General features: G+C 44.0%; 1 long non-coding RNA gene across 1 annotated transcript; it reads left to right on the plus strand.

Moving 5' to 3' along the window:
• Positions 1 to 37327: 37327 nt before the first annotated feature.
• On the plus strand, positions 37328 to 43044 carry LOC307223141. Its single transcript, XR_013841984.1, has 2 exons — positions 37328 to 37771; positions 42876 to 43044. It is a non-coding gene; the product is annotated as an uncharacterized lncRNA (long non-coding RNA).
• The last annotated feature ends 29045 nt before the right edge of the window (positions 43045 to 72089 follow it).

Genomic DNA, 72089 nt, shown 5'->3' on the forward strand with positions numbered 1-72089 from the left:
TTGAAAGCTATCTGGGAATCCTTTGATGCAGTTGAGAAGTGGAACTGCAGCCTGAAAGGGGAGCTGGCCAATTTCCACCAGGGCAGGGAGACGGAGAGGAGAAGGGTTCACATGCTATATGGAGGTGGTTGGGCTCCAGCAACGCAAGAAGTCCCAGGTTCAAATTATGCCTCTGCCTGCTACAAAACCACTCAGGTGCTCTTAGGCAAATTCCTTTGCTTCAGGTTCCCACTTGCACTATAAATTGTAAGCAATACTAACCTGCTCGGGGGGGGGGGGTAGCGAAACAGCAACATAATGTGGCACCGTAAACACTTAATTTTATTACAACAGAAGCATCTTTTCAGGATGACTGAGGGCATGTATGTGAAATGCTTTTAAGACTTCATGAGTCCTAGGTTTGATGGTGAAAAGTCCACTGAGCATTCCCTGTTTCAGACAGACAAACAGGGTGACGTAGGAAGGGGTCACTGATTCGGGGTGGTTGCAGAGCAAATGCCCCCAAATACATCCTGAACCCCTATTTTCCAAATCTCCCTGCCCCGAGCATCTGCTTGTATATGCTTCTCTGCCAGGAGAGAAATGCAGGTGTGTTTGACTACTAGGAAAATTGGAACTGGGTGCATGGAGGGATTAGGAGGGCCAGTTTAAGAAAATATAATCTCTGTGTCAGTGTCTTGCTCATACAACTTCCCACTGGCTTTGTGCATTTTTATTTTTATTTTAATATCTGATCATGCTAATCATGTGATAATATTCAATACTGTATACATTATTCTTTTGGGATGTGTGTGTGTTCAAGCTCTCCCTCCAGACCATGGGGTGGTGGTGAATCCCTGACCCTCCAGATGTTTTTGGACTCCAACTCCCAGCAAGCACAGCCTGCGGACAGTGGTGATGGGAGTCCTAACAACATCTGATGGGCAGCAGGTTTCCCACTCTTGTCCTCAGAAGGACCTTGCAAGGTGGACCAGTAGGAGAAGAGGAAGTTCTTTTGTCTTAAGATCAAGCGGCAAGTCTTTGATTTAAATCTGAGGGCTATTAAGTAATGACCGGCTCCAGTCCAGGACAGAGGCAGTGTGTGTGTGTCTGGAGGAGGGCACTGCAGTGGCAGCTGGCTGTGATGCTGTCTTGAAAGGGAAGGAGAGACCCAGCCGCTCGGCTAGGAACGGATCCCGGCTTCTTTGGCATGGGGAGTCTCTGGCTAAAAGCCACCCTAAACCCTCCTCCAGTGATTAAGATCGCAGGGGAAAGGCGAATGGTGGCGGGAGAAGAGGAGGGTGAAACCTGGCTGCGTGGTCTTTGTCTTGGTGGGAAATCGCGGAGGTCGGAGGAGATTATTTTATTTTATTTTTAACCCCGAGATTTTCACGAGACCATTTTCGGGAACCGTTTCCTTTTCAATACTCCTCTTGCAGGGCTGTTGTCTCCCTACTTTAAACCTCTGAGTAGACTCACTGAAATTAATGCGCTTGAATTAATAACGCTCATCTATTCAATAGAAGGCCTAACAGTGAAGAGAACCCTTATTTGATCATTGGGGATAGGTTTAAAACGAATTCTTTCATTTGGCGTGTGTCTGCAGAGAAATTTTAAAAATCACTTTTTTAAAAAAGGAAGGGAAATATATATTTGATAATGATATACTTGAAAGTGCCAGGCAGGTACTATTTTAGAAGAGGCCTCCATGCCCACCGTTCTAGCCCCAGGGTTTTGTTTTGTTTTTGCGGGGAAAGAGTCTGCAGAAAGATAGATTTTTTTTAAAAAAAATGCTCACAAGGTTAACCGAACCAAATTGATCAGCTAACATTGCGATCCTATGCTTTCTTGGGAGAACGTGCCATTGAAGTGAGCGAAACTAACTTCTTACCTAGGATGGTCACTGGGCGATCCTATGGTTATTTAACCGGGAACCCAGCCTCGCTGTGCTCAGTGGGAACGTTTCAGCTCTGTTGGATAGTTCCCCGCGGGAGCCGGACGCGCTGTCCCCTCAATCCGCTTCCTTCGCTTTCCCCTTTCATTGAAGCTGTCCCCCGCGCGCAGACACACCACAGTCATCAGTGGGTTGGACTAGATGACCCTCGGGATCCCTTCCAACTCTACAATTCTATGATCTCATCCTTTCCGACTAAGGACCAAGTCGGTTTCCTGCCCGCACCGCTGGCGGGAATTTACGCGCGGTTATTTATAGGACCTCGCCAGCAACGCGGGGAAACTCGGAATGTCGGGTCGCCTAGCGGGGCTGCCGGCTGCTCCACGGGCCCCTGCGACGTCCCTGCTGCTGGCGGGGAGGCAGCGGCAGTCCCAGCCAGGAGGGGCTCGTGACATTATTGCTGGGAACTCTGCTGCAAAGCAAGTGAGCGAGGATCGGACGGAGAGACGTCTCCTCTACGCCACTCCGAAGGCGAGAGCGTGAAGCTGACCAACCTAGTCGGGCTCTGAGCCCTAGGGGGCTCAGAAGCAAACAAAAAGTAAAAGGCTAAAAAAGAAAACCAAAAAACCCCGCACATAACCCAGAGGATTGGTGGGTTGGGGAGAGAGATACGAAATTGACTAGTCGGCAGAGAAATTGATGCGCGCGCTCTGCTTAGAAGCACAGCATCCTTCGCGGTTTGGCTATCCATAGAATATCCCCCGCCTCCCGCGTGGTGTGCGCAGTATTTCGAACGTAAGAGGCTCTCAAAATTTCAGGCCCTGGCTGTCCATTTCCTAGGCACGTGCGCCTACTCAGAGTAAGACCCGCTGCGTTTGCTCGGGAGTTCATACGTGCACCCAACGGCCACCTTTCTGACAAGAAGTGCGCACGGGCTTAGCAGCATGTTAGCCTTCAGAGAGATGGAGAGAGGTCTTAAAAGATGTTTAGATGGGAACAACTCCCGCTGATGTAAAATCGAACTGGCTTCCAACTGTAGGCGCGCGGGAAGGTTCTGTTGCTTGGGAATTTGCAGGTATGAAGGTGAGTCGAATGGTCAGGCGGGTGGAATCTTTGGGTGTCTCTACATCCCCCCATTTTACCTTACCCTGCGGAGCAGGGACCGGCAGGAACGTAGGGCCGTCGCTTACGTCACAGCAGTGATGATAACGTCACCTCCCCAGGGCGCTATTGGCCCAATCCTCTGCTTGCCAAATAAAGAAGCTTTTCTCAGAGACAAGCACACCACGTAAGATAAGCAGAGGAAAAGGTAAGTAGCATTGTCATGGATAGCCAAGGCTACCACTTTGTTTTGAATAATAAAAATAAATAGTAATTATTGTTATCAACATTTATTACAATTTGTTAACTGCCCTTCACCCTAAGGTCCCAGGGACAGTTACAACAATTGAAACAGTATTGGGAGGGGAAAGTAGAAAACAACTTAATATTGCAGAAATAAGGTGGACCTGAAAAATATGAGTCTTCGGTGTCAGGTGAGTTTTCAGCATTTGCCAAATGCAGTACAATGAAGGTGCTAGATGCACCTTTCTGGGGAGGGAGTTTCACAGCTTCGAACTTCAAAGTCCATTTATTATGACCAATGGGAATTTCACAAAGCAAGGCACAAGCTTCTGAGTCCACCAGAGTTCTTCATAATCAAACTGGATGTTAAGCAAAGACAGAAGCATGAGGGTTGGAGAAAAAAAATGTTTTGGTACTGATGTCTGAACTGATTGCATGGTCTTAGAAGGGGTGTGGCTATGGGGATAGTCATGGAGAGTGCCTGGACTTCAGAAATAACCTCAGTACTACTTAGGATATGGAATTTAGCAGTCTGCTTCATATGGACTCCACCACTGGTCCATCCAGCTCAAAATTGCCTTTACAGACTGGCAGTGGCTCTCCAGAGTTTCAGGAGGAGGTCTAGGAAGCTGTGGTGCTCCAGATATTGCTGGACCTCAACTCTCAGCAGCCCCAGCCATCATGACCAGTGGTCAGGCATGATGGGAGCTTGAGTCCAGCAACACCAGGAGGGCCAGCTGCAACATTGCATGGGACCACGAGGGTCATTGAGTCCAACCCCCATGCAATGCAGGAATCTTTCGTGCAACGTGGGGCTTGAACCCACAGCCCTGAGATTAAGAGTCTCATGCTCTACTGACTGAGCTACTATAACTCCCCACCTCTGCCCTACTGGAAATGTCAGGAACTGGACTTCCTGTGTGCAGAGTATGCCCTTTCCCAGTGAGCACAGCCCTTTGTTAGAGTTACAGAGGAATCCCATACACATTTGCTCAAGTAAATGCCACTGAGTTCAAAAGGGCTTACTCACAGGTAAACAGAGGTGCAGTGGGAGGCAACAGGACTTGGAATTTACCAAGAAATTTGCATGAGAAAGTGAAACAAAGTGCTCAGCAGGCGTGGGAGAGGCACCTCTCCTTTGTAAGAGGTTTTAAAGCAGAACCCAGATGGTTACCAATCAGGCATGTTGTGCTTGCTTGTGTTATGTTATTTATTACATTTCTATCCCCCCCCCACTTTCCTCCAAGAAACTCAAGGTGGTATGCATATCTCTCCCTCTCCCCCATTTTATCCCCACAACAACCATGTGAGTTTGGTCAGGCTGAGAGACAGTGACTGGCCCAAGGTCACCTGGCGAGCGTCATGGTTGAGTGTGGGATTCCAACCCTAGTCCTCCAGCCCTTCGTCCATCACTCTAACCACTACACCACAATGACTTTCTCTTCTTACTTGTAAAGCACCCTGATAATCTTTGTTATTGGGCAGTATATAAACATTGCAAATAAAAATACAAGGGAAGGGGAAAACTGTAGGAGTAGCAGATTCCCTGCACCTCCTAGAGACTGGAGTAGATGATGGTTTTCAGAGCTTGAGTAACTGAAATCCCCCCCCCCCCGGTTCAATGAATGACCAGCCTATTTTGATGCTTTTGGGGGGATATATGCTTAGACTGGGGACGCAGGTGGCGCTGTGGGTTAAAGCCTCAGCGCCTAGGGCTTGCCGATCGAAAGGTCGGCGGTTCGAATCCCTGCGGCGGGGTGCGCTCCCGCTGCTCGGTCCCAGCGCCTGCCAACCTAGCAGTTCGAAAGCACCTCCGGGTGCAAGTAGATAAATAGGGACCGCTTACCAGCGGGAAGGTAAACGGCGTTTCCGTGTGCGGCTCTGGCTCTGGCCAGAGCAGCAATGTCACGCTGGCCACGTGACCCGGAAGTGTCTCCGGACAGCGCTGGCCCCTGGCCTCTTAAGTGAGATGGGCGCACAACCCCAGAGTCTGTCAAGAGTGGCCCGTACGGGCAGGGGTACCTTTACCTTTTACCTTTACCTATGCTTAGACTACATACTCAGGGCTGACATGCACTGTTTCCCTGTCCTGGGTGACATCCCCCCCCTTCTGTATTGTGTTATATGCTATTTATTGGTCAATTTAGGACAACAGGTCTTGGAGCTGGGGGTGGGGTTTTTTTGGGGGGGTTGTCTGCCTTTTAAGGCCTTTCATAGGCTGTATCTGGACAGTTGCTAATTTGCGGGTATAATTCAATTGTATGCTGGCAAATTTAGGTTGTGCCATTTTGGTGGTGGTGGTACTAATAAGTCTGATTTGGGAGTGCACTGAATAACAGCAGCATCAAGATGTTGTCATATAGCCTCAGTGCGAGCAAATGAGAATGAATGGTCAATAAACAGCCCTGTCATATGACCTCCGTGCAAATTTTGTGCAAACAACTCAGGAAGAATGTTCAAGCAGCAGGTCACCTGGAGGAGCCCTGAGCTGCAGCTGATTCTTCTGCTCCATATTCTGAAAACCTCTAATAGTTTGGAAAGCCCTGCCATCCAGCCCCCGGAACCCTGCTACACTGAGGCTGTGCTGCCTAGGAGATGAGTCTAGCTTCTGCATATGCTGCCTCCCTTTTGTAAATGCACTCCAGCTATCAATAGTGCATGTTTGCATTCTCATTTTATTTAGCACTCAACCTTGGCTTGGTTCTTTCTCCGGTGCATCTCAAATCATGTGCACCCGTATAATCCCTGCCCTCTGCATGCATCAGAAGCAAGCTACTTCCTTTAAAGCCTTGGCTCATGCCACAATAAATGTGTCCGTCTCTGAAGTCTTACATCCTTCTTTTAAAATAATCCCTGTGTTATTGTTATTAAATACACACACACACCCCTACAACGCCATGAAATCTGCTGTGCTTGTTCCATTGGTGGGTTATATGAGCCTTCCAGATCCCCCCTCACAGCTAGAGTCTGCTGGCATCTATCCAGAAATTCATTAGGCAAGCCCAGGATCATTATGGTTTTATTAGACCAGGTTAAGCAATCCACAAACTCAGCAAGAATCGTATAGGCAAGGGGAGGGACTGGAGCTATAAAGGAGCGTGAATGAGAAGAGGATAAGGTAAAGATTCCCCAGCTGTTGCTGCGGGATTGGAACAAAAGAAACACTATTTATTTATTTAGCGACTCCATCTCTGTGTTTGGCATTTTGCAGCACGAGCAAGAGGGGAAATGGAGGCAGTTCTCTGCCCTGCAGAGCTTACAGACTGAGATCTAACCATTGAGAAATAACAGAGGAGAGGGACTGATGCAATAGTTGAGCTCAGGACAATGTTTTTTACTGAAGCTTCACAAATTATCATACCTACCTATAGAGTGGTGAGCTGATGTCATAGACTGGTTGGATGCAAAGGAATGGTGGGAGGCACCAGCTGGGGAACAACCAAGGGAAGTTGACTCAGAGCCTGTGGATTGGTGGTGGGACAATGATTAGTGGTCACAGGGAGAAGACTGGGAGGAGGTGTTGGAAGCTGAAGAGGTAAGAGAGCTTAGTGAGCAGAGGCAGAAGCTGAAGCAGGAGAGGAGGAAGGCCAAGCGGCAGATATGAGTTCAGCTGGTGAAGAGCCACAGGGGTCTGCTGCTGCAACAAGCGCCTCTCCCCTCTGATATTTCAGAACCAGGAGAACATGAAGAGGGTGGAGGAGAAGTTAGCTTTCCATAGGTGCAGTCTCAGATTGCTCAGTCCCTGGAGAGGAGGGGACTTAGGCAGCTGTAGGGACCTTCAGTCTCAGCAACTCCTTCATGGGGGCAAGACCTCCCGGAGAATAGTTGCTTTGCTCTTTAAGCCTGATGCTCCTGTGCAGATCCTGCATTGCAAGAGTTAATTCCAACTTGCTTGGTGTGATTTACTGCTGGCTTGCTCCTGCCAGCCTGCTCAGTGGCCTCCAGAATACTGGAACTGCTAACTGGGAGGATGTCATGACTCCTATATCCACCAGTGATCTGGGCACAGAGTTTGAGGCTGCAGGGCCCTGGATGGTGAGCACAGAGCTGACTTCCAAAGATAGGGAGACCCTTTGAGCCTGAGATGGTTGGACAAGAACTCCCAGAGGAACCTCCCAGGACACCAGGGCCTATAGTACCAGGCCCTGGACTCTCACTGTTGCTTCCCCTGAGCCAGAAGAACCAAGAGCAGCCTTAGAGGAGCAGGAGTGGGAAAGCCTGGGACTTTTAGATGTTGCAAGCACATAGTTTCCATCACTCTTTGGCCATAGAATTATATTCTTTCTACCTCTGTTGGTTATCTTTGGGGGGTGGGGTGGGGGTGGAATGTGAATTACTTCTGAGTTATTGGTTTATTAAATTAAATTTTTTATTGGGTATTTATGATGCGATCCATACACCGCATCTCTCATAATATGTTACATGGCACCGAAACACCCCCAATCCTCCTACTCATCTATTACAGATTCCCGGATACAGCTCAGCAGAGGTGAGCATAACATATATTTTAAAAGGAACAGAGAATCAAGATTTGAGCAATCAGAAGAAAGGATATGCAGCCCCGCTATGGAAACATACAATAGATATTACAAGGCACTGGGTTGTAGCCACCTTTGACTGGACCTAACCATCCAGGGGTCTTTTACCTATACTTTTACCTTTACCTTACCAGTAATTTTCCTATATACACAGTATATTACCATTCTTATTATTATTCATTTATTATTGTTTTTAACTGTAAGCAGCTTTGGGTGGGCCAAAAAAGAGTAGCTTTGAAATATTTTCAATAAAGAAAAATACAAGTACAGTATAATTTAAAAAATTAAAAAGGCTGGGGCTGATGGGAGACGGGGTCCAGATACTTTTAGAGAGCTACAGCCTCGGTCCAGTATACCTGAAGGAGCGTCTCCACCCCCATCATTCTGCCCGGATGCTGAGGTCCAGCGCCGAGGGCCTTCTGGCGGTTCCCTCATTGCGAGAAGCAAAGCTACAGGGAACCAGGCAGAGAGCCTTCTCGGTAGTGGCGCCCGCCCTGTGGAACGCCCTTCCAGCAGATGTCAAAGCGATAAACAACTACCTGACATTCAGAAGACATCTTCAGGGAAGTTTTTAACGTGTGATATTTTACTGTATTTTTGGTTTCTATGGAAGCTGCCCAGAGTGGCTGGGGAGGCCCAGCCAGATGGGCGGGGTATAAATAATAAATTATTATTATTATTATTATTATTATTATTATTATTATTATTATTATTATTCTCACTCCTGCCTACCTCTCTGACTGTCTATAATTTTCATAGGCTCATATAGTTAGAAGTAACCTCCAAGTTCATCTAGTCCGTCCCCCCGAGGATCAAACTCAGTTGATCAATCTGCTGAAACTAATTTCTTTTGTTGGGTGACAGCCCTAATTTCCATGAGCACATGCTTCCTCAGGGTACATCAATGAGTCCGAGCTGCAGCAATTTAAAAACAGCAAAAGAAAATCTCTATGATTCCAACCCAACTACCGTATTTTTTGCTCTATAAGACTCACTTTTTCCCTCCTAAAAAGTAAGGGGAAATGTGTGTGCGTCTTATGGGGCGAATGCAGGCTGCGCAGCTATCCAGAACAGCAAGAGGGATTGCTGCTTTCACTGCACAGCGATCCCTCTTGCTGTTCTGGCTTCTGAGATTCAGAATATTTTTTTTCTTGTTTTCCTTCTCCAAAAACTAGGTGCGTCTTGTGGTCTGGTGTGTCTTATAGAGCGAAAAATATGGTGCTTGTTAGGAGACCCCTTTTCTCCTCAAAGAGCTACAGTTTCCAGAGTTGCTTAGCAAGTAATCCCTCTTCTCAGGGAACTCTGAGAATTGTTGCTCTGGAAGGAGAACAGGGGCCCCCTAACACTTCTCAGCACCCTTAACAAGCCACAGCTCTCAGTATGCTTTGGGGGGCAGTTGTTCAAGGGATATCATAGTGCTTTAAATTTATAGTGTAGATGTGGCCAATTGTGTCTTTCCAAGTAACATTTATTGCACAAGGATTCCGCTATCCTTACACTTTTCTTTTCTTTTCAAACCCACCCAGTTATTGCCTTTTACGAGCATTTAATATGTTTTCTTTGGATGTGAATAATGTCCGGCACCATTAAACTGCTGCAGTTTTGGATTTGCGTTCCCCCAATTTATGTCCCGGGAAAAGTGATGTTTGCTTTCACCGTTCATTAGCGTGACTGGCGTGGGGGAATTTTACAAGCCATCTTGCTAATGGTAATGAGCATCCTTGATTGATTTCTAATGGGAAGATAATTACCAAGATGAAAGGGAATATTCTTGTTTGCTTGTTTTGTTTGTTTGAAATTCACAACATTCGCTGATTGGGGGGGTGGCTTGTGGGGGGGGTGGGAGGCGAACCAACTCTTCTTTGTTCAAAAACTACATGGATGTTAACTACCCCCCCCCCCCAAAAAAAAGAAACCCAGGGCTCTGCAGATTTCAGATTTGTTTGATCTCCTTTATTTCTCCCTGCCCCAAGGTCTACCAACCAGATCCAGGTGTAAAAGACATTCAGGGTGCCTAGTTTCTGAGACTAGCCATTAGCGTTCAGACTTAATCCCTTCACATAAAAAAAAAAAATCACTCCTAGACCAGATGCTAGACCATCAAGAGAACAGCCTCAGTGTCTTTCCCTCACATCGTGAGCCCAAATCATGTCTGGCACCACAGCTTGTATGGCACATGCACATAGCAGGAGGTCAAATGCTGGACTGCACCAAAAGGGCAGTGCCACAAGGAAGAAACATATGGGGAATCTAACTGGTGCAGGAGCAAATACATTAATCCAAAGTGTATAAATCCCAGTGCATTTTGAGTCACCAGCTCTTTGTCAAGGGAGCCTATTTCAATTCCTTTGTTTATGGTCTCCTACACTGGAAGGAGCTGCCGTGGTTCCACTGTAGGAGTCAATAACTCATTTGTCGAGCCAGGAGACTAACAAAGGCCAAACTGATTGCCCCAGTGAATAGCCCATTGCTCAAAACGGGGTTCTTACAACTTAGATTAACACACTGCATCTGTTGACTTTCCATTTGTTTCATTCAAATGTTGAATAAGTTGCCAATCTGGGGCATGTATGTAGCTCAGTGCTGCAGCACTGGCTTTGCATGCAAAAGAATCCCGGTGGGATCCCAGTCTCTCCAGAAAGGGCTGGGAAGAGAACCTTGCCTGAAACCCCAGAGAGCCACGGCTAGTCAGGGAGCCCATACTGGGCTAGATGGACCAATGGTCAGTATAAGGCAGCTTCCTGTGTCCCTATGTTCCTAATCTCATCCCTCTCCCCGTAAATGAGCTAAGCCAGGGACTGGGGAATCTGTGGCCCTCCAGATCAGTGTTTCTCAAACTTGGGTCCTCAGCTGTTGTTGGACTACATCTCCCATCATTCCTGACCACTGTTCCTGCTAGCTAGGAATGATGGGAGTTGCAGTCCAACAACAGCTGGGGACCAAAGTTTGAGAAACACTGCCCCAGATGTTGGAGAACCAATGTGATTCTTTCCAGATTTTGTTGGACTACACCTCCCTTCTGCACTAGTCAGCATGGCCAAAGATCAGGGATTATGGGAAATGGAGTCCAACAAGATTTGGACAGCCACTAGTTTCCCATCCATGAGTTAGGCTTTCCAACATAGTTGTTGTTGTTATACGTATCCACTTAAATGTATGCGCTTATCTGTTTGCTTTTTAAAGAAGAAGAAAAATATTTAAAATATTTAGATTGGCAGAACTGTTCTAGGGATTGAAGTTGGAGAGTTGAATATGTGATGTCATGGGTGCCAGCCAGTAGGTCCCTTCCACAAGGTGGCTTTTCCCCATTCAAGCTCCACCATGTAAAAAATTTGCAGAGCCAGTTTATCCACTACATTCCTTGAACAGAAGATGTTTGTTTACTGAGTGGCAAAACTGCCTCCATCACTCCCACAACTAGTGCGCTTGTAGGCATTTGAAGGATATATTTTGAGTGCTGCAGCCTTTCAGCTAATCAAGGGTTCTTGATGCAGCTACTACCCATATGCCACCACTTTTGTAGTACAGCGGAATGCGAAAGATAGCCCATTGTCTGTTGTTTAAGTTGGCACAGAAACAGGTTTCTTGAAGGATGTGGGATAGTGAGAGCTGAGTAGGAACTAATAGCAGGCCACAACAGAAGTAGAAGGGGTGGATTTGAAAACACTAACAGCAACACACACAACCCTTGTATTCTTCAGGGCAGGGCAGGGTGAAAGAACTGCTAATTCTACAAGGAAAGCAATGCTTAGAAAAGGGCAACCAAGGGGATGAAAGGTTACTGAGTTCCTCTCTGGTTCTGGTCTGATCTGGTTCCAACAGAATCTCTGCCTGTTTTTGACTATACATCTGATTCTGGAAATCTGGTATTGGAAATTGAGCTGGGATTGTTTAAGATGGGAAGCCTCTTGGGTTTTCAAAAAACAAAATTGGTCTATAGTTCATAGCGGAGTGAAAAACCTTGGTAACTGGATCTACCCAGTCCCTCCAACACCATTCTGTCTCATTCAGACATTGCTAGCATTGCTTAAAAGAGCAAAATAAAACACATTGGTAAAGGAAATGAAGGTTCTTCATATTTACAAGGATAGCTTTGGATTCTAAGCCTACATGGCTTAACTAGTATCTCAAGGCTGCTTCATGGCAGAGCAGGAGAGAGAGAGAAAGAGAGAGAGAAAGAGAAAGAGAAAGAGAGAGAAGGAATGTGTGGAGCCTGGGCATTTGGCAGAACAAAACCACAAAGCACATTTTCCTCTGTCTATCTGTTAGTCTCAACCCTGCCATCTACTGACTAGAGGCATGTAAGATGGCTTAAATCCCCAACACAACCAGCATAGACTGACAGCCAGCTCCCTCTTGGTCCCAGAACCTTGGGGCCTGGAGCTTGCCCCCCAACCAAACCAGACAGTAGGTGAGTCTGGATATTTTCAAGCCAAGCCCATGTGGGCTTCTCGTGAGCAGCCATTTTGCATGCTGCTCCACCAGTGCACAGTGCTGGCTCCCAGCTCTCATCTCTTGACTGCTGAGATGAAATCCTCTTGCACGGAAGGTATTGCTCCAAAGCTTATTATACCTGGGAGCTGATCTCATTAGGGTAATTAACGTCAACGTAGATCCCTTAGAAAGGGAAAAGAAGGTTCCTTGCTTAGGTGGACTTCACATGTATTCTTTTAATTTGAAGATGAGTCGATGCGTCTCCCATATTTCCTGATGTCCTTGACATTCCCTCCCGAATAGTGACAGCATATTACGCTGTTTCTGTCACACTCTCCCTGCCGTTCTGTCTAATGAATGCCAGCACACAAAGGTTCGTGTACACATCATGCTAGCTCGAGTCACACAGACAGCTTCGTTTCAGACCTTTTAAACTTCCCAATTTATTTTAGTGTTTCCTTCCTGTTGCATCCTGGGGCCAGGCTGGGGCAGCCCTATATGAATACCTGTGTCTCTTATTTACTGAGATCAATGTACTGTATAGTCCATGCACTTAAGAAGAACTCATAAATTAAAAAGTAGGTGATGGCGGTGGGGTGGGTGTGAAAATCCACAATAAAATGTAGCATAAGCTGTGAGAAAGTGCTCAGAAGCCTTTTAGATCTGGGTCCCAATGCATAGTCTAATGGCATGGAATGCAAGAACCTCACTGAAGCTTTGGGTCTGGTCAACGCTTGTGTGGAAGACTGTCAAGAGTACTGTGTATGCTACCTTGTGTAAAAGAAGTAAAAATAATTCATCTGCAATCCTACATCCCCTCATCTAGCAAGTGGCCCTGCTGAACTCAATGAGACTTACTTCTGAGTAGACATGTCTAGGATTGCTCTGTAAAAAAACTCAATCCTGACTTGCAAAGCTCATCAAACCAGGTAAACTTTGGACTTTGTTGAACTCAGTAGGGCAAGTAAGTTATGTCTTAAAGCTCACTGTTTTCAATGGGAACTTAGGCTGAAATCTGAACCCCATCTACGCAGAAGTAAGTCTAATTGAATCCAATGTGGCTTACTCCTAGGTCAGTGGGAGGTACCCGTAAGCTCCCTTGGATTCAATGGGACTCAGTGGCGGAGCAAGCCGATCAGGCTCCTGTGGCAGGACACTCCATGGGGCCTCTGAGGAGTCTGAGTGAGAGGAGTCCCACTCAGCTGCCCTACAGCTGAGGGGGAGGCAGCGGGCGCCCAAGCCACTGCATCATTCCCAGGTGAGACGTGTGGCTTGGGTGCACTGCAGGCCCCGCAGTGACTGCCGCTGGGCATTTTATCACCCCCCTCAGTGGTGACACCCGGGGAGGACCGCCTCCACTGCTCCCTTCCCCTGCCCTTGATGAGACTTCCTTCTGATTGGGCATGGTTAGGTTTTCAGCCTAATCGTAGCTTACATCATCTGGAGCCAACCCGCGGTTTGTGGTTTTGGAATGCTCATATACACACTAATCATAACACCGAACTCTAGTAATTAAAGCTTATCAACTACCACTCTAACATGGACTGGATCCCCACTTCACACCTCCCCAACTGCATAGCTGCAAAATTCACTTTAACTGCTCTCTCTGCTTTTTCCTCCTCTGTGCCCACCACCAGCACCAGATCCCACCCTGCTAGAAGATTGCCCTGAAGGGAATGTGGTCCTTTGTCTGAGAAAGGTTCTGCACCCCTGATTTAGGTGTATCTGTTACATGCTCATGAAGGATGTCTTCTGAATTCTTTGTATAATGTGCATGACTTGTTATGTAGAGCATAATACTACAAAACCTATGTTTCAGTGAGACAACTGTGAGCAAAACATGCATCTTCAGACACATCTAGAGGCTGTAATTAGAGCAATATCCTGCTAATCTCAGAAGTTTGGGAGTGGAAGTGAGATTGGCGGAAATCTGAACATGTGGGTGGATTTCCCATGGGATTTTGCTTTGGTTTGGGAAAATGGCTGTGATATTCCTCCAAAGGTTTATATATATATATATATATATATATATATATATATATATATATATATACAATTCCCAGCTGTTTCTGCATTGAAAACACACACATGCACGCCTCTCCAAATTGAGACTGCGCTGTCAATTTCATAACAGTTTTATGTCTGAACATGGAGATAAAAAAGGAGCCTGCCATCAATAGCTAGTCTCTATGATGAAAAATTAGCTATCCTTGACCAGTCAAAGTTTTTTATTTTGTTGGAGAAGGATGAGAGGATTTTCTTTGTTCCTGGAGAGATTAAATTGCTTTGCAGGCATGTCATGTGGAAATGCTTCATGGAGGAGAGGAAGCAGAATGACTTCTGAGCACCTGATTTTATGGGGTTTTGTGTGTGTGTGTGTGTGTGTGTGTGTGTGTATGTGTGTGTGTGTGTCTCAGAATGACATTATAACTCATGTATCAAGGATGTCACAGATTTGTTATAGTTTTTGGATGTCAGCCAGCTTTTCTTAGGAAGAAGACCTATCAGTTCCCTGCTAGCCCATTTTTGATATGTTAAAGAAAAGTTGGAAATGCCTGTTTTAAACAACCAATTTATCAACCAGCTGTTATATAGACAGACTGGAGACCTACAGAGATATCAGTTGATAAGAAATTGCCGTCAGTCTTTTCACACCCAGATTCCACTTTTAACCCAAACATACATTTGGGGACTCATTGCCCTAATCTTTTGTCACATATTGGAACCTAAGAATAGCCTCCTGGATCAGGCCAAGAGCACATCCAGTCCAGCATCCTGTTCTCACAGTGGCCAGCCTGTGAAAAATCAGCAAGCAGGACATGAGCATGAGAGCACTCTCCCCCTTTGGGGTTCCTGGGAACTGGTATTTGGCAGCATCACTGCCTCCAACTGTGGAGGCAGAGCATAACCATCATGGCTTGCAGCCACTGAAAGCCCTCTCCCCCATGAATTTCTCTAATTCTCTTCTTGTAAAACCATTCAAGAGGGAATCACTGCCTTCTGTAGGAGTGAGTTCCATAGTTTGACTAGGCACTATGTGAAGAAATACGGTACTTTCTTTTATCTGTCCTGAATATCCCGACATTCTGCTTTATTTGCATTGCAGTAGAAAGATAGATAATTTATTACGGTCAGAGACCAGCTTATAAAACACACTTGGAGGTACAATCCCAGAAGGAAACAAACATTTAAAACAATGTACAACAATAAATTTAAAATTTATACAGTGGTACCTCAGGTTAAGTACTTAATTCGTTTGGGAGGTCCGTACTTAACCTGAAACTGTTCTTAACCTGAAGCACCACTTTAGCTAATGGGGCCTCCTGCTGCCGCCGCAGCGCCGGAGCCCGATTTCTGTTCTCATCCTGAAGCAAAGTTCTTAACCTGAAGCACTATTCCTGGGTTAGCAGAGTCTGTAACCTGAAGCGTATGTAACCCGAGGTACCACTGTAAATGCAATAAGCGTATAGACACTTAAAACTTTAAGATAAGCTACTGCAGAGAGATGACCCAGAGTCACCCATGGAACCGAGTTTGGGGATTTTCTTAATAAACTAGTTTGGGTTGGAGGATGGTCTGTGCCTACAGATCTGTACACAGAATCTGGCAATCATCCGGGTTGTCTAGCATGGCAGTAGCATGTTGTGAGCCATCTTGGATCAAACTGCAAGCCAGTAGTGGGTCCCAATCCACTAGTTAAAGACTGGTGGATTAGATCACTACAAACAAATAGTACTTATTGTGCTTTACCTGATCAGATTATTAAAATGCTCCATACTTTAGAAAAACAAATAATAATATAAACGAAGGAATTGTACCTATAATTAGGGAGGGTGGAATGTTAAAAATAAATAAATTATTGACCCTTAGGGCTGTAGTATAAATCTTTCAGGAAGAGACTTCTAATAGTTTTATCATGCCCTTATTACTACAGCCTTGGTTCTCTGCAGAATGCAGCCATGCAGTTAGTTAGACTATGGACTTAATGGTCCTACAAGAGGGCACCCCCCCTTCACAAATGTGGTTAGCCAGCATTTCAGGGTCCCTCCACTGATTCTGCTAAGTGGAGCTCTGACCTTCTGCCCCAAAGTCTTGCCTTTGTGGTATTACTGGCTGACAACCCAGTCTTCAGATAAGTAGGAAGATAAAATGAGCACTAGGTTGCATTGCTGGCTCCCTTGGTCTGCCTGCATTGACGGGCCTATATTGTATGTCATAATAAATGATCTGGTGATCTTTAAGATGCTGCAGAACTCATAGGGCTTGTATGGCCAGATCTCCTCTGTTTGTAGGAGTTCTCTTATACCAGGCAAAGTTCAACATGCTACTCTTTGTATATAAACATCTTGACAGCTTGGGTCCAGTTTATTTGAGGGATCATGTAACTCCATTCATGCTCCCTCAACCACTTTGATATACAGAACTGGCACTTGAAAGAAATATTTGTTCTGCACTTGTAAGAAATCAATCTTTTAGCGCATACCTTCCAACATTTCTCCAATGAAAATAGGAACTTTCCATTCCATAATGATGATTTTACTATTTATACCCCACACATCTTACTGGGTTGCCCCAGCCACTCTGGGCAGCTTTCAAGATATATAAAAACATAATAAAACATTAAACATTTTTTTTTAAAAAAAAAACATTCCCTATACAGGAAGGCTCAGGGGTCGGATAGCTCCAGTGCCTTTTTTCTTTAAAAAAAAAGTTTGGGGTACTCTCATTTTCCTACTCATATTGAAATACTACCCCTCAATGGGTCCAAACTTAGATTCACAAAATGTTTAGGGGTATGAGTACCCCTGTGTCCCCCCATAAAAAAAGCACTGGATAGCTCCATATTCTGCAACATTTCGCCAGTGAAAATAGGAACATCCTAAGGAAAAGCAGGACATTCCAGAATCAAATCAGATTCTGTAAATCCTGGACTGTCCCTGGAAAATAGGGACGCTTGGAGGGTCTATTAGAGTGGCAACACCCACCCTTTGGACCTTTCTGCCTGTTGACAGAAGGTAGGTGCCTTTTGTGTAGTTGTTCTGATGCCTGCTTAAAAAAGCATTTAGAAGCTGGCATGTGTTTTAATTTTCTTTTTAGCTCAACAGCTGATTTTCATTCCATTTTGAATTCTTTGTTTTTAACATTGTCTTTTGTTACAATTTTAATATTTTCCTTTTATAATAACAATAAAAAACATGGAGATAATAGATTTCCAGTCAAACAATGTTAAATAAAATAAGCAAATAAATAAATAGCTGTCCTTGGCAATGGTCTTTCCACTGCCCCTCTTTATCTTCAGAACAACCCAGTGAGATTTGTTAGGCTAAACAATGGTAGCTTAGCCTAGAGGATAAGAACAGCCCTGCTGGGTCAGAGCAAAGGCCTATCTAGTCCAGCATTCTGTTCTCACAATGGCCAACCAGATGCCTGTGGGAAGCCCATAAGTAAGACAGGAGTACAATAGCCCTCTACTGCTCATGATCTCCATCAACTATTGAAGGCTATTAATATCAAGTTGAAGCAAACATAAAGGGACTCTGTTGATAAAGAAGGGTCAAGTACAAAATTCTTTTGCACAGGAAAGGAGAAAATAAGCACAAGTTTCTCCTCATTGTGTGCTGAGAATCCAAGGCAACTGTAGAAGAGCTATTGATTTGAAAGGGTGGGTGTAAAGTGTTCCATAAACCTGGAACAGACACAAAATAAATGTTAGGTCCTGAACATTTACATAATATGTGAATTTGTTTAATGAGAGCTGCCTCTTATACTGGAGGCAGCACATAACTATTGTTGATAGTAGCCACTGATTGCCTTCTTCCGCCATGATTTTTCATGAGTTTGTCAAGAATGCTCCATTGGTTGAGTGTGGACTTCAACTCGGGTCTCTCCAGTTCTAATCTGACACTCTAACTCAGGGGATAGCCAATATGGTGCTCTCTATGTATTGTTGGACTCCAATTTTCATCAGCCCCAGCCAGCATGGCTGATGGTTAGTGATGATGGAAACTGTAGCATATCAATATCTGGAGGTCACCACCGTGTTGACCAACCTTGCTGTAACCACAACCCTGGCTCCCTTGATCTCTCTTTACCACAGATTCTCCCTTATGCAGTGTTGAAATCTATTCAACCTTTCCAAGGGCGATGGGGAATTTGGTAACTTGGCAACTGCCCCCTCTCATTTCAGAGCACATATTTGCTTTTAAAATCCTAAACTTACCATATTTTTCCATCTATAAGACGCCCCCATGTATAAGATGTCCCCTATTTTTGGGGACTCAGATTTAAGAAAATGGGGGTGAGGGAGAGAGATGTATCTGTGTATAAGACGCCCCCTGATTTTTGACATTATTTTTTCAGGAAAAAACCTAGTCTTATACATGGAAAAATATGGTATTTGAATGTCTATTTTCACCAATAGATCCAATGAGCTGATGGACAGTTGATTGCTGGTGAAAAACTGAAGTTTTAATTTATTGGAGTGGCCAATGGAACTGACTGGGTGGAATGCAGGGAGCCCAGCACTAGGTGGAGCCAGAGCCAACGAAAGACAGAGCCAATTAATTCCTCCCTGCTAAGTTCTACTGGGGACAACACAGAGACTGATTAGGAGGAAGCTCCCCTGGTTGAAAGGGCCCATCTACACTATACATTTAAAGCGCTACTTTAAACAGTCAGAGCTTCCACCAAAGAATCATGGGAATGGTAGTTTCTTAAGGGCGCTGAGACTTAGTAAAGGTAAAGGTAAAGGGACCCCTGACCATTAGGTCCAGTCGTGACCGATTCTGGGGTTGCGGCGCTCATCTCGCTTTACTGGCCGGCATCTGGGTCATGTGGCCAGCATGACTAAGCTACTTCTGGCGAACCAGAGCAACTCATGGAAACTCCATTTATCTTCCCGCCGGAGCGGTACCTATTTATCTACTTGCACTTTGACATGCTTTCAAACTGCTAGGTTGGCAGGAGCAGGGACTGAGCAACGGGAGCTCACCCCGTTGCGGGGATTCGAACCGCGACCTTCTGATCGGCAAGTCCTAGGCTCTGTGGTTTAACCCACAGTGCCACCTGCGTCCCTGAGACTTAGTAGGAAACCTATTCTGTTCACAAAGCTACAATCCTCAGAGTTCCTTGGGAAGAGGAACTTACCATTCAAATCAGTCTGAGAATTGTAGCTCTATGAGGGGAATAGGGGTCTCACTAAAGTTCCCAGGATTCTTTGGGGACAGTCCTGACTGTTTAAAGTGGTGTAATACCTGTTTAAATCTATAGTGCAGAGGGAGCCAAAGTGTGAAGATAGTCATATTGGGAATGGCTGAGGGCAGACTGAGCTTGGTGGGGGCAGCACTCAATTTGCCCTGAAAGACCAGCCTCCACTCTCTAATTCTTAAGTCACATAAGGGAAGTTCTATACAGGGTGTGTTTACAGAACAACACGGAAAATCCTGACATCTCTCTTTCCTCTACCAGGTTTGTGGCTTGTTTCGGTAGGCTTCTTTGGTAAGTGCTGCCACCATATTTCTCTCCCCCCCTCCCCATGTGTAAGAAGCAGCTATTTATACACAATGCTAATGTTTCTGGGCAGAGTTTGAAAAGAGCTTGGGAGAGAGAGCATCCTCTTCCCCTCAGCCTCCTAATGGTGGGGATGTCTTGGAAAATGGCAACTGGGGCGGGAGAGTGCTAGAGTCCTGTCTGGTCAAGTTGTGTGGGATCAATTCCAAGCTGTTACCTCCGAGGATGTGGACAGGCTGCTCGGACGAGTGAAGTCAACCACCTGTCTCCTGGATCCTTGCCCATCCTGGCTTATAAAAGCTAGCCGGGAAGGACTGGGCGATGGGCTTCGTGGGGTGGTGAATGCTTCCCTCCGTGAGGGAGCCTTCCCAGACCCGCTGAAAGAGGCGGTTATTAAACCGCTTCTTAAAAAACCATCTCTAGATGCGGCCACGATGGCCAATTATCGCCCAGTCTCAAACCTTCCATTCTTGGGCAAGGTGATTGAGCGAGTGGTTGCTGAACAACTCCAGGCACGCCTGGAAGAAGCGGACCATTTGGATCCCTTCCAGTCGGGATTCAGGCCTCATCATGGGACTGAAACTGCCTTGGTCGCACTGGTTGATGACCTCCGGCGGGCTAGGGACAAAGGTGAGAGCTGTTTCCTAGTTCTGCTGGATCTCTCAGCGGCGTTTGATACTATCGACCATGACATCCTTCTGGACCGTCTTGAGAGGCTGGGAGCTGGGGGCACTGTCATACAGTGGTTCCGCTCCTTCCTCCTGGGCCGTGTTCAGAAAGTGGTGGTGGGGGATGAGTGTTCAGACCCCTGGGCTCTCACTTGTGGGGTGCCTCAGGGTTCTGTCCTCTCCCCCATGCTTTTCAACATCTACATGCAGCCGCTGGGAGGGATCATCAGGAGGTTTGGGCTGGGTGTTCATCAGTATGCAGATGATACCCAGCTCTACCTCTCTTTCAAATCAGAACCAGTGAAGGCGGTGAAGGTCCTGTGTGAGTGCCTGGAGGCGGTTGGAGGATGGATGGCGGCTAACAGATTGAGGTTGAATCCTGACAAGACAGAAGTACTGTTTTTGGGGGACAGGAGGCGGGCAGGTGTGGAGGATTCCCTGGTCCTGAATGGGGTAACTGTGCCCCTGAAGGACCAGGTGCGCAGCCTGGGGGTCATTTTGGACTCACAGCTGTCCATGGAGGCACAGGTCAAATCTGTATCCAGGGCAGCTGTTTACCAGCTCCATCTGGTACGTAGGCTGAGACCCTATCTGCCTGCAGACTGTCTCGCCAGAGTGGTACATGCTCTGGTTATCTCCCGCTTGGACTACTGCAATGCGCTCTACGTGGGGCTACCTTTGAAGGTGACCCGGAAACTACAACTAATCCAGAATGCGGCAGCTAGACTGGTGACTGGGAGCGGCCGCCGAGACCATATAACACCGGTCTTGAAAGACCTACATTGGCTCCCAGTACGTTTCCGAGCACAATTCAAAGTGTTGGTGCTGACCTTTAAAGCCCTAAATGGCCTCGGTCCAGTATATCTGAAGGAGCGTCTCCTCCCCCATCGGTCTGCCCGGACACTGAGGTCCAGCTCCGAGGGCCTTCTGGCGGTTCCCTCCCTGCGAGAAGCAAAGCTACAGGGAACCAGGCAGAGGGCCTTCTCGGTGGTGGCGCCCGCCCTGTGGAATGCCCTCCCATCGGATGTCAAGGCGATGGACAACTACCTGACATTCAGAAAACATCTGAAGGCAGCCCTGTTCAGGGAAGTTTTTAATATGTGATATTTTAGTGTATTTTTCATCTCTGTTGGAAGCCGCCCAGAGTGGCTGGGTAAACCCAGCCAGATGGGCGGGGTACAAATAATAAATTATTATTATTATTATTATTATTATTATTATTATTATGGGGAAACGGAACAAATGGAAGGGAAGATGGATCATCAGGTTAAACAGGTGAACTGGAAAGAGGATACATCAGGGTACAAGTGCAAATGGAAAGATGGAGACGCAAGGGACCCCCCAGCCCTTAAAAACACCCCCCAAATAATCTAACAGTTTAGCCTTCTGCATTTCTGATTACTTTCCTAACACAACTCAGCAGGCTGGGAGGAATCAAGCCTTCTGGCAATAGGTGGGTTGTCAATAATAGGACCATAATTTTTTGTTAGGGGTGGGAGAACCTGTCAATTTTTGTGTCTTTCGATTTCAGCATATAGCAGGAGGCAGTGATGGCCACCAACGTGGATGGCTTTAAAATAGGATTGGAAAGATTCACAGAAGATAAGACTATCAATGGCTAGTAGCCATGATGGCTGTGTTCTGCCTCCACAGCTGGAGGCAGCAATGCTTCTGAATACCAGTTGCCGAAAATTACAAGATGGGAAGAAGGCTCTGGTGCTTGAATCCTGCTTTTTGGTTTTCCATAGGCACCTGGTTGGCCACTGTCAGAAGAGGCTGATAGACTAGATGGGCCTGATCTAGCTGCAGGCTCTTATTCTGTCCAAATTCACTTTCTGAAACAGTATGTAAACTGAAACACAGCTACCCTCCAAAACTGGCACTGATTGAAATTTCACTCTGGAGCTTGCCGTCCAAATAATGTTTACCAAAAAATGCACTGAGTAGGGAAAAGCAGGCATAAAAATGAACATACTGGTGAAAACAACACACCAAATTGCCTTTATTAGGGAACGTTGCTTGAATTAGTCAAAATTCCATATAAAATGTGTTTATGAGGAGAGATTCACTCTAAAATGCTGAAGAATTTCCGTAGGATTAACACCCCCCCCCGAATAGTGCAAAATATGGAGAACTGAACTTAAGATTGGAAAAATAAGAAACAGAGAGTACTGAAATTGACTGATGCTTCAATTCCTAGTGGAGAAGTGATTAGAAAAAAAGATACCCAATGTGGGGCCCTCCAGCTAATGTTGGACTATAACTCCCAGCAGCCCCCACCAGTATAGCTAATGGTTCACCTGTTGTTGTTGTCGTTTAGTCATGTCCGACTCTTCGTGACCTCATGGACCAGAGCACGCCAAGCACTTCTGTCTTCCACTGCCTCCCGCAGTTTAGTCAAACTCATGTTAGTAGCTTCGAGAAAACACTGTCCAACCATCTTGTCCTCTGTCGTCCCCTTCTCCTTGTGCCCTCCATCTTTCCCAACATCAGGGTCTTTTCCAGGGAGTCTTCTCTTCTCAAGATGTGGCCAAAGTACTGGAGCCTCAGCTTCAGGATCTGTCCTTCCAGTGAGCACTCAGGGCTGATTTCCTTCAGAATGGAGAGGTTTGATCTTCTTGTAGTCCATGTGACTCTCAAGAGTCTCCTCCAGCACCATAATTCAAAGGCATCAATTATTCGGCGATCTGCCTTCTTTATGGTCCAGTTCTCACTTCCATAAAGGCGGCTGATTGCCGAAGAATTGATGCTTTTGAATTATGCTGCTGGAGGATTGATGTGGTCAATGGTGCTACTCTGAGGTGTGTGTCTGCAATTATAACCTGCATGGCAGTACATCTGTGAGCTCTTAACAATTCAACACACCTGTGGTATCTTAACAATTTAACTAAATAGCAGGGGGAGTTTATCTACTGCACCGAATGCAGTGATATGATAGGGCAATTGATTATTTTGAAAACTGTATGTAAGTTGATCAAATGCTTTGTATGGTACTTGCTGGTGTAGAGTGGTAAGTTGCAGCTGTCTGAGTATTATTTAAAAATAAAGTAAGCAAAGATATTGTGGGCAAGTTTTTATTCCATCGCCCCAGTCACTGTGAAAACTTGGTTGGTGAAGAAAGTCCAACATCACCATGATGGGAATTGTAGTCCAACAACTTCTAGAAGATGCTGTGTTGTCTACCCCTGAGTCAGTGGGGCAGATTAGAATTGTGGGGAGACCTGGGTTCAACTTGCCATTCAGCCATGAAGCTCACTGATAAACCAGGGGCCAGCTAATCCCTTTCAGATTTTAGTGAGGTTAACTGGAGGTAAGGAAAGCATATATGCCGCTCTGAACTCTTTGAAAGAAGAACAGAGAGTGCAATAAATAAATCAGCTGCAAATTGCACTTGATATATTGTTGTACATGAGTCATTAAAAATTACAGTAAAGCATAAAACCTTTGAACACTATAATAAAATCCAATCTCGATTGAATAACTGAAGAAACTATAACTCAGCTACCTGATGTGGATAAAATAAGGATTTAAGTTGCCAGATGCATTTTGACCACATGGTCTTTTGCAGTGGCAAATACTGATAGATTAGCTTGTCCCAGGTATATCCAGAATACACAGAATTCAGGGCTGAAAATATGGTCCATATTTTTGCATTGCAGTTCAGTGCTGGGTGGTCAGGAACAATTCCCCATCCCTTGATTCTTCTTACCATTTGGTGCTTTCTGAAGGTCTTTAGCTCTTTTGGGGGAAAGGACGATAGCTCAGTGGTAGACGACACGCTTTGCAGGCAAGAGGTCCAATTCCATTCTAACATCTCCAGTAGGACTAGGCATGTCTCAAACCCTGAAGCATCACTGCAAGTCAGTGTAGACAGTAGAGGGACTAATGGTCTAACTAAGGACCCATTTGCACCATACACTGAAAGCAGTACTATACCACTTTGAACCCCATAGGTTCTTCACCAAAGAATCCTGGGAAATGTAATTTGTAATGGGTGCTGAGAGCTACAATTTCCAGAGTTCACTGAAGAAAGGAATTGACTGTAAAACCACTCTGAGAATTGTAGCTCTGTGTCCATTACAAGCTACATTTCCCAGGATTCTTTGAGGGGAAGCTGTTACGTTGTGGGTGAACATATCAGACAACACAGCAATTCTTAAAACAGCTCTTGTTTATTCACAGGCCAGAACAGAACTGAACTGAAGGGTTCAGCCAGCCTGCTTATATAGAGCTCCACTAGAACGCAACAATAACCATTTTCTGTAACTATCCAATCACTGAACGTCATTTTCGATCCCTTATTTGCATATGTGGACCTGAACTATCTACAGTATCCCCCTGCTGGCCCAGGGTGAGAACTTCAGTACATAACAGAAGCCATGACTGTTTAAAGTGGTATGATGATGCTTTAAATACATAGTGCAGGTGGGCCTTTAATATAAAGGAAGCTTCTGAACCTGTACTTGTCATCTGAGGCCCTTCTCTATGTCCCTGCCTCCCCAAGAGGTTCAGAAGGTGACATCACAAGAACAGGCCTTTTATATGGTGGCTCTCCATTTGTGGAATGCTGTCCTCAGAGAGTATTGCCTGGTGGCATTATTACATATCTTTAGGCACCAGGCGAAAATATTTCTCTTTACCCAGACCTTTGGCCATTAAATAATCTATGGTCTGTTAAATGTGTGTATGGGGGAACTGTTGTTATTTTATGCTGTATATTATTAGGCTCTGTATTATGTCTTTGGATAAAGACTGGTATATAAACTGAAACAACAACAACAACAACCCCTGAGGGAATAATAAGGGACAGCTTCAAGGAAATGTGGAATTCCTTCCTTCAAGGCAGTTCTGTCACATGTTCTGGTCAATGCCATATACTTTGAGACAGGGGCAGGGAACCTGAGCCCCAGGAGCTGAAAGTGGCCCTCCATACCTCTCTGCCTGGCCCTCAAGACCCTTGCCAGACCATGTACTTTCTCCCCAGGACATGCAGAAAGACACTTTTTTTCAACAATTCTATGAAGAGCACCCAATGATTTGTGAAGATATCAAAGCCTTCATAGGGGCCACATCATAAAAAGGCAACTGAAGGTATCTCGAAGACACAACAATTTTATTTTATGGGGGAAAAGGAAGGAGACTGTATAAAAGGTGTAAAATTATACTTCAAACCCCTAGAGAACAAAAAGGTGGGAGAACGAGAAGGAAGAGGAACAGCTGGACCCAAGGCAGATGGCAGAGGTTATTTTGAAAAGCAGCAACTTGGGAAGGACACACAAGAAAAGCTATAGGCAAAAAATAAAAACTGTGATGGAGACCATTAGCATCAAGTTGAAGCAAATGCAACGGGAGCAGACTGGTAAAGGAGGGTCAAGTACAAAATCCTTTGTACAGCAAAAGAGAAAACAATCACAGCTTTCCCTAATGGGTGCTGAGAATCCAAGGCAATTGCGGAAGAGCTGGTGATTTGACAGGGAGGGGAAGCAAAGTGTTTTGTAAACCTGGGACTTAAAAAATGTGGAGGAACACCCCACACCCTCCACACAATCACTGCCTCACAAACAGGTCGCTGCATTTCTTACCCCTTGGTGGAGTCCATTTCTAGACATTTACATATTATGTAAATTCCTATAAATAGGAACTGCACGGCCAATCTCTCTGGGGTGCAATATGGCATCCTACTATAGACAAAACGAACCTCAACTTTATTACTTGGCTTGTCGGCTGCAAAATGAATGGGAGGCAGTTTTAATATGCTCTCTTCCCAGAGCTGGAGCCAGGAGACCAAAGCTCTCCCTCGATTATTGCAAGGGCAATAATGTTTTATATTTAACTCAAGTGCAGTCCTTCCCTTCAGAGCACCAATACCCCAAGGCCCATGCACACACACAATTTTATTTTAGGATGCAGGTCTTCAGCTGAAGTCAGTGTACACAAAGTAGGTCTTCAGGTGTTTCTTGAATTTGTTCTGTTTTTCTCGGTTTACTTTCCACCTGCCTCTTCATATGCTCCCATCTTCATTTGCACACAAAGATTTGGAAATAAATTACTGTAACTTAAATAGAAATGCAGTCTATCTCACTATAGTGTGGAAGACTGTGTGTTTGCTAGGAAATGGGTGGGGTTGGGATTGATATTTTGGTGCTGGGATGAGAAACTACCCACTTTGCACTTCCTGAACCAATATGCACACGGAAACACAGCCATCTTCTGGGTTTTGCACTTCTCGGAATTTTGTGACACATTTCTCTAACTAGAAAATGTGCATAGAAATGTACAGTTTAACCACGCACAAACATTCTTTTTTTTTTCCACATATAAATTTTTATTAATTAACATCAATAAATAAAACAAAACAAAATACATTAGTTTCACATCGTTTTTCACAACTTATTTCTCTTTTGGACTTCCCTCAGCTGTTCCGTAAATCATCCATAGTTATAATTTTAATTACACATTTCTCAAATTTATATTGACATTGTTTATCTCTTTTTTCCTATTCCCTTTAGACAATACTTCTTACTTTTTCACAGTGCTTCTTTAAATCCCTTAAGCGTCATCTGTCCCTCACTTAAGTATTCCAGATATTCCACAAATTTCCCCCAGTCCTCGATGAACTTTTGGTCTCTTAAGTATCTAATCTTCCCTGTCAATTTATCTAGCTCTGCGTAGTCTAACAGTTTCATTCTCCACTCTTCCACCGTCGGTATTTCTTGTTGTTTCCATTTCTGGGCCAGTAACACTCTTGCAGCTGTAATTGCATATTGAAAAAATTTACAGTCTTTCCTTTTTATCTCATTTCCTACTATTCCTAACAGAAAGACTTCTGGTTTCTTTGTGAATGTATATTGTGGTTCGAGGACCCGACCCCCGCGAAGTGAAATGAAGACACAGGGACACGTGATAAAAGGTTAATGGGCTAGAAAAGGCCACAACTTTATTGATTACAGCAATGAAAAGGTATTGGCTTAGGCATTGGATCGCGAAACAAGTGGGTTTATTCACCAGGGGTTCATCACCTGTTGATGCTAATCCAACTATAGGCTCACCCCTAATGTCACCGAGGGTCGTGCCATGGCCTCCCGCCAAGCAGGCTTCGGACGGAATACACGACCGCCAGATTCCTTTAACGGAATACCCCTAGAGATTGAAGGCATAGGCGATGGCCACACCTAGCACTTCGACACACCACAACACATTATTCCGGGGAGAGGCTGGCCCTGCAGCATAAAGGCTGCTGGACACGCCCCCCCATGGCACCTGGTTGGACGGCCACCGGGGGGGGGGGGCGTGAGCGCCAGCCAGGTGAGCTGGAGGCAGGGGGCAACGCCCCCTGCTAGGGGCGGTGTTCGGGCTCCCGCCCACAACCACTCCCCTCTCTTTCAGGGAGGAGAATCTTTTTAGAATCTTCTTCAGTTCATTGTATATCTTTTCCCAGAAGTCTTTCACTTTCTTACATTCCCACCACATGTGATAAAAAGTACCTTCTTTATCTTTACATTTCCAACACTTATTGCATGTCTTATACATTTTTGCTAATTTTGCCGGTGTCATATACTGTGGCTAGATTCAGAACTTACAGGGTTAAGGAGTTCTGAGTGACGTCTCACATTCCTGAGGCATGTCTACGGTTTCACAGAGGGAGTGGTTTTGCTCTGTTTCTGCCTGTTCTGTTCCAGCTACTGACGGAGAAAGAAGCAAGATGAGCGCTTTGAGTCCAGGAAATCTCTTTGTTGTTTATCTGCATGATTAAAGACTGAGATATGATACGCACTAACGTCTGAGTGTGTTTGATTCGATACACACGCACACCAACAGTTTCTACGCTGCCAGAGAGCTCTGCTACGTAGCTGCCGGAGGACGGGGGACGGAGTGAGCACAGAGAAGGAAGTGTGCTGGACCCGATCCAGTCAGCTACGCCAATTTCCAAATATATACCATCTATAGAACATTTTCATCACATTCTCTTTTAACGTCATGCAAGCAGTAAATTTTAAACGCTCCTTCCATAATTTTTCCCAGTCCTCAAATTGTATATTATGACCCACATCTCTGGCCCAACGAATCATTACCAATTTAACTTCTTCATCTTTCAAATTCCATTCTAACAACAGTTTATACATTTTAGATAGATTTTTACCATCATTATCTATAATCTCGCTTTGAAATTTGGAATCCTTGTCCGCAAAACCTCGTTCTTTACCATCTTTATTAAACATCTCATTTGTTTGGAAGTATTGCAACCAGTCATATACATGTTCTTTAACCTGCTCATACGGTTTTATTCTCCATTTTTCTCCTTCTTTAAATAGCAATTGACCATATGTTATCCACTTACTTCTCATATTAGTTTTCTTTACACTCATAACTTCTAGAGGTGATAGCCAACGTGGCGTTCTAGGTTCTAATAGGTTTTTATACCTATCCCATACCTCAATTAAAGGACCTTGGAAGATGTGGTTCTCAAAACCTTTATGGACTCTCTTTTTCTCGTGCCATAGATACGCATGCCATCCAAATCTATTATCAAACCCCTCTAAATCCAACAATTCATTATTTTCTAGTTTAACCCACTCTTTCAACCAGCAAAGACATGATGCCTCGTAGTACAATTTCAAATCTGGCAGGGCAAAGCCTCCTCTTTCTTTTATATCTGTTAGCAACTTAAATTGAATTCTTGGCTTTTTGCCCTGCCAGATATATCTTGAAATCGCTCTTTGCCACTCTTTAAAAATTCTATTCCCCTTAATTATGGGGATAGTCTGAAATAAAAATAATATCTTTGGAAGCACATTCATTTTAATTGTGGAGATCCTTCCCCAAAATGACAGTTTCATGTTCCCCCACACCTCCAGGTCCTTTTTTATTTCCTTCCAAACTAACTCATAGTTGTTCTTATATAGATCTATATTTTTGGGAGTTATCCATATTCCCAAATATTTCACCTTTTTAACCACCTCTATCTGTGTTCGTTGTTGCATTACTTCTATTACACCTTGATCCATATTCTTCACAATCATTTTTGTTTCTTTCTTGTTTAATTTAAAACCTGCCACACTTCCAAACTGTTCCATTTCCTCCAACACTTCTTTTACCATACTTATTGGTTCTTCAGTCATTATTACCAAGTCATCTGCAAACGCTTTAATCTTATATTCATTCTGGCTGATTGTTACACCTTTTATCTCCTTATTTTGTCTACTCAAATTCAAAAGGACTTCTAACACCGTTATAAACAATAACGGTGAAAGTGGGCATCCCTGTCTTGTTCCTTTTTGTATCCTTATTTCTTCTGTAACTACATTTTTTATAATCAGTTTGGCTTTTTGTTCTGTATAAATTGCCTTTATTCCATTGAAAAACTCTTTGCCAACCTCCATATATTCTAGATTTCTCAACATAAAATCCCATGTTATATTATCGAAGGCCTTTTCCGCACCCACAAACATCATTATAGCTTGTTTATCAATCTTAACAGACAGATACTCCATCATATTAATTATATTTCTTATATTGTCTTTCATCTGTCTGCCTGGAAGGAAACCTGCCTGATATTTATGTATAATTTCTAATAATATCTTTAGCATCATCAACCATTTCACCTCAAGGTTTATTTTTTTAAAAGTAATGGCATCACAGCCTTCTTGGACCACTAGGACCAATTACAGTGGTACCTTGGGTTAAGTACTTAATTCATTCTGGAGGTCCTGAAACTGTTCTTAACCTGAAGCACCACTTTAGCTAATGGGGCCTCCTGCTGCTGCTGTTGCCGCTGCCGCACCACCGGAGCACGATTTCTGTTCTCATCCTGAAGCAAAGTTCTTAACCCGAGGTAATATTTCTGGGTTAGCAGAGTCTGTAACCTGAAGCGTATGTAACCCAAGGTACCACTGTATACACATTTCCTTCCTCCCCACCATGTTTGGGCTTTGGATGCAAACCCACCCCCCATCTGAACTGGTGTGACAGGCTGTATAAATAAAGCAGCTGCTGTTTTTCTCCTTCTGCCACTCCTCCTCCTCCTAATATTCTGCAACAGGAATGCTAATTTGGGGGTGAGGGTTATGTTCTACTCACCTGCTGAACTAAAGCTGAAGTGCACTGGGCATGCTCCCATTCCAGAATTATTTTTTACACACTCTCCTAGTTAGCAGCCCTGACCTCAGCTGCTACTGAGAGGCTACTGTTGAAGCTCCGCCCTACAGGGCAAGCCATTGCTGTTTGCAGGAGGAATCGATCATGGGGCAGAGGATACTAGTGAGGAGCAACCAGGGAACAGTGTGGGACATTCTCTCATCCCTAAGAAAACAACTCAGTCACCTAACATTAGCAACATGTTCTGGGGTAATGAAAAGCTATGTTGCAATCGTGAAAATTCATTTGTCATTTTAATTTGCAAGTGGGACCTGCGACAAAATGTTGCAGCCTAAGTATTGCTGTTCAGGATGCCAGCCGCTCCATTCCATCTCCTTTTCTCCAGGCAATCAGCTTTCCAGGGTCTCATCACTGTACTAGCTTTCAGCATTGAAAGTTTTTGTATTTCTGCAAATCTTGGGGTTCTCCCTAGCCTGGTGACAGCTCCTTCCAGTTTGTGGGTGACACAGCATTCACAGCCTGAACATTGAAAGTAGAAGGAATGAATAGACCGACAAAGCAAGCTGCTCTCCCTTCTGTTTTAACTTGTTTTGTGGTTGAAAATTAATTAGGGTGTGTGTCTTTGCTAAGCACATGGCTGACTTAGGTAACACCCACCTGGTGGCTATTGTGATGCAAACGTGAGAAGCTAATGCTGGACAAGTTTGACAATTCAGGGTATTAGTCAATTGTGAGATGGTTTGTAAATGGCACTATGAACGCTGAGCAACATTCAAATCAAAAGCCACTAGCTAAGGTGGGTGGTATGTTACAGTCACCGCAAATGATGCCATTTTCAGCAACAGAACTGCAAATTGGCACCATACAGTATGTATTGTTTCAGCTTCAGAAGCCGGGTAATTGTGATGTATTGAAGGTTGATATTGCAATAAAAATAGAGACCATTAGCGAGTACTATTTATGTCATTAGTACTTAGTGGTTGTGTGTTGCAGGGTTATTTTTAGTGCTCGTAAAACTGTCCCGGCTTGCAGCTAAGTCAGAGCACTGATATAAATTGAAACATCGAGCAATCCAGAAGTTGTAAAAATCCAACACTGTAAAGGGAGGGGGGACTGCATTAAGGGACAGCTCCCCCCTGGCCCCACCCTTCTATAGACATGCTTTGTACAGAAATAGTTATCACATTTTGTGGCAGACTGGACTGGTTAAATATCCCCATGGCTCTTTGTTGTACCATCAGAGGTAGGCAAATGATGTAGAGCAGTGGCCTAGTGTGGGGGCCCACAGGGGTGGTTGCCCTGGGTGCAAAATTGTTAGGGTGCAAAATTTCAGCACCCGATGTTGCCTCAGTACAGATGTGTGCTTCCATTGCTGGGCTCCGTTGAAAACGGCTTCCTGATGTGAACCAGGAAGTGCCCTCTAGACAACAGAACAAGACTTCTTTTCTTATTTCTGTGGCTACAATCTCCTGGGTGACACAGATGCCATTAGGCAACTGGATGCGCATATGTACTCCATCCATTTCCCTCTCTCCTACCCCCTCCATGCAGTCCTAGGCACTGGATGAGGGAGGATGAACTATTAGTGTGTTTCTGGGATAAATACTCCAGTTTTTGCAGCCTAAGTGTAGGAGTTAGCCTCATCCACCTACTTCATTATCATCTACCTTCCTTTGGACATTCTGCATTTGCCCCTGTTAAAGCTCTTGTGCTTTAATGGCTAAACAACAGTTAGGAATTCAAGTGTATCTCCTTATCCCTTCACTAAATCTCCAAGCTCTCTAAAGCTTCACCTGTTGGATATTTTCTTCTTTTGCTATTAGAGACCCAAGAGCCCAGAATGGGGTGGGTGGGAATATATAAAACCCCCTCCCTTTTGATTAATTTGTTTATAGATTAGGCTGTAGAGAAAGCATTATGCAGGAAGCTTGATCTTCCCCTTACAAAGCATTTTTTGTTTATTTATATGCAACAAGCATCTTTAAAATGCCTTAATCAGATATGATGTAGCAACTTCAAAGCAGGGTAGAAAAGCTATTTTGCACTCATGTAAATTTTGCAGTCCTTTTTTTTTTTTAAAGGAGGGGGTTGGTTTGAAACATTTTGCCTTCCTTTTTATGCTTGGGCTTCTGCATGGCTTGTTCATGTACTGAATGCTATCGATTTCCAAGCCTCCCTCTGTGACACAAAGTGATAACTTTAAGAGAGAAAGCCACCCCGCTGAGTAAAAAATTTGGAGGGGGAAAGTGTGTTAGCACCACAAGTTTTGCAAATAAAGCAGCAATTAAATGACATCACACGCTCCCATCTTTATATGCTGGGGAACTGCTGTTCCTTGATTGGCCCAATTAAGAGATCTGAGACATCCATGGGTCAAATCTCACACCTTGCCTCTGGTGCTCAAGAACTGGAAGTAGCATATACAATAGTCATGCACCAGCCCTATAACCCACCAGTCTGAACAGAGCCCACTTGCTTGCTGATTTATTTATTCCATTTCTATCCCACCTCCCCCCACCCCCAAGTTGTTCAAGGTTCTTTTCCGACTCCTCATTCAAGCCCCACAGCAACCCTGGGAAGTGACCCAGTGGGCTTCACAGGTGTTATGTGTTGAGTTGAATAGGATCCAAAATGTAGCAGTCTGGTTGGTCCTAGAACAAAAGGATCCAGAATGCAGCAGTCTGATTGGTCCTAGAACAATAGGATCCAGAATGCAGCAGTTTGATTGGTCCGCAGGAGCCACCCAATCCAACTCCAGGTGGAAGTGAATTCGCAACCTGACTGGCCTACAGGTGAATCCCAGAATTAGCCAATCATGTGGGGCCCATTGTGTAAATAATGTATATAAAGCAGACATTTCGGAGGAATTGGCATTCCTCCTCACTACTATGAGCTGAGTAAAGAGCATGAAATCCACACTCGACTCCGAGTATATTTCAACAGCCAAGTGGGGATTCGAAGCCTGGTCTCCTAGGTCCTAGTTTGACACTCCAACCACTGGCTCCCATGTTTTGAACTGTGGTCTGTTATGTGGTTACCTGCTGGAGAGCAGATGAAAAGGAGGAGAAGCTGTGGCTGCTGAGGCCCAGGCATGTGTAATGCACCAGCTCTGAGGGGCAGGCAGAGGGCAGGGCTGCCCCGGGTGGAAAGAAAGGGGGAGCGAAGTGAGGGACAAGGAGTTATTTATTGGTATGTAAATTCTACTGAAGGATAAAATGAAATTGGGATTAAGGATTTTCTTAGGAAGGTGGAGGGTGTGTGTGCTGTGTCCCATTGGTATAGAAGTGGTGGCATTTGCCCTTCTTCTGATAGGAAATGCTCTGTGGGGTGGGAAGAATGGACAAAAATGGGGTGTGTGTGTTGAGGAGGGTCAGTTGGTGGGGGGAGTGAGCAATGTCCCTATTTTCATCTGAGGAATGTTAGAGGGTATGCAGCCTGTGTAGACAGTACTGAGGTAGATAAACCAATGGTTTTATTTGGTATAAAGCAGCACCCTATATGGGCCCTACAGGGGCCCTGGCAGCTGCATGATTTTGCCATATGTTGGTGCCTGGCCTGGTCTTATGCCTTCCTCAACCCAGTCTTAGCGCTGTTTTAGAAACCAAGGCAGCGTTTGATCCAAGAAATCTTGGCTTAAACACACCACAAAGGAAGAGACAGCAGAGGCAGTTAAGGTCTAATAGAAGGAAAATGTGAGCTTCTGCCTCTCACACACATTTATAATTACGCCAGCAGCATGCTGTGCTGGTTCTTATTGGCCTTGTTGAATCTCGCTGGAGATCAAGGATTGCAAAATGCAGAGTCGGTGCTGTTTTCCTCTGACGAGGCAGTGGGTGTCTCATGTCACTGGAGTGGATTCAGAAGAAGCTCGTTAATGAACTTCCCTAGTTGCCCAGTCCATGGTGCGCTGAACAAGGAAGCGGAATATTGATTCGGTAGTAAGTCGCAGCTCTCAATTTGTAGGTGGCTTAACAGGAGCGATAATAGTGATATTTCCCAGGCCCGTGTTTCTGGAGAGATCACACTGTTATTTTGGCAGCAACTTAGAGGCCTTTAAAAACCTCATCCTTTCCCAGAGGACTTTGAAAGAAGATCATTTTTGCATTGCTAACTGCATAAGACAAGCAGAAATTAATACTCTATTTACAGTGCTAAAAAAAACCCACAGTGACAATCCCAAGTCTGCCTAGAAATCATTGGATGGCGCTGAAGTTATTAGTCATCTATTAGCGACCTCTCCATTATTTACATGTCACCTGTCTCTCGTGTGCTAATGAATTCTTGATTGCTCAGTGCAACCTGAGCCTCGTTCCTTCCACATAACACTTTATCTCCTCATTATTCTTTATAGGTTATGGGAGGTGTTATGTACTGAAGTTCTCACCCTGGGCCAGGAGGGGGATACTGTAGATAGTTATGCAAATGCAGGATCGAAAGTGACATTCAGTGATTGGATGGATACTGTAGATAGTTATGCAACTGAAGGATCGAAAGTGACGTTCAGTGATTGGATAGTTTTAGAAAGTTGCTACAGTTACGTTGTACTGGAGCTCTATATAAGCAGGCTGACTGAGCCCTTCAGTTCAGTTCTGTTCTGGCCTCTGAATAAAGAACAGCTGTTTGAAGAATCGCTGTGTCGTCTGATATGTTCACCCACAACTTAACACTGGTGACGAGGATGGGATATTATAGGATGTACATCTTATGTAGCGGGGACTGGCATTACCTTGGTCTTTGACCAAAAAATTGGTAGTGACAAGGGGTGGGACTTGCCCATGGACTCCAGTGATGAATGGCTCTGACCCATGATTATTCCTGTCATCTTAAATTACCTGGATTGGACTAGGAATGGAGTCTGGATCTAGACATTTTGGTGGAGGTGGTGGTGGAGGTCCAGGCTGATTCCCATAATTTGCTGGCCCAGGGTAAGCTGGTCTATAGTTTGGCTGGGTACCTCTATTCTGTCCAAAGGACCCATTCTGCTGCAGTGCATATCCTGGTTGGGAAGGATGGCTGGGAGGTGGTCCTTGAAAGCCTGCCATTGGTGGTCCAAGGGGTGGCCCTGTCATAGCTGACTGAGGTTTACGCTCATTGTGCTCACATCCCCAAAAGAGCAGAATGCCCATCTACATATAACATAAAAGATTGCAGCTCTGCTTGCTACTGTAACGCAGTAACAGATGGCACCTAAGTGGATGGCTTGTAGACCCGTTTCCTTTTCCCTGCACCAACATTATTTGTGGCATTGTTTTGATGCGTTAGCAGTTGTGTGGCAGGATTTACGAGCTGGGAGTTTATTTGCAGTGGGTTAATGTCACATAGTCAGTGACTTCCCCTACAGCCGTGCAAAGCTTTTGGAAGACATGCTTCTCTGGGTTGGCCCTAGCATTAGACGGAGGAATGCGACTGTGACCCATGGCAGAAGCTTGTGGTCTGTGGGTGGCAGGGGCCACCGGTGAAGATTAGAGGGCCTATAAACAGCCCACTGAAACAGCACAACAATTAAAACAACAGTTACAACAATTACAACAGGAGTTGCAGGTCAGGAGACCAGGGGAAAGCTTGTCCAAACAGGTGTGTCTTCAAGAGCCGGTGGAATGCCAATACTGATGGCATGTTTGAGTGTGTGGCGGGCATCTATAAAACCAGTGAAAAATCCTGTCTTCCTATTACCACAAGCCAATAATCAGGAGGTAACTTTCACATCCATTGCTCTGCCCACTTCTGCCTCTGGTCTCACCACTGGCATGTAGATCCTGGAAATTTGCCTAAGAGGCAATGTGGCATCTGGGATGAAAAATGGTTTGTTGCCCTTGTGTTAGGAGGAGGCTTACCAACTTGCTGTAAAATCAAGTTGGGCTCCCTGACTTTGGGAACATGCTAGTGAACTGTGCCCAAACCCTTTAGAAGAAGTCCAGCACAGGTCTGTCCTTATAAACCCTGACCAATAGGTCTGACACTGAAATCTCAGGTTTCAGGCAGCGTTGCACTAAAGGCTCCACTTCCAAATTATGTGGCAATGACATTTTCATTTAAACAATTACTTACACCCAACAACACTTGATGTTTTATTAAGTCTAAATTGGATAGATATTTGGGAATAATAACTTAATAGGCTGCACTTAGTACGTCCCCTAGGATGGCGTTTAATGAAGTTCCAAACAGTTGCTAATTCCTTCATTCATAAATAAAACATTAACAGTTTTTTGGGAGGAGGGGAGGGAGTAGATGGGGGAGGGGAAATATGCAAAACAACTAAAACGAGGGAGATTTCAAAGAGCAGTAAATAATAGCATTTTGCCTTTTGGGATTTTGGTATGTTAATGCATGTTATGGCTTTCTCTGAGGAGCCATCGGTGGTCTGTTGAAGCCCGCTTGCACTGCAGCCCTCTGACATTTAAACTGCTCTGGGATTCGTTTCCACTTACGCCTCTGCTTTCCCCATTAAGTACTCTTCGCTTTCTGAGAGAGCTGATCTCACAGGAAAACAGATTTGTCAGGAAGCCACATTGACCTCTGGGGATTTTTTTATTTTAATGGGCTGAAACAATACACTCCAACTGTTTACCTGCAGTCATCGCTGTTTTCCATTATCTCTCGGTGTGGTATGACTCTATCTAGTGCTATTTTTTCCAGAAAAAGAAGTGCTGGAACTCACAATGAACTCTTCCCTTGTTTACTTATAATGGCAATGGCACCCACCTGAGAGGTGCTGGAACTGAGTTCTGGCAAGTTCTGGCTGGGAAAAAAAGCACTGATGTTGTTGCCCTGTTGTAAGGTTCAATGAGAGTGTGAAGACGCCTTTCAAAGCTGGAATTAGGGTGCACCCATATGCATTAAGATTGTTAAGGACTTCCAAATTCTCCTGTGGGTTTTGTGAGTTCAAACCCCTAGATCGAGGTGTAATGCAAGCAGGAACTAAAGTGATTTGGAAATGATTGTATGGGGGGAATCAGTTCTGAGTGACACTAGGAAGCAAAGAATCATAGGGTTGAAAGGGTCTCCAAGGGTTGTCTAGTCCAACTCCAAGTGAAACTAACTAGTTTAAGTTTTCTATATACTTTGGTAGCAGCATCAGCTAAGTTTGTTCCTTCTCCGCTCTCTATGTATCATCTTGTCATCTTTCAAATACTACAGGAGGCCTGCTCAGGCTCCCAGCCCAACTCTTACCCGTGAGTAAGCCAGGGTAAAAGTCAGAGGCATTTCCTAATACATTCATCCTTAACAGGGACCATATCAAGGTGTGAGTGAGACCACCAGACAGCTACACAATCTTCTGGTTTTGCAACAGCCCAAGAAACTCCGAGATGGTAAGTGTGTTTCTTCATAAGCGCAGCACACACTGCTTTTTTCCAGGCATTTTTCTCTCTTTCTTTTATTTGATAAAACATTTAAGCAAACAAACTGATACAAAGAAGTCAAAGCATTCCAAAGATCACATCAAGAAAAATAAATATATACATATAGAATCTATGACAACAGCAGACTTGCAAAGTTAACAGCAACCTTCTCTAAACCTCGGAGAAAGTCAGTGATAGAATCTCTTAAATAAATCAAATGTGGAATATTGATATAACGTTCAGAATAATATGTCTTTCCAAAAACAAAAGTGAACAGAAGGTGGTCTAGATCCTTTTGGTAAGGAATTTATGAAATTCATGAAGAGAGGCCAGTTATTGTAAAACTTACTTCTGGAAATGTCACATCTGACTCCTCTGCAATGTTCTGTTAGATTGTCTACAAGTGCAACCTTCAAAACACTACCATACCAATTTTGCATGGTAAAAAACCAATCACTTCTCTATGAGAATCCAATCTCTATCTGGGATGCTACCAGAAAAGGACTATTTATCTCTTAAACAAAGTATCTTTATTTGCTCCTTGAAATAAAGATAGTACTGCCAAGCCTGTAGTATTCAGAGTTCTAGAAATTACATCCAATTCTCAGTTGTAATGTTTGAACCATCTTTCCATCCCATGGTTACCACAAAGCAGGCAGCCGCCAGTAGATGGTATATATCTTCAGCAGGGGAAAAGCCCTCAAGAAGTCACCCTGGATGGGAGAGAAGGGGCACTCAACATGTAAAAGACTGTCTCTATTTTCATTTGTGAAATGTCCAATGGTATGTGTGCCTACTAGCCAGAACAGCAGTCCCACAGTCAGGGGCCTTATTTGGTGGTCGCCCTGGAGTGGAGATTTGCCAGCCCGAGGACCGCATTCCCTTCTGCTCAACGTTCCTGGGGCCACATGGCAGCAATGGGTAGGGCCAGAGGCTAAACAGGTGGAGAAAATAATATTTAACTTTGAATAGCAGGCTTACTTCTACACACACTTGCTTACCCTTCTCTGCCCTCTGCCCTCCATCCAGACAAGCAAGAGGCAATCTCAGGGTTCAAGGTCACATTTCATCCAAGCAAAAACACTGAAGAAGAAGAGGAGGAGGAGGAGGAGTTTGGATTTGATATCCCGCTTTATCACTACCCTAAGGAGTCTCAAAGCAGCTAACATTCTCCTTTCCTTTCCTCTCCCACAACAAACACTCTGTGAGGTAAGTGGGGCTGAGAGACTTCAGAGAAGTGTGACTAGCCCAAGGTCACCCAGCAGCTGCATGTGGAGGAGTGGGGAAGTGAACCTGGTTCCCCAGATTACGAGTCTATCGCTCTTAACCACTACACCACACTGGCTTAAGGTGCAAAGGAGGGTCTGTGAGGGGTGTGACTTGGGAAGAGGGAATGTGACCAGGGGAAAGTTTGGAGGGTCTGACAGACCCACCCCCATCCAAGGCCTGTCTGTGCAGTACCCTGCCTGTGCAGACAGGAGGCTGCTTTTCCTAGCCTTCTGTTGTCAGCTCAGTCCCAATCTATTTTTACCATTAATTCATTATCATTACAACGGCATGGATTTTCTCTGCCTTTGTTTTGCGATTCCCCACCCCCCACGAGCCCAGTCTCCAACAATGTGCAAAGATCACAGAGATTTGGAAGGCGCTTCTTTATCAGCAGAATGAAGAAGCAGATCCAGCTAATGCTGTGACCACCCATGGTTTCCATGGACTTCAGTCGGGCGATTGATGCCTGCCTGGCGCCTCCTGGGATATAGCCGACTTTTTAGATAAATTAGGGCTAAAAGGAGATGATAGACCCAAGAAGGAAGGACAAAACATTCCAAAAGTTTGTCATTAATTGAGGCGATGGGTGATTTGTGGTGGCAGCCAAGTAACTTGGAATAGAGCTATTGAAATGAATGGGCTTAAGTTGGCCATGTCTATTAGATTCAATGGAGAAAAGACTGAGAGCCTGGAAAAGAGGCGATACCAATAGCCATCTCCAGATATCTGAAGGGCTGTCAAGCGGATGGAACAAGCTTATTTCCTGCTGCTCTAGAGGGGAAGGACCTGAACCAATAGATTCAAATTCAAAGAAAGGAAATTCCAACTAAACCTTAGGAAGAACTTTCTGATGGCAAGAGCTGTTCGAAAGTGGAATGGGTTACTGCAGAAGGTGGTGAACTCTCCTTTGTTTGAGGTTTTCAAACAGAATTTGGGGAGGCCATCTGTCAGGGATTCTTTAGTTGTGGTCTAGAATACCGTTTGTGTCCCTTCCAGTTCCATAATTCTATGATTCCATGTTCTACTCTGGGTGCAACCCACGGTGTGCGGTATGGTTTGAAATCCTGTGTTAGTTGATTTCAACAAAAACAACTCTGAAGATTAAGATCACCGCGTCAATATCACTTCTTTGCAATGTTCCATAAATATACATATGAGCATCAGCAGTGGAGGCTGGTTCATCGGGGCTAAGGGGGCACTGCCCCACCAACTTCAGCCTGCCCTCAGCCAGACCCCACTTGCCTGACTTCTGTCCTCCCCCCCCCCCCATGCTTTTCAACATCTACATGCAGCCGCTGGGAGAGATCATCAGGGGGTTTGGGCTGGGTGTTCATCAATATGTGGATGATACCCAGCTCTACCTCTCTTTCAAATCAGAACCAGGGAAGGCAGTGAAGTTCCTGTGTGAGTGTCTGGAGGATGGATGGTGGCGGCTAACAGATTGAGGATGAATCCTGACAAGACAGAAGTACTGTTTTTGGGGGACAGGAGGCAGGCGGGTGTGGAGAACTCCCTGGTCCTGAATGGAGTAACTGTGCCCCTGAAGGACCAGGTGCGCAGCCTGGGAGTCATTTTGGATTCGTAGCTGTCCATGGAGGCGCAGGTCAATTCTGTGCCCAGGGCAGCTGTTTATCAGCTCCATCTGGTACTCAGGCTGAAACCCTACCTGCCCGCAGACTGTCTCGCCAGAGCTGGCTATCTCCTGCTTAGACTACTGCAATGCACTCTACGTGGGGCTACCTTTGAAGGTGACCCAGAAACTGCAATTAATCCAGAATGCGGCAGCTAGACTGGTGACTGGGAGTGGCCACCGGGACCACATAACACTGCTCCTGAAAGATCTGCATTGGCTCCCAGTATGTTTCCAAGCACAATTCAAAGTGTTGGTGCTGACCTTTAAAGCCCTAAATGGCCTCGGTCCAGTATATCTGAAGGAGCGTCTCCACCCCCATTGTTTTACTTGGACACTGATGTCCAGCGCTGAGGGCCTTCTGGCGGTTCCCTCACTCTGAGAAGCCAAGTTACAGGGAACCAGGCAGAGGGCCTTCTCGGTAGTGGCACCCGCCCTGTGGAATGCCCTCCCATCAGATATCAAAGAGATAAACAACTACCTGACATTTAGAAGACATCTGAAGGCAGCCCTTGTTAGGGAAGCTTTTAATGTTTGATGCGTTACTGTATTTTAATATTTTGTTGGAAGCCGCCCAGAGTGGCTGGGGAAGCCCAGCCAGATGGGCGGGGTATAAACAAACAACAACAACAACAATTATTATTATTATTATTATTATTATTATTATTATTATTATTAATTATTATTATTATTATTTGTAACCTGTCAGGGTGTAGCATTGCCTATCAGCTTCCTCTTCCTTTGTCTCAGTGTCGCCCTTGCAGGACTCAACAGGGAGGAAGATGGGGACAAAACTAAAATTTGTTTGCTCTGCTTCTCATTGATCCTGGCACCACCTACTCTCTACCTTGCACCCTACCAGACCCAGTAAGCATCAACCACCACAGTGAAGCCATAGCACTGATAACTGGTGGGAAAAATGACAATGAATGGGAGTAACTGAAAGCTGTGGAAAATAGTTCTGGAGCTAATTTTAGGTCTGTTCTATACTGAACCAGAATTTGAATGTAAAGGAACACAGGGCATAGCAAAATGATGGGACAATAAACTAACAGGGCGAGGGAAATCTACTCATCACTAGCGACGGTGTCAAAAAACCCTGGAGCCAAATTTCCGTTGTGTAATTCATGAATTATCTCCCAGTCTGCTTACATCCGTATAGCATGCATTGCGTTGACTGATACCTGAGAGTAGTAAACCATTCAATATCTACACACAATGGTTGACGGGAGCAAATTAGTTAATTTAAGTGACTGGTTGTAGTTCTCCAAACTTTGCAGCAGTACAATGGGGCTTTTTGAGGAGAGTTTGCCTGCTTTCTTTTATAACAAGAAATAGTTGCCAATTCTACTTTGCCTCATCAAATCATTTCTCCAGCTTTTCATGATATAGCCAACTGCTACATCTCTCAAGCATCTTTTATTATCCTTCCTGCTAATGTGTTTTATTGCCTTGTATTTTTATGTGTGATGTATCTTTTCAACCTAATATTTTCAACCTAATATTCAACCCTTCCTTTAAGGACTGTAATTACGCCAACTATTTGTATCTGCTAGAACTTTATAGTTCCTTAAGTCCAACGCACCAACACCAGCATACTTAGCAAATGGGGAAGGGAACTCTAAACCGGCCTGTGTTGACCCTCATTGATGGATTTAGTGCTGCAAGTCAACCAGTTACCTTCCTTGTCTCACCTTCTTCTAGACTATGCAAGCTTGCACTGCCCGGTTTTATTTGATTTCTGCCTCCCAGATGATTTCTGTGCTCAATGGCGAGTCTCCATAACTTAATCCTAGACGTGGCTTTGATTGCTGATCATTCTGGGCATCCTGTTGATTGCTAAACATGAAGTCCTGACACAGCAAGGAGAATGCCAAGAGCAGCCTCAGATAATAGATACAGGGATATTTTGGGGAGGGAGAGAAGCTGATGAAGCAGGTGACCCACATTTCAAAGCTTCCTGCCATGCATGGATCACTCTCACTTGATTGACTTCTCTCTGCAGTCATGAGAGCTGGAAAAACGTTCATCCAAATATGAAAGTGCTGGTACTCTGTAGTGTATAATATGATCCCATCTGCTGCATCATGATGCCTGAGGGCTGCATGCCAACCTCTGGTATCTTATTTTCTTAACCAAACCTTTTCTTTTTTCTTTTTTCTATTTCCCATACAGGCATAGAGGAAGTGGAGACCTCTTCGTAGTGGTATGGTATTTCAATTGGCCAGCAGAGAAAGGAAATGGTTGTGCATGTGTCCGTGTGTGTGTATTCCCAAAGAAAACAGAGCAATAAAATGGAATCTGAGCATCTGAGCAAAGGATCGAGGCTCTCCAGTCAATCAAATTACGGTTCAATCAGTTCATTTTAATCACTTCTCTGGAGACAAGTAATCCCCCCTCTGTTGAAGAATATGCAGCAATTTTAGTGATGGAAAGTTTAATTGTTTCATTTTTGCCTTCCTAGCTGCAACATGCTAGACTTTTAATCATTGGGAACTGAAGTTATAATGAAGTAAAGCCCACTCTCCATAGTTTGCAACTAGCTGAAAATAATTGGGCTGAGACTCCCATCCAGACACTGTAATGCCTCTGGCATTTTCCCGAAAACTAGACTTAATTGCTTTGCTGATATTGTTAAGTGGTCCTGGGGGGCGGGATGAAGTAGTAAAGCTACCCACATATGGAGCCAATGGTACACAAAAAGTGTCTTCTAAGATCCTTAAAGCGAGCCCATGAGGGCTTAGGAAGGAGCAGACCGCCTGGCCTTTTGTGGCTGCAGACCCAAGAGAGCTGAGAATTTGATAAAACAAAGAGAGAAAGTTTTAGAAACAACAAGCGTCAATTTTATTTAGGACCCCCCAATGCCTGGTGCTGAAAAAGGCAGGAAATGTTAACCTGATATTGCTCCTTTATAGTATGCCGTAGTTTTCTCCTTGTAATGTTTGGCCAGAGACTAGAAGAATGGAATGCTGACTGCAGCAAGAGCAAAGAGTTGTCATGTGGATGAAACATCTGGATCTCTCTCTCTCTCCACACACACAAATACACTCCCATTCCAAAAACTGTCTTGCTTTATCTATTTTCCCTCACACCTCATGGTAACCTAGAAACAAGAAACCACGGCACGGCTATGAGGATAGTGGTGACTCTTATTCTTAAGCATAGTCCTCAGTCATTCCCTTTAAAATTCTATAGGACAATGTACATAGAATTTGCCGGAGGGCAAAAAATTTGTTGGTTTGTTAGTTATTTCATTACACATGATCATAAAACAACCCCCACCTCAATGTGGTTTGCAAAGAGCCTGAAATAAAATTATCAGTAAAAACAGTTAAAAACAACTATTTAAAACATTTTTTAACATTTTTTTAAAAAAAACAATAAACTAAAACACACAGGAACATTATTATACATGTCTGGGTAAGCTTGGCTAAACAAAAGCATTTTCAGCAAGTGCCAAAAACATTACAGTGAAGGGACCTGCCTGATGCCAAATTTTCAGATGACCGGGGGAGGCTATCTCACCCACCAACCAACAGTTGTGTGTGTGTGTGTGTGTGTGTGTGTGTAATAAAGCACAGCATGTGGTGACATTATTGTACTTGGATACCCTATTGTGGGAGAAGCAGAACGTGCAGAGAGATGCATTTCATCCCATCAAGGTATCCTGGCAACCTATTCTTCCCCCAAGCCTCACAATTGTCATAATGGGCACTTCTGGAATTAATAAATAAATGGAGTTTAGGATAACAGGAGCATGGGATGATCAATGGCTCCTTTAAAAAGCTACATTAGCTCATAAGAAGCTGATTGACAGCCTATTATTCAGTGTAGCCACGAAACAGTAGTTTGCTGGTTTAAGAAGATTAGAATATGGATTAGAGCAGAGGTGGGGAAGCCTTGGTCTTCTAGGTGTTGATGAACTGCAACTCCCATCAGCCCCAGCAAATATCGCCAGTGGCTGAGGTTGATGGGGGTTGTAGTTCAGAAGCATCTGGAAGGCTAAATTTTCCCTACCCCTGGATTAGAGTGAAGGTCCATCTAGCCTAGTTTTCTGTTTCTGATAGTGTCCAGCTAAAACAAACTCATGGTCAGGGTTTGATGTCATCGTTCTGCCCTGTTGTTTCCCTCCGACAAGCAGCCTTCAGAGATTTATTCCCTCTCATCATGGAAACGCCATTTGATTTAGAATTATGGAACTGGAAGGGTCCCAACATTGTCCCTGTAAGCCTTGGGTCAGTCTCTGCCTCTCAGCCTGACCTACCTCATAGTGCTGTTGTGGGAATTACAATGAGGAGGAGAGACCCATGTACACTACCTTGAGTTCCTTGGAGAAAGAAATGGGATATAAATGCAATAACTAAATATATAATAGACTAAAACCACATAGCTAAACTTTGTGCAGCTCCAGGGATGGGGGAGAAAATTGATTATGCTTGCATTTAAAGGTGAACTTAGCACACTCACACTTTCTGAAACAATAAGCAAGCTGGGAAACAGCCATCATTTGAAATGTGCAATCCTTCAGATTTTGCAGTGCAGTTTTCCAGCCAAGCAGTGTGTACCATAAGGTTTCTATTAGTGGAAATATATAGCTTAGTATATGCAGAAGCACGTGTGCATGAAAATGCATCTGTTTATGAAATTAACATACAAAAATGCATTATCTTCGGGGGGATGCCTTTGCAAAAATGTGCATATTAGGCAAGATCGCACACATACAGGTTTTTATTGGGAGAAAATTGCACTACAATGCTGATGAATTTCCTTGAGGATTTCTATTTTGAAAGCATCTTCAAATTGCTACAGGAGCTGAATTCAAGATAGCAAGGATGAGAAACTGAAATGGGCAGGTTTCCCCTATTCTTTATCCACTGAACATGTGTGGTCTTCATTTGACTACTTTTAGTGCCCCCACCTAGGATTCCCCTCCTAAAACATTTTTTTTGGGGTGCATCTATTAATTATGCCCACCGGTACTTCCCTCTTGCACATGAGTAGTGCAATTTTTGCAAACCTAAGCAACGGTATGTGCAGCCTGAGCATCAGGAACAATGCCTTGTAATACATCAAACTGCAAATGGGCTCCAGTAAATTGGAAGTATGAAGGACGTCAAGCCCAATCTATTTATTGCTGGAGAAAAGCTCAGCTCCCCACATGGGCCTTTCATCCTTGTTCTATCTCATGGGCTGGAACAGAAGTCTAAGCTAGGCTAACAACCTCACTCTAGGCCACACACTGTGCCGGAATGTGATTTTCAGCCTTCATAGATCAGCCTACCTAAGTGAACTGCCACCTCCCGGAGAGTTAAAAAAAACACACACCCAAAAACTTTTCCACGTAAAGTTGAAAAATAGTGCTATCTGTTGCTTTAAAAACTTAACATTACAAGCTTGCAAGCCAGGCAGGTGTGCAATGAGTAGAACTTTCCCATTTGTTGGTTTTGGGAAGGAGGGGAGAAGTGGTCAGTGAAGAATGGAAGTTCTCCTCCCGCCACTCCATAAATGTGGATTTTGGCTGATGAAACTAAGCATAGTTATATCAATAAGGTGGTGGGTGGCCTTTGCATCACTTGATCTCTCAAGGAAGGATGAGATGTTTAGGAATCATCAGCCAACTCTGCCAGTAAGGAAAGTCACAGTTAGAATCAGTTGCACAACTCATGATGACTTGCACACAAAGGGAGTGACAAGTTGGGGAACCCCTGCGCTACACAAGTTTCTCTTTGGGATGGTGAAATCATGTATAGGAACTTCTCATGAGACCACTTCAGATTTTGCATAGTCCACATGTGGAAGGTGGGAGAGCAGGCCCAAGCAATTGGTCCTGCCCGCAACATCATGCCCTACTCATCCACACTTCCAAGCTTTGTATTCCAAGCCCAACTTCTGGAAAGTGGTACCTGTGCTTGCACATGTATGGGTGTGCCACGTAATGGGGAACCTCGAGCTAATGGGCTTCCTGAGCATAGGGAGCACCTATTCAAGGAACACCTTTTCAGAATGTTGGGTGACGGATGTTAAAGTTGAGGGGATGGTTAGGATGACACGTAACATTAGAGGAGAAGTCACTGGTGCAGTCCCCTACATGCCTCATAGGGTGAGGTTCTGAAGAGGGCTATAGAGAGAGGCTCGTAGAGTTGGTCCATAGATTCATTGGATTCCAGCTGACTTTTATCCAGAGACCTTCCATTGTGCTGTGCAGCCATTGATAGCCATTATCCTCCACGAATTTGTCTACTCCTCTTTTGGTTGGTGGCCATCCCTGCCTCCTGTGGGAGTGAGTTTCATAGTTTAAACTATGTAATGTATAATGAAGTATTTCCTTTTTTTGGGTACTGTATCTGACAACATCCCATTTCACAGGATGTCTATGAGTTTTAGTGTTATAAAAGAGATGAAAAACTTTTTTCTATCCACTTTCACCATGCCATGCATAATTTTACAAATTTCTATCATGTCGCCTCTTACTTGCCATTTCTCTAAACCAGGCTTCCTCAACCTCAGCCCTCCAGATGTTTTGAGACTACAATTCCCATCATCCCTGACCACTGGTCCTGCTAGCTAGGGATCATGGGAGTTTGTAGGCTAAAAACATCTGGAGGGCCAAGGAAGCCTGCTCTAAACTAAACCATCCCAAATGCTGCAACCTTTCTTCATGGGGGAGTCACTCCATCCCCTTGATAATTTTGGTTGCTCTTTTCTGAACCTATTCCAACTCTACAATATCCTTTTTTGAGATGAGGTGACAGGAGTCTTCCCAGCCAACCTGGAGATGCCAGGAATTGCGCATGGGATCTTCTGTATGCAAGACAAATACTCTCTCCACTACTGAGCTGTAACCCTTAACAATAAGCCTATAAGCAGGAACTGAGTCCAACAGGAATCTCCTGCTCGTGATTCCCCACTCCGGTGCTACTAGATAGTTTTCTTCTTTCCATAAAAGTCCTCCCCCCCCCCCCATCTATTTTACCTTCTCTAAAAATGCAAAGGGCTTAGCAGATAATTAAACCACAGTACAAAACTGATCTTTATAACGACGCTGCCCTTTTCAATGTTTTCCACAGGGCAGCCAAAAGAAAGCAGCATTTTATCTGGCTCTCTCACCTATCATGTTTTAATAACAAAATCTTTGCAAGGTCAAAGCTGAAATCAACAAAGTCACCACAGATTGGATTTAAAGCACTCTCCGTCTTGTAATGCGCTGGTCAGATATGCAAATTCGGAAAGAAGAAGCAGGCAAGAAGCTTAAAGTTCTAGAACAAGCGTGGAAAAAGATGTAACTGAGATTACTCATAAGAATAAGGTAGGCACAAATAATGCATTTTAACCTCTGTGATTTAAGCAGCTGGGAGAAACACACCAGCACGCTATCGCCCTGGAAGCATTAATTAAGCCAGATTTTCAGAGTCACACACAGTGGTTATTTCTATAAAAAGAGCTCAAAACCAGCAGATATAAGAACAAAACCAGTCTAGAGTTTAGAGTCTGATGGGACCTTGGGATCAGCCTGCTGGTCAGTGCAAGATCTTTTAGTCACAACATCCCTGAGAGGCAGCCTTCTAATTAAATGGGCACAAGACATTGGTCATGACATTATGTTTGCTGACTGGGAACAGTTATGGACCACCGGTATCAAATTCACGGCATGCAATGCCTTAAGAGAAAATATTATGAAAATGATTTATAGGTGGTACATGACCCCAGTCAAGCTTGCGAAGATTTATCATCTGCCCAATAATAAATGCTGGAAATGTAATGAGACTGAAGGTACCTTCTTTCACCTTTGGTGGACCTGCCCAAAGATTAAAGCCTTTTGGGAAATGATCTATAATGAAATTAAGAAAGTACTTAAATGTACCTTTCACAAGAAACCAGAGGCATTTCTCTTGGGCATGGTCGGCCAATTGGTGTCAAGGAAGGATAGGACTTTTTTTATGTACGCCACTACAGCAGCAAGGATTCTTCTAGCAAAGTATTGGAAGACACAAGAACTCCCCACACTGGAAGAATGGCAGATGAAAGTGATTGACTTTATGGGATTGGCAGAAATGACTGGCAGAATCCGTGACCAAGAGAAAGAGACGGTGGAGGAAGACTGGAAGAAGTTTAAAGTTTATCTTAAGAACTGTTACAATATTGATGAGTGCTAAAATGTCAAGGGAAAGGAAGATACAGAATTGCAGCGGAAATTGTTTGTTGAAATAAGATGAAATTGAGAAAGATAATAAGTTTTAATTAATTGGAGTAAAGGGTTGCTGAAAAATTGTAAAATATGGATGCAAAAAGGGTGAGGTATGGGGAAGTCCGAGAAAGAAGGCTTATGAAAATGAGGTTATGAAATTATATCTGTGTGTTTGTTTTTGTTTGTTGATGTATGTATGTTGTTTTGTCTTAAAATTGGAAAAATAATAAAAATTATATATATATATAAAAAAGAGAGGCAGCCTTCTAGCCTCTGCCAGCAAAGGAGTGCCCACCATCTTCAAGGCAGTCTGGTCCACTAAGTCAGACAGCTCTGACCATCAGGAGGTTTCTCCTAAGGGTTAGCCAAAGTCTGCCTCTCTGTAATCTCCATTTATTAGCTTCAATCCTGTGCTCTGGAATACAAATCTGCTTGGCCTTTATGTGACAGCCCTTCAGATATTTGTAGACAGGAAGATATTGTATCATTTAGCAAAGTTACTTAAATAACACTGATGAAGTCCAGAGAGAAAAGGAATCCTGATGACACTTTACTGAGGAAAACTGAATGAAAAAGTACGTAATTTGAAGACAAATTCAGGCCTTGTACAGAGCAGGGAGACATTCAACTACACATACAGAGGAAAAATTTCCTCAGAACTACATAGCTAATTGGGGCACATGTTACCTCAGCAAAAATCTGCCTGGTTACAAAGCAACACCCACCCCACACATCCTTGGTTAGCTGAGTTAGAATTACCCTTAAGTTACAAATTTTCAATAATGTCTTACCTTAAATAAAATTGGACCTACAATACTAATCTCAGAGTTCCTGGTGGATATGAGTCTTGCATCAGAGCCATGGGGGTACTAACAGTGATTCCTCCAAAGATCTCAGTGACTTGGCAGGGATATGAAGGATTAGGTGGTCCTTGAGGTATCCTGGATCAAAAGGGTTCAGATAATATTGAGCTAGATGGCCTCATGGTCTAACTAAGGTGGTTTTATATATTCATATATAAGTTAATCAAAGCTTATGGGTGATATCCAGTGTGAATCCTAGGGTGACTTTGGCATACTTATTGCAATGGGTCTACTCTGAGAATAACCAATGTTGGGTATCATTCAGTATAAATATCTGCTAAAGAAGCTGTCATTTAGTGCAATGCCTACCAATATATTATGCACCCTATTTTTAGAGCAAAAAAGAAAGAAAGAAATACCTGCCCATATGTAACATTTTGTTCCTTTTTTTAAAAAGCAGTGGCACAAGTTTCATTAAATGTTTTGTCTTGATTTCATTCTTCTGCCTCTTCCCTCCCCCCACAATCGTTACTTTAACCTTATGGGAGATACCCTGAATTGATTTCACTTTCAAAAGCATCATTCCGACTATGAAATATTTGATGCCACTGGAGAGTTCTTTACAAAGATTCTTCCCCCCTCCTCATTAAATACATCTCCTCAATAATAGCGAGGCCTCATGTGGAACAATCAATGAGGCCTTTCTTGTTCCTGGAGTTGAACTCAGAAACAGCAAAAAATGGAACAGTGTGAAGGATTCTTTCAGCTTCGTTGAAGCGTTCTGAGTAAACGTGTGCGGGCATAAAGTGAGGAGTGGGTGCCACGGAAGCCCCCACCCTAAATATATCACATGCAATTGGCTCTACTTAAGAACTTACTGCATAGAACTAGCAGGTAAGGAGCATCCCAGATCCTGGGATTTCAGGGTCCAAACCTGAGACTTGGGTTAGCCCCCTCGTGATGTCATAGGGTGATGTCGTTCATCAGCTCTTGCTGATGTCATTCACAGTGGGTGAGTTCCAGTGATATCATTAAGCATGACACATTAACCATAGTTGCTGAGAGCATGTCAATCAAATAGGAAACACGGTGTAACAAAGGAGCAAATATGTCACTCCCTGGAAACTAGGACAGAAACCTTAGCTAAAGGAGGTGTTCCCAGGTGTAGCTGAAGTGAGGGGACCATTCCATATCACCTGCTTAGGGAGCCTGGGTAGGGAAGGCACTCTTGCCACCTGGAAATTCAAGCCCTTGCCTGCTACCTGGAGACTGTATCATCATCTTCAGATTCCCTCCTGTGGGGGAGAAAAGGAGGGATGCCTTTTTATATTTCTTTTAAGATGGTGTTGCCATCTGTAGGTTGCACAATTACTTGTATTAAAAAATAATATATATTTTAAACCATCTGCTTACCTGGTTAAATGGAGCACTTTCAGAGATGGGGAAAAATTGCACTTCAGATAGCAAAGCAACCTAATTTGTTCTTCCTGAAACCAAACACACATCTCTGCTTTGAAGTTTGCCCTTCTCTGAGATTTTCGATGCAGTTTTCTAACAGAACAAATGTGTTTAAAAACGTGTCGATTAGGGGAAAGCCAGGACCCAAGTGCATTATATTAATGACAATAAGGCTAGGAAAAATATAATTCAAAATTGTGTACGAGGCAAAATTGTGTACAAAACCATGTGTATTAGAAGAAAGGAGTTGTAGAATCCTGATAACTTTTTATGAACACTCCTCACCGCCGCCGCCAAATGCAAACTTATGCAGAAATGGAAGAAACTGAAATTGAGATTGGACCAAATGAGAAACTGAGATGTATAACAATTGATATTTCCCCCATTCCTACCCACTTCTGGAGTTGATGCCCACCACTAATGAATTCCCTGCCACTCCCATGTTCATCATCACCATCACCATCATTGATTTATTAACCACCTTCTAAGCAACTCTCAAGGCACTTCCCACATAAGGTAATTAAAAAAACAGTTAAACACACAAATACAACAAACACTTTTCAAACAAGACTAAAACATTTGTAGGCACTTGTGGTAAAGGCCCATTTCTCCAGCTGGGAACAAAAAATGTCTTGAGTTGTTTCCAAAAGGCCTGTCACATCTCCACAGGAATGCTATTCCACAGAACAAGGGAAGCCACCATACAAGCCCTGCGCTGCATCGCTCCTAGTTATTCTGCCCACATCCCCAGGTAGCTAAACTGTGGAAGCTACCATTCACATTTCCCATGGTATCCTTAAAGCTGTGTCACGTCAGAGCATTGTCAGAAATGAAACTTTGAGTACAGCTTCATGAAATTGGGAGCTACTATATACATCCATAGTTCCCTTCGGCCATAGAACCATAGAATTTTAGAGTTGGAAGGGACCCTGAGGATCATCTAGTTCAACCCCCTGCAATGCAAGAATATGCCGCTGTCCCATACGGGGATCGAACCTGCAACCTTGGCATTATCCGCACCACATTCTCACCACTTGAGCTATCCAGGCTGACATGCATTACATTCCCTTATTACTTCTGAACGTTCCCCCTCCCTCTGCTGAAACAGAGTCAAATGATATTGTGAAGACCCCCCCTTCTGAAATCCAGCCATCTTCACAGCTCAAGTTTGTCACTTGAAAGACAACCATCACTGGCCTCCTTGGTGCCCTCTTAGCCTTCTGTGCTTGAAATGTGAGCAGGAGCCTCACTTCCCTTAAATAACCAGGCCTCTGTCCTTCAAGCCATCTGCTCACTACAAAATCCATATTATTAGCAGAAATATGCTTTGCCAACATCTGGTCAAGTGTCCATATATCATCCAAGTACAGCATCACCTTGATGTGTCCTTTGATCAAGTTTTACATTTTGCATTTCTTTTATTCCAGTAGTAGTTCTTATTTTTCCTTATTTTTTTTCTTTTGAAAAGAGCACGGTTGACTTTCATTGGATGAATTGTTTTTTGCCTTTATGTTTCATTTTCAGGAAGGAAGGATTAACCATAAACAGGCACAGCTAATAACGCATCATTTTCTTTGAGATGGGGCAGGTGCACTTTTGGATACAGGGGGCATGATATTTATCTGGCCCTGTACTAGAGGCCAACTTTGACAGATGGGGGGGGGGGGGGGACAGCCTACCTGTTCTCAGACAACCCTGTCAGGGACAGGTGTGTGCAACTAAGCCAGAACTGGACCTTGCTCTTCAGCCCAGCAGCTGACACCACAAGAGATGCCAGCTGATTGACAGATAGCCATGATTTGGGGGGAATGGCTTTGCAGGTCAAATTGGACCCCCTGGTGGACCACATTTGGCCTGCAGACTGGAGATTCCCCATCCCTAATCTTAAGAATTCAAAGCAGTATACTTCAGGGAATTAAGAACCAGATTTTTTTTTTTTTTTTAAGCATTTCATATACAGCAGATCTCTAGGGTTTCAGATAAGAATTTGTCCCCGTCCTAAATGGAAATACCAAGAACTGGACCAGGGACCATCTGAAAGCAAGTGAGATGCTGTACCACTGAACTACAGCTCTTCCACTAAATATGCCCACACATAATATTCAAAATGCTTTGACCCAGTTGAGCTGAATTCCCAGATAAAAATGCAGAAATCAACTGCACAACCGCAACATGTATGCATTAAAGTATTCGCATAGGCCATATCCAAATGTTATTCTCCATGTGAACATCTGAGGACACCAGAGGAGCAGGCATGCCACTCAGTTTGATGGGTTGAGGCACATTCTCAACCCAGAGGGATCTACTCAGTCCTTCTCAACATACTAGCAGAATACATGTATTGGACCCAACATTTGAAAGTCATAGGAGTATGACAGGATGGCCACATACAAAAATGGAAAGCCTTGCCAACCACCCCATTCAAATAGGTATCATTGGTTACAAAGGATAGCACTGGTCACTCAGCCTACATGACTGGTACGTTACTAACCCAAGGCATGCTACGGAGGCAGCCTGCACTTCCATTGACAAGTGTGGACCAAGGAGCATTCCCAGATGGTGAACTCATTGCTTCAGCAGAGGCTGACCTCCTTCCTTCACAGGGTGAATCACACCAAAACAGAAGAGGGATCACTTAATGACATAACCTCTGTTTTGGGCTTCATCCTCGACCAGTTCATTTCTGCATCCTGGCCATTGATTTAGCATTGACACTGCCTCGCTTGAATCGAAGGGTAGGGAAGAGAAATAGGGTTGATGGGGAAAGGGCTCCCTTATGGAACAAAGTTTGAAAGCCAAAGCTGAGGGAGAAAAGACCAGCTTGCCATTTCAAGAGAGAGAACATGTCATCACCATCAAGGGGCAAGCTTTGCTACCTGCTTGCCCCCCCCCCCACTGCCACTTCCTGGGACTCTTAGAAGTAATTGCTGCTTGAGGGTTTACTCCTGATATCTCTGTGACAACATCCCCCCTCCCCCGGATAGGCAGGGGGTGGGATTGGCTTTTGTCTTTAGGCAGGAGGATGGATGTTTGAATTTTAGAGGGTCCCCCCAGACATGTTTTTGTTTTTGTAAATTATGTTTCATTGTTTGAATTTTTTACTTGTGTTAGCATCTTTCCATACTGCCTTGGGAACCTTTTTTTAAAAAAATCAAAAGCTAGCATCATGGGCCTAGCTAGGATTTTTGTTAGGGGGGCAAGCCTTTGTTTTGTGTGTGTGGGGGGGCAGAACCTCATTTTGCTTTGTATATTAATTGATTTTAATTTATTTAGGAGGAGGGCAGCTGCCCCTCCCTGCCCCCCCCTGGCTATGCCCATGGGTAGCATAACTATTAGTTTTTAGCATTTATCTTAAAGAGGACTTCCGGGTTGGCGCCATCGCCGAATGGCGGACTCCCTCCGAGCTCCGGAGGGAGCCTGCTCGGCAGGGGCTGGGTTCTACCGCGTCGGCGTCGCGGGGACCCTCAAAAACCATGGGCGCTGAAACCCATGGGCATGGTGACTCGGCGGGCACCGTTTGCGCCCCCCGACCCGCGAAGGAGCCCTTTTAAAGGCTACGGAGCGGGTGCCGGGGGGGTGTGGTGCTATGAGTCCTCCGCTTCCCCTGCCGAGTGAAGCCGCATGCCATTTGGCGGAGAGTGCTGACTTCTTCCATTGAAAATTTGGATTAAAGAACAACCCGTGAGTAATTGGAAACTGGACTTAAAAAGGGGGGGGGAATTCAAATTCGGAGCGAGCGGGGGAGGTGCAAAAAGGAAGTCCGTCTCCCCCCTGTCGTAGAGGATCTAAAGCAAAGGATTTAACAACTAAGATCGAGTGCTACCTTGGTTTGATAAAGTTACTAATTTCACGATGGAAAATTATAAGTGGGCTGGAGGAGAAAAGTAGAATGTGAGCTAAAATGCAACCCCCCCCCCCGGGAACCGGGAGCGATTGGCGAGAGCGCCGGGAGAGGAGAAATAGAGGCTTTGACAGCTGTCAAAGGAGCTGTCAAAGCTGAAGAATAAAAAGAGAACTTTGTTATGAGGACTTTGCCGGTTACATTTGTTACAAATTAGATATAAATTGTTTAAAACAAGGAATAACAAGTTATTTTGACTGTTGTGTGTGATCTGGAAGGAAACTGAGCTACTACAATCCCTCTAGAGGGGCTGTGGGACATTACAAGTATTGCTGGCATGGAATTTGAATGGGACCTTTTATCTCCTGGGAAACTGCAGAAATGGAACACTATTTTGTCTACAGAGGTCTCTACACTAAAGGAGACAATAGATTTATCTATTGAAGAATGGAAGGGACTTGACGTAAAGTTTTGTTCCTGAATAACAAAGCCTCTGTAGGGGATTTAGAAGCTTTTGGAATTGGAACATCTTTGCAGTGGAGCAGGGAAAGAAACCAGAGGAAAGTGAGGAGAGAGAATAATAAGAACAACATGAACAACAAGAACTGGATAAAGCTGGAAGTGGGAACATTTGGGACATCCAGATTTGAAAGGCTTAAAGAAACAAAATTGGAGTTTTTACTCTTAAATATAGAGATCTGGATGGAAAAAATGGACCTTTTTGAGACAGAGTTTTTCCAAGATTGGACGTTTGAAATTAAAGATGATCAAAAAGATGGCAAAGACTATTAAAAAGACGGCAAAGTGGACTTGTGAAGGATTTTGGCTTAGATGTGGGATCTTCAGGATGACAACAGGCATTGATGGACATTGGGGAACGCAACCGGGAAAGGGGGGAGGGAAATTTGGAATCCAAAGGGTGTTAAACTATTTTTTATTCTTTTTTCTATTTTCTTTTATTTTAATCTATTCTGCATATTAAAGAGGGGAATTCGTGGAAGGGAGCGGGGTCGATTTTATGGGAGGGAAAAATATTTTTAACATTGGGTTAATTATAATAAGTTTAAAATTTGGGGTAAGAACTTGTTGAATCTATTTGAAGGAATTGGAATACAAGAGGGGGTGGGGTGGGGAAGTCCTGGAAAGATGTCAATGAATATAAGGTTACAAAATGGATGTTTTATTTCATTTCTTTTTTCTGTTATATCTGAAAATGTTCAATAAATATTATTATAAAAAAAATAAATAAAGAGTAACCCAGCAGAGGCTGAAAGGCATTGGAGCCACTTGGTTGCATAACAATGGTGTTTTAACACCTATTGGTTTTACTTCTGTATCTCTTGATAGGAATTTGGCTGCTGTGTGTCTTCACTTGCAAGTACCTTGCTCTGTTTGCATGATTAATGAAAGGACTGTGTCTCCATTACAGATTGCTGAAGAGGCATGGTGCAGTTGAGTGGGAACCGTTGTAGAGCACAAGAACAGATGGAAAGCCGCAACATCAAAACATTCTTTCATTAAGTGCAGTTCATTGCTTTGCAGGTTCTAAGTGGATACTGTGAGCTTCTTGATATGCATTTTTAAGAAAAGAGCAGGGAAAAAGTTTAAACAAAGATGAGAGAAAATGAGAAAATACTCATCTGGATTGTGTCACTAGTAATGAGGCAGCATGGAGAGGAGGCAAGGGGTACAAGCAGTAATTAAAGAATTTTCTAAACAGCCACACCTGCTCTCCTTGCAAAAGAGATGTGCCTAGAAAAAACAGAATGAATGGGAGGTACATGGTTACCTAAAGTCACATGCATTAGTATGGCTAAACTGCACTCCACCGTGCAACTTGATTGTGACCATTGCCAGGCATGTTGTGGCAAAACAACAGGATCCATGACTGCTGTCCTAGAGGTGTCCATAATAGTTGTGCAGAATATGTCAAATGAAGCCTAACCAAGAGTTCAAGCCATCTAGCTAGATCTGTGGTTGTCAGGTCAGAATACTGTTTTGTATATGCTAAAAGGTAAAATTAAAGGGACCCCTGACCATTAGGTCCAGTCGTGACCAACTCTGGGGTTGTGGCGCTCATCTCGCTTTACTGGCCGAGGGAGCCGGCATACAGCTTCCGGGTCATGTGGCCAGCATGACTAAGCCGCTTCTGGTGAACCAAAGCAGCACACGGAAACACCGTTTACCTTCCCGCTGGAGCGATACCTATTTATCTACTTGCACTTCGTGCTTTCGAACTGCTAGGTTGGCAGGAGCAGGGACCGAGCAATGCGGGGATTCGAACTGCCGACCTTCTGATTGGCAAGTCTAGGCCCTGTGGTTTAACCCACAGTGCCACCAGCATCCCTTGTATATGCTACTATATTGTAAATCACTTTGGGATGCCTCATGGGTTGTGATTCATGAATGAAATAAAAAATATTGCACAAAGTCACAGCTGCTGCTATGCACATTTTTTGCCTCTGGTCCACCCAAAACTGAGGTGGAACCCCAAAAGAATGCCCATAAGGGAATGTGACCCTCAATCTGCAGAAGGTTTTCTAACACTATGCAAAATATTTTATTTTTTAAAAAAACTGGCTAGTATATTTATCCAAAAGAAAAACAATACAGGATAAAAACAAAGGAAAATTTGAAAAAATAACCAAAGGACAGGTGTAATATAAAAAACACATCATGACTTCCTCAAGACATATAAAAAACCCATGTTACATACATCAGAATTGCCAAATGTCCCTAACTGCCATTGTTGTGGGTTTTTGTAAGTCATTGCTGGATGCATACGCAAAGTTTTGCCAGGTAGCAAAAAAGTGATTGTGGTTTTTCTTCTATTTGCATAACCCTGATTTTATGTGTAATTTCTCTGCTATTGCTGAGGCACAAATTGTTCTGTACTATGTTGATAAGTTTAGGGTATCAACTTTTGAGTTTGTCAATTAACAGGTGCAAAATTAAGTACTTAGACTAGATATCCTTATTATGTCCCGTAAATGTAGAAAGCAAAAATAATTATGGAGTGAATTCAGTGTGATCACCTGCAATACTAGTTAGTTCCTTGTATACATCAGACCCAAATCTTGTATTGGAATGCATTCCCACCAGAGGTAGCAATATGTGCCTGGTCAGTATGGATAGACTCTTAGAGAAGTGGAAGCTGCCACAACCGATGGTTCAGAGAAGATCAGGGTGAAAGCATGGTGTGGGATGAAGAGGAATCATAACCACACAGACAGATGAAATACCAATGACAATATTGCAGTTTGAAGAGCGAAAATGTGTATGCTCCTTTAAAGATTAGTTGAAAGGGGAATTAGGAAATGCCTGTTCAATGCTCAGTTAATGGAGATGGGAGATAAATAATCCATTGCTACATCGTTATCCTGTAATATTTCTGCAGTTTGTTACACTGATGAATATGAGGCGCAGCAAATAACAGCAGCTTGAAAAATGCACTCTGCTTTTATTTTCCTCCCTAGACAAATGATTCTCTGGACCATACATTTCAAAGGTGCAATTGACATAAATAACCTTGAAGTAACCCTGACAAATAGCTCCACGCTGGAATTACAAACACAACACAGAGAATTACAATGATTGCTGTGAAGAAATGGCCTTGGAGCTGTGTTGCAGGAGAACCCTGGAATTCCTTGCAAGATTATTGGGGATTCTCTTCTGAGAAGATCAGCTTTCTCACCACTAAAAGAATGCTTGTTCACCACTACTGGCCTTCTCCTGAAATATGTGGAGCCCTGGGTGTGCTTTATGGTAGTCCTGTGCATAAAAGAGGCTCCTGTGTTTCTGCCTTACTTGCCTGGCGCTTTAGAATTTCCATGAAATTTCTGTGGGTTCCATGGCACTGTAAGATGAGGGTGCTGAGCATGTTTTTCTTGCCATGAAACATTTCCCCACCTAGTGTTGTGCAGCCTTCCTGGCTGCCTATACTTCCTGATCTGTCTTCTCCCCATTTTACCCACGAAGAACAAAGTTAGGTTGAGAAAGAGCAAATGGCCCAATCAGCTATGAGAACCTAGGTCCGAGTATGAAATTCTTAACCACTATACCACACTGGTTTCCTGTGTTAGGAGGGCTAGATAACCCAAACCCTCTAAGTGACCCTATTTTCCAGGGATGTCTCTGATTTACAGAAGCTGTCCCAGTTTCTTGGAATGTCCCACTTTTCCTTAGGAATCCCTATTTTAATTGGAGAAATGTTGGCGGATATGGAGTTACCTGACCCCTGAGCTTTCTGAAGGCAATCCTGTATAGGGAAGTCTTTTTTTAATGTTTAATGTTTCATTTTGTTTTTATACAGTGCTTTTTTTCTAAAAATAATAATGTGCAGGGGTACTCTCATTTTCCTACTCATATTGAAATACTGCCCCTCAGTGAGGCCAAACTTATATTCACAAAATGTTTAGGGGTATGCGTACCCCTGTGTCCTCCCCCCCGAAAAAAGCACTGTTTATGTTGGAAGCCGCCTAGAGTGGCTGGGGCAACCCAGTAAGATGTGTGGGGAATAAATAGTACAATTATCATTATGGAATGGGATGTCCCTATTTTCAATGGAGAAATCTTGGAGGGTATGGATCACCTATGCAGCACCTAGGTGCTGTGTACCTTTGAAAGCTACCCAGCATGTCAGTAATGGGGAGACAAAGACAAAAATGGCCAGAGAATTGGATGCAGTTCTTACCCTTGTAAACAGTATGCAGCATTTCCAGGCACACACAAAGTCAGAGGATATATGTATGTATGTATGTATGTATGTATGTATGTATGTATGTGTGTGTGTATATATATATATATACACACACACACACACACACACACACAGAGAGAGAGTGGTACCTCGGGTTACATACGCTTCAGGCTACATATGCTTCAGGTTACAGACTCCGCTAACCCAGAAATAGTGCTTCAGGTTAAGAACTTTGCTTCAGGATGAGAACAGAAATCGCGCTTCGGCGGCGCGGCAGGAGGCCCCATTAGCTAAAGTGGTGCTTCAGGTTAAGAACAGTTTCAGGTTAAGTATGGACCTCCGGAACGAATTAAGTACTTAACCCGAGATACCAAGGCACCACTGTGTGTGTGTGTGTATAGTGTGTGTGTGTATGAAACCTCTGACTAGATATATATATTTAAATTTCCAAAAGTTCCACATAAAATTCCAATACATATTTCAAACAATTCTTTTATATTATCTACTTCCCAGCCCAGGAAGTAGATTTGGAATGCCTGGCGTGCTCTGGTCCATGGGGTCACGAAGAGTCGGACACGACTAAACAACAACTTCCCACCCCATTTACTGTGATGTTTTTCTTATCCTCCACTTTTGCTGCACCCTGTCTTTCCTCTTTTTTAAGATAGTCATAACACAACAATCTTTCATTCTTCTGTTGCTCATAGTTAAGAGCTGCCATACAACAGGAATTTCCCAGGATTTGTCTGTCGAAAATAGAGTCTGGCAACCCATATCAGCAAATTTCCTTTTTTAAAACCAAAAACAAAACACTTTTTGAAATATGGCAACCCTATCATAGTTCAAAACCTGCTCAGCGACTCTTCATGTTGTGGTATTTCTCCAAAAAAGGCATCCATTCTTCAGAAAAAAACCCCATCATCATTAGATTCTCTTACGTTAGCTATTAACTTTGCTGATTCAACATAGTCCATTACTTTACTTATCCATTCTTCTTTAGTGGGAACCTCTTCATCTTTCCTTTTCTGGGAGTAAAGGATCCCAGCTGCTGTAGTTACGTACATAAACAACTTAACCATCTTTTTTGGAATTTCTAAAAGTCAGAGTTTTCTACGCCCCACCCCTCTCTCTCAATTCAGGCGAGCAAGAGCCACAGACACAGTTTATGGACCTATTCCAGCCAGGCAAAAGTACCTGGGGAGGATGTAAAGCAGGGCTGGGGAGTGGGGCCTGGGCAGAGGATGGAGCTGGCAGAGGGTCCCGAGGGACATAGAGAGAGCCCTGGAGGGCCACGTTTAGCCCCTGGGGAAGAGATTCTCCACTCCTGAAATGTTCACTTATAGGGAAAGGCTGAAGGCAGAGTACATGAAACAGTCTTGTTTCAAACTTTGTCAAAGAACATTGATCCTGAGAAAGAATGTGGGCGAGATTCATCACAGAGCGAAACTTCCAAGATTAGATTATGGTGGGGTGTTTTTTCTTCTTCTTCTCCCTTCCCCAGCCTGGCCCCAAGCGAGATGATAATATTTCTCCTTTGTAATGATTTTACCATTGGAAAGGTTCATTTTGGAAAATGTCTGGGAAAACAATAGGGCCACCTGCGGGGGGTGGGGGAAGAGATTTCTTTTTCTTTTCGGAGAATCTATCACTTGGCAGCCAAAAAAAAGAGAAAGATTCGGTGGGATGCCTCCTCTTGTTCCATCCTATATCAATCTCTGTTTGATTACTGTGTTATTGAGTTGCTTGTACCTTGAGAGATTAAAAACACAGCTAGGTGAGTGAGAAAGCGAGGCACTACTGTGCGCTTTGAATATAAGTCAGACATCAAAATAGCTTTTGAAGTGCAGAATTACTGAGCCCTCACTTTGTCACCCAAGCAGATACTGCCCGAGGCAAGGAGGAGGAGAAGAGATACTGTATTTTTCACTCTGCAGCTGTACCGCGTGTTACCTGAAGAACCATATATTTTGAGGAGTCACTGGTTCAATGTGTTTCAAAGCAGACTTCCGCCTAAGGGCTATCAGATGTGCTGTTGAAGGGAAGTGTCAGTCCCCCTCCCCCCTTCCCCAGTCCCAGCCTTTGTAGAGGAGTTACTTGATGCTAGTATTGGACTGGGCCAGGGATTTGTTAATTTAGAAGTCAGGTTGTCCTGTCTTCCTTTTCTGCTTCAAGGAAGGCTCTTGCATCCCTCCTGAATTCTGATGATATTTGATATTTGGCTCTGATTTATTATTGGAAGGGAAACCGAACTGGAATTAGACTTGCAGAAGACTGAGAAAAAGAAGAGCGCTGTTGAAGTTGCTCACTTAAAGACAACATTTCTTTGAAAAAAATATGCACATGGTGCAAAGAGAGAGAGGGATATCATTTACATTGCCCTCACTCACTTCCCTTAATAGCCTTCATTTTCAGTTGCTTTCATTTGTCCTCAGCAAGATCATCATGCTGCCAGATCTTCAGCATTGCATGATTTCCTTCCCCAGGATTCCTGATTGTGATTAGATGTGGAAGAAAGAGGAAGCAGCTAAGCTATAAATGGGTGCTTGATACAAGAGGTGGACCAATGCAAGCAAGGCTTGATCAGATCAGACCTGCTAAGCACCATGTATAAATCTGTTTTAAATGGATTCATTACCCCTTCATCCCTATCCACATGTAGTCAACTGACTGAGGCCACATTCACACCATACATTTAAAGTACTATGATACACTTTAAACAGTCACAGATTCCCCCTCCCAAAGAGTTTCAGGAGCATTAAGGGAGATCCCTGTTTCCCTCACCGAGCTACAATTCCCAGAGTTCCATCTGAAGAGGGATTGATAGTTAAACCACTCTAAAAACTGTAGCTCTCCAAGGGACAATAGGGGTCTCTTAACAACTCTCAGCACCCTTAACAAACTACAGCTCCCATAATTTTTGGGGGAGAAGCCATGATTGTTTAAAGTGGTATCATAGCACTTTAAAGGTATGGTGTGAATCTGGCCTGATGAGATCAGGGGTGGGCGAGGCCTCAGCTCAAAGGCCCTTGGGCTCTTTGTACATCACAACTGCATCCCAGCCACCCACTCTCTTGAGACCAGTCTCTCTCTCTCTCTCTCTCTCTCTCTCTCTCACACACACACACACACACACACACACACACACACAGAGAGAGAGAGAGAGAGAGAGAGAGAGAGAGAGAGAGAGAGAGACTCTGGGATGCATCCTCCTTGAATGTTTTTGTCCATAGAAGTACACCAGCATTTTCATGTAAATCTTCCCTAACATTGAAATGTTTGTACGCTGCTTTTGCCCTGCAAAGCACATTTCCCCTTATATTTGTATTTTCTCTAATATAATGCAGTTTGTATGTTGTCTTCGCTACAATATGCATTTTTAAATGCACACTTTACCTTGGTGTATGCATCTTTGCATATATAGATCACTTAGCAAGATTAAGAGAAGCACAAATTTCACAGGATGGCTGTTTTTTCGGTTTGCACCTTGTTTTGAACGGGGTAAGTTCACCTTTGGATGAGAACTAAATTGAAATTCTCTCCCATTCCTACCTCTAGGCACTCCCAAATTGCTTGCCATTCTTAACGTTTGCTTTTCCATTGAAGCTGAGCATCCAAAAACAAAAAATCCATGGGATGCTCCAGACCACTGGAGTAGCTTAGCAAAAGAAGCATGGAGGGACCCCCCACATTAAGGAATCCACGGCTTTGCTCTGCTCTGTACAATGGAACTCATTACTGCTTGGGTCAGGTTGGTTACCTGAAGCTAATTAATATTTGTAGGCAGCTATAGGAAATGTGAATCACAAACCATCTTCTCCGTTTTAATTACAACTTGAGTGCTGAAGAATTCCTTCTGGAGATGCCTCCCACCTCCCTGCCAAACAATTTCTGACTTCTGCAGTAGTCCTATCCACAGCATCCTTAACTCATGATCTGCTGTCATTATGTTATAATTACTCTAATGCATCTTCACTCTGCAGTTCTTTCTAGTGCTTGGGGGAAAGAAAGGAAAAACCACCCAGACCAGGTAATTAGGGAATAGAGACATTAACATAAACTCTGAGTTTACTTTGCCTTCCATTAATATATCAGGCACAGGGATTTTATTTTATTTTATTACAAGGATGCTTTATCACTAAAAGAGGGGTGTAGAGCTGGCAACCCTTGGGCCAATTCTGGCCCATAAAGCAACCTTGCTTGAGCTCCCAGTGGCCCCACCAAATAGGAATCAAGGAACCAGTAATCAAGGAACAAGTAAATCCTTTCTAATGGTTTTACTCCTAAGACATTGGATGTCTCTTTCCAATGTTGCAAGAGAGAGCTTGCACATTTAGAGCATGGGCCATCTCTGTGCAAGTACAACCATCCTCATGTAGAAAATTGTGTAGGGCTAAATCAGAGGCACCGGCAATCACTCCAGGGACACCTGGAGATTTCAGTCCCACAAGAGGTAATGATGGCCAACAACTAGGATCAGACTGAAAGCCCATTGAGTCCAGTGTCAACCAGAGATCCACGGGAAGCCTGCAAGCAGGTTAAAAGTCCAGCAACATCTGGAAGACCACAGGTTCCTCATTCCTGGACTGGGTTTACATTGGAAGAACTCTGTTATAACGCTATGTTGATAAGCCAATTCCCATATAAGGAACATGTGGGTCTTTTTAGCTTTGAGAAAAGGTGAGTAAGAGACAACACAACAGACATGTATGAAATTATGCATGGCATGGAGAAAGGTTTTCCTCCCCCTCTCATATAACACTGAGGTCACGAACATTCAAGGAAGCTGAATATTAGAAAATTCAGGGCACGTAAAAGAAAGCACTCCTCTATGTAGTACAGAGTTAAACTATGGAACTCACTTCCACAGGAGGCAGTAATGGCCACCAACTTGGGCAGCTTCAAAAAATGGGATTGGCATATTCATGGAGGATACGTCTATCAATGGCTACTTGTCACAATGGCTGTGTTCTACCTCCACAATCAGAGGCAGGAATACTTCTGAATACCAGTTGCTGGAAACCACAGGACAGGAGAGTGCTGTTGTGCTCAGGTCTTGCATGCAGGCTTTTCACTGGGGCACCTGGTTGGCCACTGTGAGAACAGGATGCAGGATCCAGCAGGACTGTTCTTATGGTCTTCAAAGGGCTCTGAGGATGATGTCAATGTCTGTATACGTGTAGTTAACATCATTCCTAACATAAGGTACAGTGGTACCTCGGTTCTTGAACGTAATCCATTCCGGAAGACCAATCGACTTCCAAAGTGTTCAAAAACAGAGGTGCGGCTTCCCATTGGTTGCAAGAGCTTCTTGTACTCAGTGGAAGCTGTGTTGCATGCTCGAGTTCTGAAAAACATTTGAAAACAGAAGCACTTACCTCCTGGCTTTTGGCATTCGAGAACTGAAACGTTCAACAACAGAGACGTTCGGGAACCAAGGTACCACTGTATTGAAATTTTGGGCAAGGATACTCAATGAAATAGAGCAGGAGTGAGGAATACCCCCCATACACATTGTTTTTGGGCTCCCAACTCCTATCATCCCTTGTCAACATGGCCAATAGTCAGGGATGACGAGAACAACAATTTAAAGAGGGTCAGAGAGGCCCCCTCATCCCTGACTTAGAAGGCCAATGATTCCCCCACCCTTTCAGGTTTGTAGATTCTACACAATTTCAAGGAAAAGATCATTTTGTACAGGAGAAAAGGCTGGGGAGTTCCAACATGTCAAAGGAAAAGATTGCGCTATTGTCACATCCCACTCTGGCACCGCCAGATGATTCATGCGCTCTCGAGGATCGAGGTATTAACAGCTCAGCACATCTCTCTGGCAATCATCATTTGTCATGTGTGAATACCTCCCGGGGTCCTCCCGTGGATTTTGTTTTCTGTGTTATCGGCGGGGAAATGTAACAACCTTCATGGTGAAGAGCAAAACAGGGAGTGGAATTGGGTTGCTTTGTTAAGCGTCTTCACAGATACAGATATAGATATAAATCTGCAAAATGACAGTGGATCGCTAGAAGCAAAACGCTTGCTCTGGAGCAAAAGAGAAGCCAAAAAAGAAGCTCACAGTTCCTGGGTGGGGGAGTGTGGGACATCCGTCACGATTCATAGGGCTAAATGACCAGAATGCCACCCTGTTTCTACTTTAACAGCCAAGGCTCTTTCCTTCTAATATCAGAATAATTGATTTGCTTATGTTGTGGCCGGAGCTTTTTATTACTACTATTATTAATTTTTGGACATCTTTATCCCATTCTTAACAATAACTTCCCCTCCCTCAAGACTGCCCAACAAAAAAAAGGAAGCAAAATAGCTACAAAAGAAGAATGGAAAAAGAGGAGTTTGCCAAATGGCAGGTGGAAGGTTGCACCGTTCGGAATGAATACCGTATTTTTCGCCCCATAGGATGCACCGCCCCATAGGACGCACCTAGTTTTTTAATTTTTTTGGGGGGGGGGATAAAGAAAAAAAATATTTCCCCCCCAGGCGCGGGGCTGGCGCGGGGGAAGCCCGAGCTTCCCCCGACCCCAGCCCCCAGAACAGGCTGCTGCCTGCAAGCCTTGCGTGCCCAGAGGGACCTCCCGCCGGGCGCGCAAGGCTTGCGGACACCTTCCCGAAGCACGGGGCATCCTCCGGAAGGCGCCCCATGCTCCGGGCTGCAGGCTGCTGCCCACAAGCCTTGTGAGCCTGCAGGAACTCCCCCGGGCTTGCAAAGCTTGCGGGTAGCTTCCTGAAGCCTGGAGAGTGAGAGGGGTCGGTGCACACCGATACCTCTCGCTCTCCAGGCTTCAGCGAAAGCCTGCATTCGCCCCATAGGATGCACACACATTTCCCCTTCATTTTTGAAGGGGAAAAAGTGTGTCCTATAGGGCGAAAAATATGGTAAATATTGTATGGGAAATTTGCTCTGATGAAGGAACTTCCAGAATGCAATATATACCGCTTAATGCCAAATAGGTTTCTAGAGATACAATCCTGAGCATAAAAAGCCAATTCACTGCACCCATTGGCTTGGCCTTTTTGATCTATTTCTGCATGTGGGGTGTGGCCCTCTTGGCCTCCCTGCCGAGAGAGAGAGAGAGAGACCAAAACCCATTACACTCAGATCAGCAGAACTCCTCCTAGCCAACTATGATGGATTTCCCTTCCCAAAGCTGTCATGCATCACGAACCAGGACCATAAATCTGGGGAAGAGGGGACCCTTAGAGAAGTAGGTGAGTGGGGGCTACCTTGAGAATCCTGTAGATCCCAATCTGACCCCTGTGCTAAGAAACCCATGTGTTCTTTATGGGGAACTAGTTTGTTGATGTGTGCCAAGGCAGAATTATTGTGAATACATATAATTTGCTTTAATTTTACCTAACAATAGGGCCGGCCCCCTTTGTCCCAGAACGGGAAGTGCAGCCACTTGCTCCCCAATATCTACCACTTGCTCCCCAATATCTTGCTGTCTGGGGTCATTTCCTCACTCTGCCTAACACTACGATGGATGCGATTAGAATCTTGAATTCTAATAACCAATTAAAAAACCCTGTATTAAAAATAAATGCAGATAGCTATCAATTGCCAATAAAGCAACTCGTATGGCCTCCTGATCCGCTCTGATGCTCTCTCCTCCCTCCTGTAGATGAAAAGCACTAAAGAAACTTTTTCCCATTGGAATTTATTCAGTGCCAATTAACACAGAGTCTGTTTTAAGTTTCCAGGTGTGTCCTTCTGGCAGAGAGTTACCTGAACATGGCATCCTAGTGATCTAAATGGTGCTTATTGCTTTGTACTTCTGAGTTTATCATAAGATTAACGGCCTTATTATTATTTTGCAGAAGTAGCAGCAGTAGCAGCAGCCCCTCACTGTGAGTGCAATCGCTACTATGGAAAGAAAGAAAAAAGGACGGATAAGCTCTTCACTTCTAAACATGCTAAAAATATAGTTGGACACCTTCCGTCTCACGCTGCGTGATGAAATGTATCGTGTCGACTGAGCATCTTTTGCATCTGCCATCCAGGCTCATTCATCCTGGCACCCATTTGCCTTTCTCTTCACCACCAAATTTAGCGATGAAGTCAGTCCCACCAAAGCACAGGAGCCAGGAGTGGAATCGGAAAGGCACACTAAAAATAGAAGCCTGGTTGCACATGCAGGCAGAATGAAGTGGTAGAAAACTTGAGGTGGATGGATCTGTCCCTTTCAGTATTTCTCCATTCCATTTCTCCCAATTTCTTCACCAGTTCACAATTTTTTGTTGTTGTGAAGTCCTTGGGGAAATTCACTGGTGTTTTAGCATTTGTTTCTACGAACATACATATTTTGTGGGGTATGCAATTTGGCCTGATATACATATTCTAGACAGCAATCGCCCCTAAAATAATGCATTTTAATGTTACACCCCATCTTTTTCTCCACGGAGCTCAGAGTGGCATATACATGTTTTCCCCGACCTTTCTTAATTAATGCCTACAACAACCTTGTGAGGTAGGTAAGGCTGAGGCACTGACTGTGGCCCAAGATCACCCAACAAGCTTCATGGCAGAGTGGGGATTTGAACCCTGGTCTCCTAGGCCCTAGTCCAAGCCCTAATCACTACACCACCTTGGACTCTTCCCTTAATATATGCATTTTTGTGCATGTTACATGCTTGGAGAACTGCATCACAAAATTCGGAGATGTGCACATTTCAAACGATAGCTGTGTTTCAGTTCATGTATTCTTTAAAAAAGTAAAAATTGGTTGGTTCATGTTCAAATTTAAAGCAAGTCAAATTTCTCCCCCTGGTAGAACCCAGAGGTGGCAGAACAGAGCATGCCATTTCAGGATGGGAATACAAGAAGGTGCTTTACACCAAATCAGACTTCTGTTCTATCTAGCTCAACAGCATCAACACTGACTCGTAGTGGCTCTCCTAGGATTCAGGGAGGAGTCTTTGCCAGCCATACCTGTAGACTGATCCCTGGAATAATTTGCATGCAAAGCCTGTGATCTAGATGGTGGGTGCATGTTTTGAACAGAGATCTATGCAAATAATTAAAAACAAGAACCACCTCAACAAAACATTTCTTGACTTTAGTTACCAAACCAATTTTAGTTCTTGCTTGGGGGGGGGGTGGATCTTACAATAAGAATGCAGTTTTCACTGAATAACTAACCACCGAGACTGTCTTTGTTATACTGGATAACAAGGTTTTAAATGGACACACACACACACTCAGTTTAATGCAAAAAGTAACTTGAACAGACTCATCCAAGTGTCTGCTTTGGTGATGGTGGAGACATCAAGAGAGTCAATTGAATCACTGCACAAATGTGGGAGATTTTTATTATAGAGGCAGCACTTCCACCAAGAATTAAATGGCAGAAATGGTAGCCGAACATTCCGCTCCTGAGTTAATTGGCACCTCAGATATTAACATTGCAGATTGCCTGTAATTACGAAGTGTTAACGATAATGGAGCAAATATGTAATTCTGTACTTGAGAATGATGCATGTACTGGCTGCAGATAGCATCTCTTTCCCATTTGTGGTGTATTGTATTCCAGAAATAATAAGTCACAAATGATTATCAAGGGTTTTCTTATGGGAAATCTCTCTCCTTCTCTCTCTTCCACCCTTGGGAAAGTTCACCTATTGACTATTTCAGGAAGATGGGCTTGGGTTGCCCAAGGGTAAACCTCATGAAAATAATCTGTGTAGATGGGTAGCCAGCATGATTGCTATTTTCAAGTGTTTTGGTGCTGCCTAGCTGAATATAAGTTGTTTAAGTGAATAAGATAATGACAATTCTGCTAGCCATTTTGTAAGAACATAAGAAGAGCTCTGCTGAATAAGAACAAAGCTCCATATAATTCAGGGATGAGGAACCTGTGGTCCTTCAGATGTTGTTGGATTCCAACTCTTTTGCAGACCCAGTCAGTGTGGCTAATGGTCAGGGCTCTGAGTCCAACGATCAGCAAGTCCTAGGCACTGAGGTTTTACCCACAGCGCCACCTGCGTCCCTCCAGATGTTGCTGACCATCAAATCCTATCAGCCCCAGCAAGCATGGCCAATGGCCAGGAAGTTGTAGCTCAGTAACATCTGGTGGGCCAATGGTTCCACAAACCTGAGGGTGTTTTCCTCCAAAGGTAAGGTCAGCATTATTAATCAACTGATAAAAACAAACAAACTCCAAATGATATACATGCATGTGTGACCTAATCTCATGGATGTCTCTCCTTGGATGCAGTTACTGTATTTTTCGCTCTATAAGACGCACCAGACCACAAGATGCACCTAGTTTTTGGAGGAGGAAAACAAGAAAAAGAATATTCTGAATCTCAGAAGCCAGAACAGCAAGAGGGATCACTGCACAGTGAAAGCAGCAATTCCTCTTCCTGTTCTGGCTTCTGGGATAGCTGCGCAGCCTGCATTCGCTCCATAAGACGCACACACATTTCCCCTTACTTTTTAGGAGGGAAAAAGTGAGTCTTATAGAGCAAAAAATATGGTATATATCAGTTTAGCACCCAGTTTTGACACTGGCTGCTCATGAATGATCTCTAAACTGCACTGCCTTTTCACAGAAGAGCCACTGTGATCCATATGACTAAAGCCTAGTGAACCACAGTGTACATCTTCAGCTTTACATTCTGTTGCATTCCTACAATTATCTTGAGCAGTCAAGAGCTTGTCATTAACTGGAAAAGTTTATAGTGTGTTAATAGAAACCTGTAACTCTAAACCACCTTAAGTCCCCGTATGCCATTATATGCAATTTGTAGGTCACATGAGATTGAGATCTCCAAGGTTCTAAACCTTAGTCCGCTGGACTCACCGTTATTACATACATTACAGCTTTGACATCGAAGCAACTGTATATGGTTTTTTTGTGTGGAGGGCAGACATATCATGCAATATGCATTATATGTGAACATAAAAAGAACCTGCTGGACCAGGCCAAAGGCTCACCTAGCCCAGCATCCTCACAGTCGGCAACAAGATGCTTATGGGAAGTCTATAAGAAGGACCTGAATGCAACATACACTCTCCCCACTTGTAATTTCCAGCAAATGGTATTCAGAGTCATATTGCCCTCTGCCCTCTAACTTCCTGCCACCTCATCATTCCACCATTCTCTTCCTTCATCCACAGTCCTGAAATGCAACTTCACTCAACCTATTTTTTTCCTCCTGTATGTGTGGAGCTCTGCTTCTTCCTTATCTGGAGTTGTTTTTCAATCTAGCATTCAGCTGTAGTTCTGCCTTAACGTACCAGTTATGTGGTCAGATCACAATCTTTTGATGCTGGTCTCACTGATAATGGGTTTTGCAGAAATTCCATGTCAATTGTCATGTGATAGGACACCCAAAGATGAGTTTTGGGAACTGAGGTTGTCTGAATTTTGGCTTCATATAACCAAAATTACTTAGTTACTGCTGAACAGCCTGAACTTCCTGATGAAGCAATAGCTGTGCTGCTGCCATTTGGTAGTACATAATTTCATGAGAAAAGAACTTCAGCAATGACTGACAAGAGGATGGAATACAGTCAACTGGCTATGGCTCAATAACGATTTCAAACTATGTCCGACAACCATCAAACCCCACACTGACCTACTTTACTTGTTTATCTATTGCATTTCTATCCCACCATTTTTCTCCAAGGAGCTCAAGGTTGTATAGATGGTTCTCCCTCTCCTCATTCAATCCCCACAACAATCCTGCTAGGGAGATCAGGTTGAGAGATCGTGCCTATCCCTCAAGGTCACCCAGCAAGCTTCATGAGCCAAGCAGGATTTGAACCCCGGTCTCTCCTGAGCCCTTGTTGGCAAAATGCAAATTCCACCAACCCACTGACACTTGCTAAAACAGACTTTTGTTGTCAACAGAATATTAAAAATATTCATAGTTCATTATATGTAGCACTGCTTGTGTCACTGTGTGTTTCTGGAATAAATATTTATAGCGCATGAAGCAATATCCCACAATTAGATGGTTGCTGTTCTTACATTCTGATAAACAAAACTGTGAATAACTTTGTTAAGTACTATAAATATTTTAACAAATTCCACATTCATAGGGGCGTTAAGTGATTTTTTTGCTTGGATGCCTCAAATAACAGTTATAAAACAGGCAAAGCTGAAGTTCAAATGCATGAAAGAGACAGCTGCTGAAGAACTAAGGCCCAGAAATCCCGTGGCAACAAATGGATGGGTCACCATATTGAGTGTATTGTAACCTGTGGACTACCATACCAAAAAGGTTGGGAACCACTGATCTGCAGATATAAGAAAGGAAGAGTCATTCCATTGTCTAGAGAGGTCACTTCCTGGTTCACATGGAGATGCCATTTTCAATAGAGCCCAGCACTGGAATCACACAGCTGTATTGAGGCAGCACCAGGTGTTGAAATCTTGCGCTCCTAACA

Source organism: Podarcis cretensis (assembly GCF_951804945.1).
Source record: "Podarcis cretensis genome assembly, chromosome: 8".
Classification (NCBI taxonomy): Eukaryota; Metazoa; Chordata; class Lepidosauria; order Squamata; family Lacertidae; genus Podarcis; species Podarcis cretensis.